The 64,725-nt window shown below is 34.5% G+C and overlaps 2 protein-coding genes across 3 annotated transcripts in view; one reads left to right on the top strand and one right to left on the bottom strand.

Moving 5' to 3' along the window:
* Window positions 1-4,129: 4,129 nt before the first annotated feature.
* Window positions 4,130-55,511, top strand: LOC106131360 (LIM domain only protein 3). Of its 2 annotated transcripts, none has more exons than XM_013330448.2 (6): window positions 4,130-4,348; window positions 47,887-48,042; window positions 48,419-48,591; window positions 49,598-49,723; window positions 53,418-53,568; window positions 53,938-55,511. In XM_013330448.2, the coding sequence occupies exons 1-6, from the start codon at window positions 4,343-4,345 to the stop codon at window positions 54,076-54,078; spliced, it is 753 nt and encodes a 250-aa protein (XP_013185902.2). In that variant the 5' UTR covers window positions 4,130-4,342; the 3' UTR covers window positions 54,079-55,511. The 2 variants fall into 2 exon arrangements, with proteins under 2 accessions (XP_013185902.2, XP_013185903.2); XM_013330449.2 differs by lacking the exon at window positions 4,130-4,348 and adding an exon at window positions 36,935-37,139.
* Window positions 55,512-62,148: 6,637 nt separating this feature from the next.
* The window catches only part of LOC106131082 (uncharacterized), a 3,896-nt gene continuing 1,319 nt past the window's right edge, over window positions 62,149-64,725 (bottom strand). Inside the window, exons 2-6 of the mRNA XM_013330072.2 lie at window positions 64,719-64,725; window positions 64,225-64,452; window positions 63,736-63,903; window positions 63,136-63,306; window positions 62,149-62,877 (exon numbers count right to left, since the gene is read on the bottom strand). The exon at window positions 64,719-64,725 is cut by the window's right edge and continues 61 nt beyond it. Coding sequence (XP_013185526.2) covers window positions 62,149-62,877; window positions 63,136-63,306; window positions 63,736-63,903; window positions 64,225-64,452; window positions 64,719-64,725 — 1,303 coding nt within the window. The remainder of the gene's footprint in view (window positions 62,878-63,135; window positions 63,307-63,735; window positions 63,904-64,224; window positions 64,453-64,718) is intronic.

Genomic DNA, 64,725 nt, shown 5'->3' with positions numbered 1-64,725 from the left:
ATTTGGCTTAATGATAGAATTGAGAGCCAAATAGAGATAGGTTGCTAGTCCATCGTCTAAAAAAGAAATTGCAAGTTTATAAGCTTAGTCGTCTTTTACAACATTCATGTGTAAGAGATGAAGTGGTCCTGGTGCCGGGAATTACACGGCACATATCACAAAAATGCTTAAGAATTTCTTACACCCAGCTGGTAATGAGCAAAGTCTGGGGAAACCTATTAAGTATTTCTTTCACTCAACTAGTTACAGTCCTTAATCTCAGCCGATCAGTTTCTTAAACGGCGAAGACAAATCGACAGTTGACTGTTGACATCGCCATGAGTCCCTCACACAATAGGTCCCAACAAAGGGCCCCATTGCCCACAAAGGCCCATTTATCCCCACAGTACCTCAATGGTCAGTCGCCGATCCCTCTGAAAAACTCGAAGAACCTGATAAGAGTGATTAATTGGTTTAAGTCGAATTCAATGAAAGCAGTCGGAAATAACGTCTTTCGTGCCCGGATAAGCCTAAACAGTTTGAACGTGATAAATCGCCTTTTGTTGCCGTGCTTTGTGGATTTTAAAAAGTTAATTTTGTGTTAATACTATGTACGTTATTTTTTGGAGTTGGTAGTCCAATTCAGTTGAACTATTCCTGTAAATTTTTGTCTTGTTTTAAGATGCTTCGAACCCAGAATGTGCAGAGCAAATCAAGTAAATGTATTTATTATAATCTAGCCAGCTAGGTTATAATAAATACACGACGAAGGACGGACGAAGGCGCTTGTACCAGTATCAGCGCCTTCCTCCACGTCAACGAAAAAAACAGCTTCAAAGGGCTGATTTTTTACCGACTTATATGACAGTTATTATAGTAATATTATGGTTACATTATAAAAAAGCTTTAAATAAATAAATAAATAAATATATACGGGACAAATTACACTGATTGAGTTAGCCTCGAAGTAAGTTCGAAACTTGTGTTACGAGATACTAACTCAACGATACTATATTTTATAATAAATACTTATATAGATAAACATCCAAGACCCAGGACAATCAGAAAAAGTTCTTTTCTCATCATGCCCTGACCGGGATTCGAACCCGGGACCTCCGGTGTCACAGACAAGCGTACTACCGCTGAGCCACAGAGGCCGTTAGCTTATAGTGTTATTACAATGCCTAAGCTTCAGAAGTTTTTCCGTCAAATAGTAACAAACACACATCCACATTTCCTTAGAAATTTTTGCTTTATAATTTTAGTAGGATAATGTACTGTATTGTGTGCTTATATAAAAAGTTCAAAAATAATATTTTAAAAACAGCTAAAGGATGTATGAATAACATAATCATGTAGTTCAATAGAAATGCGAAGTATTCAACACAGTAATCCGTTTATAGAAACGTAAACTAATAAGCAGGGAGTGTTCCTTTGTTTATTAAAGGGCTCAATAAAACTGGAACAAGTTCCGTTTGCGCGACACACTACAAGAAAATGGAAATTATAGCCTATTCAATAAAATCAGGTCGACTGTGCACAAAGCCGATCGCCACATCATTATTTGCTCTTTGAAATTAAATTATATTCAATTCTCAGCCTTATTACAGTACGAATTCGTCGCCAAACTGCAAAAGAATATTCAGATATCAGCCGATATACACATACATCGACTAGATGTTTCTATAACCCCTTTAGTGATGGGGGCAAATGTTTAAGAAGCAGACAAAGTGTCGCTGAAATACGAAAAGCCGAGATGATTTGTGACCGAACATGTCTCGAGTTACACTGCAATAAATTAAACTCGCATAGAAAATAAATACGTCAATGTATGCTAGGACAGCTGTAAGACTAGTGATGTTCAGTGATTTATCGATGTTGTAACAAGACAAGTATAATGTTTGCTCGCATTAACACGATATAATACATAGTTAATTGGCATGCCGAGTGCAAATGTGTATGAGGATGTAATGTGATAAATTATGTGAATTATTATTATTTATGTAAGAAAATATCTAATAAAGCGCATCTATATTTTATATAAGTATCTATTACTTTATATATTTTAGTTTATTGACCCCTTGGACAGGACAGGACAGGAGGACAGGACTTGGTAAAGCATATAATATGAAATGAGAAAAGTTTGCAATTTTTTTGTTATTCAAATTTTGTTTGTTTATGTCTTCGTGAAAATCTCGACATTTGAACTTTTTTAAAGCGCTTTTCGCATTAAAAACCAGTTCATGTCATTTCACGGGATATTATCTCTGCTGCAATATTGGCTTAGGTATTTATTAAAACTATTAAGGAATAATTTGAACCCAGTCACAAAAATTAATGATGAAATGCCATGCCATTTAAATTGCGCCCTATTTCACCACATCCTTGATTTTTAGGGGCGTTTGTTGAATGGATCGCAAATTGATACGTTTCTGTATCAATTTGCGCAAGCGTTTGCAGCATTTTATTTAATTGTGCTATTATGTCTCTGCCCAATCAAACTCCTTTTTATCAATAACTATTGAATTTTGGACCTTAACTTTTCAAAATGCGCAACATGATATGAAAATGCAATGTGCATTATAATTTGTAACTATTTATTGAGTAGTATAGTATAGAGCAGAATCAAAATGTTAACTTAATAATTTATTTGTTGGTCTTTTAATAATATCTTATTTTTAACGAATACATTTTAAGATCAGCATTTTAATTACTACTTCGACCAAACATTAAAATACTCATACGCACAAAAAACACATAAAACTGGTTACTTGAGAAGGTACACCTAAGAGCCCTTAAAGCAGTTCCATCTAGACACTACCCTCTTGAAATATTAATTAAAAACTATTATGGCCGTGGGCAATAAATCATGCTTTATGGCACCCCTTTTAACTCACTTTAATTGATTCCATAGAGGTGCATGCATAAGAAAAGACGGATAACAAGGCTTAGTGCGACTGTGATTGTGTAGACGTTTTATGTAAAGTTTCGTTATATTGTGCAACTAAAATTAGATCATGGGAGATATGGGCCAGACGTGTTAAACCTACTTATACAAAATAATGATATTTTTTTTTCTCAAAAATTTGTATTTTCAGCTTTAAAGTCTGGAAGGTCATTAATAAATAATGTAAGTGTATTGTAAAAATATATGCAGTGAATATTGGCATAAAATTTAAAATGAACATAATAAAGTTTTAACTGATTTTCAAAATATGCTTCCATAAAATATACTTACTTCTAACATTCTTTATAAATGGTCATTTATAGACTTTAATTATACCTACATAAACATTGATATAACAACAACTACGAGTACGAACCTTTAATCCGCGATGTTCTCATTGTGTATATGCAAGCATTATAGTCATTACTTCATAAATTAATTATATTTACAAAGACGAAAGATTTGAGAATTCTCCTATATCCCGTCGCTGAACAAAAGGGTCTAATTTGAATACTATGAATAGTAGTTCTGTCTGTCACTGTCCTATATAATAGGTAGTTTTTTTGCCGACCATAGTTCCTCAGATCCCTTGGCTCGGTTCCGATATAACGCAATGAATGAGGTGTCGCCGACTAGTTTTATCAATGATGAATGGCGAGCCAGGCCTGGGTACAGATTCTATAATGCAACATTCAATGGTGTTTGAAATTGACCCTTTACCAAGAGCACAAGAGCAGGTTTTAATGTTGTTGTGCAGTAGATGTTTGTCTTGTTTGCGAAAATCTTTCTATGTTCTTAAGTTTAATTCATTAGGACTTATGATGAAGTGTTTAAGTTAATTTAACCTGTCTTTTATTGTGAAATATAAACGAGAATAATTTCAAAATTTACAGTGCTCTTATCCCATGGACATAAACATAGAAATTGTATTTTTATATAATCTGTGGTCTATCCATCCATGCATATTTTGTTCCGAATAATTTTATTTAGGCCTAAATACAACACCGTACAAAATCTGCCCACTTACAGCGCTAAAGCGTCACTGCAGAAACGAAAGGTCACATGTGCTCTACTGACTCAGTGCGAAAAGCTCCGCAATGGCAGAGCTTTCGCACGAGAAAAGGAAGGGCTGCACCCCGCCTAGACGGTGTGAGTGGCGGCCTCCTCCCGCCAAAGTGGGCTCATTCGCTTCGTAGCGGCCGTAACGAGCTTACGTTGGTACACGACGCACGACTACCGTACGCGCGATCGCGAAAAACTTTTCTGTGTCGTGAAAATAATTCGCCGCGTGCACGAAAAATGAACACGATTTTTCCGTGCTGTGATCCCCTTTTTGTGTAAAAGACTAATCTGCGTAAGAGTGTTCTGAAGAGGCTAATTACGAGTTGCTAAGCTAATTGGCGGGGCCGGCGGTTCATGAAGGTGAGCCGACTTTTATTTCCGTTCGGCAATCCCTCTAATTGCGTCAATTAGTGTAATGCGGCGACAGCTTTGAAGAGTCCGCTTAATGATCTCTACTCCACTAGTACCACCACTGTACAATTTAAAAACTCCTTAGGTTAAAATAACTGGAGGTAAATAGGTAGGTATTTTTTCTTATAAGGTTTATTTATTATTTCTTATAAGAATATATTACGAATTTTAAATATAAACAATTATTAAGAAGTACTTGATACAAAAACTTTTCTAATTGTTGTTAAAATAACATTGACACGCCTCCAAAAACAATCTGGATGAGCGAACTTTAGATATTGCTCTTTATATATTTTTTGAAAATCCCATATACAAAATACCAATTAAAATTAAAACATGTGTCATGTCAAAATTAAAACTAATCATATATTTTGTTAATTAACAAAACGTTTAAAAGAAAAAATCTTATCTCTCAAAACATATCTCAAAGTAGTGTACTCGTTAGGTTATCGCAGATGCAACTAATTTACTGTCATTGAAACCAAGCTTCAAATAACTGGTTCAGATATGCCCACTCATTATTTAAGACGTAGAAACAGATAAGAACTCTGAAACAAAAAAGCTATGCTTTATCTACCCTTTTTTGGGCTTTGAAAATATCGTGTTCAAAAGTTGGCCGAAGTTTAGTAATACAAAAATAATTAGACAATGAAATATTTGTGCATCATTATGGTGTTATAATTAATTTAATCTTTAAAATGATGTGTGATTTTTGAATCATGATGTTTGTTGTTGTTCTTGTGAACTTGAGAAGTGTAGATTGGGTACTTATCATTGATATAATGATGCTTTTGATAACTTTGCGCGATGAAATTTTCTTTCAGTGATTTTTTGTACAAATATGTTTCTTAATGCTGTTAAGATATAGTTTGTTAGTTATATAGACTGTTGATTTGATTGGCCTACTGACTCCATTTAAAATCAATACTGTTTTTAAAGCCAACCCAAATTTGTAAAAGCTAAAGTAATTTTTGGTTAGTTTCGTTCCAATTTTTATATGATTATGTTTTTTACCTTGCATAAACTAAAAGGAAGTGCTTATTTTTTATAATTGTATAAAACATCATGCCAAGAATGTGCAACTATGCAAGTTCCTAGACTCTAACTAAGTGTACCGAAAATGGGCGTAGCAAACAATTTGTGCAGCAACACAGAACCACAATTTATGTCGCTGTCGATAACAGATATTTCCTGTTTTTGGAATGAAATTATAAGCGTAGGTGCATGTAAAGGAAACCAAACGCGACATGGTCGTCCCAAAAGCCAATTAGAATCCGGTACCAGCTTGTTTACTCGCTAATTAGCAACCGGCTCATTAGAGCTACATCACTATACGAGGGAGGAGCGATGCCTCATTCCTTAATTATAAATACGTTTTATTCCACTATGTTCCCGTTAATTTGACCCCACTTGAGATTTTACGATCACTCAATTCTTAATCGATTGTGTTTTTTTTTAATGATAAGTCACTAGCGTAACGGATAGATGAACTTAAAATATATCAATGTAAAATACTTATTGACTCTTAACTTGCCAGTTTTTTTTAATAAGAAACTCATAAGTGATTTCCAACGATGATGAAGGTAGGTAGATTTCGAGAAATTTGTTGTGAGAAACTTATCACAGGGAAGGCTTTTAAACCTGGAATTTTTCTTTCAGACAAACAACCTGATACTATCTCTGAATTAAATTTTTGTCTGTATCAAAAGCAATCCAGCTAAACTTTGAGGTGTCAATATATTTTCATCATAAAAACTTATGATGTACTTAAATGCACTTAATTCCCATAATTTTAAAAATTAAATCTCAAATGCAAATCCTCAGGGACAAATGCGTAAGAACAAAAGGAAACACCGCATGGGTACTGCAAATTCAGCCCAATGACGATAAACGAATCTCTTTCGTATTCTGCTTTTATACAATGAAAGTTATAAAAGGAGTCATTTAAGTTATTTTATGATTTATTTTAATTTTATTTATTTGGGAAACAAACATTAGCCCAATACCTATAAAAGTTAATCAAAAATAGAAAATATATCAGTAAAGATTTTTTATCTTTTTAATTTGAATAATTTGACACTAAGTCATTATTTTTTACAAATCCTACTACTATTATAAAGGCGAAAGTTTGTATGGATGTTTATTACTCTTTCACGCAAAAACTACTGAACCGATTACCATGAAATTTGGTATGTAGGTAGCTGAAGACCCAGAATAACACATAGGCTACTTTTTATCCCAGAGTTCCCGCGGGATTGATAGGGTTTCCATGCGGACGAAGTCGCGGGCGGCCTCTAGTAGTTAATATCTTAGCCTCATTAGGTGGGACCACTGTTCGAATTTTGAGATGATTGAGCTTAATTAATATAAACCTAATCATAAACATAATGTATTTTTTCAAATAATTTGGTTAAGTGCAGTATTTACTTTTACGTTATTTAATAATGTTATCGTAACATTCCTTAAAAATAAGCTCAGTTTTAATAAGCAGTTCCATAAACTAAACAAAATGCATGCATGTCGGAATTTAAGGCGGCGGGGTAAGGCCCCACCAATTAGTCACAATTATAATTCTTTGCCCAAATTAAGACTTCATATAAAATATCTCAATTAACCGTAATGACATTCCAATGGCAAAAATCGTATGATATACACTAAAATGCTTCTAATTAACTGTTGAGTAAAAATGTAGTTAATATTTATTTAAATTATAATGATACTTTCCAGGAAGCCATTATAACTTAGTATAATTAAGGTTAATAAGAAACTTGCCACAATTAGCATTTACAAAACCAACAATATTTTGTTAACTAATCATCATTTAAATATTCATAATAATATAAAGTTATGGATTAAGAGAACTAGTTCTTGTCGGTTGAGTTAAAAGTAATACGTTTTCTAAAATAAGTGCAAACATTTAAAATAATGACCTGATGAAGAAATTTTACAAATTAATTTTCTTGCGCCCAAATTATTGCTCCAATAGACGCGCATGCATACAATAATGACTTGCTCGTTCATAATATATAAGCAATGCCCATAATATAAGCTGGTGCATTTCCATTAGGTAATTAACTTTGGTAAATTAATAAACAGGCTATAATAATGAGGGTGTTATGACAAATTAATCAAGCCTGATTGGTTCGCACTGCGGCCGCAAATGGGCTTATAAATATTGTAATATTAGATTGAAATTGCAAGCATCAAAATAAGCAACAAATTGCCTGCAACGTAAGTACGTCACGTCAATTTAATAAATTTTCGCTTAGTATTCTAACTTTCAATAGATAGTGTAAGAAGCGAAGGGCGACACTGGGTGAAGTAATAAAATTAGAAACGAGAGGAGCAGCGAGGTTCTACTGAAAAACATAACCTCACTAACAACCTAATTACTTTCGACCTCAGCCTACACAGGGTTTGCAGTTGGTAAAAAATAAAAAAGAGTTGGAATATAGGTTACTTTATTTCTAATAAAAACCGTTGCAAAAGGACTTTAACAATTATAAACTTGTACTAGACTTGCAATTTATATTTGAATCCTATATGGAAAATTTCTAAAGATTTTGATAACAAATATTTTTAGGAGTCTTTTTGTAGATTTGAACTCCCTTGGGCAAAAAACGCATAAACTCTAAGCCTACATGTTTTTTTTTTGCAGTGAGTTGTACCAAAGTAGATGGCTGATAATTTACCTTTTTTATATTAAATTGATATTTTTCATATACTTAGGCAGAATGTAACAGATTATAATACATATTCGTTTAAATATTTATTTTATACTTACGTCATTCTATCGATTAATTAGCATTAGGAAAATAATTGTTAACGAGACAATTGATAAATAAATTATCCTTAGTTAGAAGTATGTTAGGTTAAACCCTTCTCCATGAAATTTTGCATACATATAGGATGGACATAGGATACTTTTTACGTAAACAGAGCTACTGCAGTTAGTTTCACCATAAGGGCATCACTTGATAGTTTTTATTCAATGAAAAAAAGTACCTAGTCGGTAGAAACTATATTTCTGTTCAATTAATTTGGTATAGGCCTCATTCAATCTGCTCTATTATGCTCATAGCTTTAAATAAATTAATTTCCGTACAATTTGTAAAGCTGATTTAATTGACTGACTGAATGAATGGAGGTTACTGCACTTCACTGAGAAGAGTTACTTACACAAGAAGAAGGTTTACATGATGTACAATGAAATTACAAACAAAGAAATAAGATTTCGGGCAATTTTATTGGAATATTAGAAGGTCAACCGTAACCCTAATATGGTCAAGGTATTGAGCGGTAACCCTAAATCGGCATCGACATCAGTTTCTGGGACTAATTTGTTTGTTAGTGTGGCGAAGTGCGCCTGGAGCCGGCGGCGCGGAGTGCGGGCCAATTAGTTGGCCTGACGACCGGCCGCCTGACTACTGACGACCTGACGACTAATGATGACTAGCAGGAGCGGTATATGTCGTTAATACGGGATATTTGGTGATTTTTTTGTTTTCTTCTGCCAGGTAATATAGACTCATTCATAATTTACAAAATAAAATCATTATTTGTTGTCAGTTGCACCCTTCGCCAATATTCTATGGAGCGAGGCGTACGCTTTACGAAATTAAACATAATGAAATAAGTGAATTTTTTTATACTTCTTAAATTATGCAAAGAGGACCATGTCAAAAAGAGTAAGCCTTTTTGGACAACAAGAGAGGTAGAAGTCGCCGGCCTACTACTAGGTGGTCAACAAATATTATAAATGCAAAAGTAAGATAATTTGTTTGTTTGTGTTTGTTGTCTCTTTACGCAATATCCAGAAAACAAATCATCTTAAAATTTTGCATAAAATAATTAATGAGTCTGGAGAAGTACATAAGAATAAGACTATAAGTTGTAAAACACTTCTTCTCTGTCAATGAAGTAATCTATTTATTTGTTGATGGTTACACTTATAATGGAAAATCAGTTAATTAAATTACTAAAAAAGATAATTACTCATAATGTTTGACTATTTTTTCATATCTAGCACCTACTTAAGAATGAGTTAGCCGACAAGCTTGTTTTCTTATACTTCACCTCTTGTAATTTGAAGGTAGATAAAGAAAATTTAAGGAAATCCTGATTTCATTAAAGCTCAAAAGATAAATTGTTAAATGACACCTTTTTGCTTACTTAATATTAAAAACTACAAGTCGGAGGAATAGCTCCGTAGGGTTTTGCCAAACTAAGTACTTCAGTATATGAATACATGTTACAAAAACTATAGTACGGTAGGCCGCGAAAATACCTATATAGCACTCGTCATTCATGCCAAGAGTTTAAACAGTAGATATGGATTTTTATTTGGCATATGACACAATTCATTTTATTGTTTTGCTTATCTTATTAAGACAATAAAAACAAAATAGCCCAAGTTCATATTTCATAGTCCAAAGTATATATTTTGATACTATTTTTTAAACAATGTTATCGATCTGAAGTGAAGCAAGAACTATTAAAAAATATATAAACAATTAAAAATATATATGGGATAAGCTGCTTATAAAAATACTTAGCTTATAGAAATACTTATATTGTTTTCAGGTATTCCTCTCAAATAAATAAAAGAAGTCATACATTTTAACAACATGTCGCTTATGTGTCTAGTGAATATCTTACGTAAAGTCTAGTTGCTATGATAATCTTTTGATGAAATAAAAATGAATAAAATACTAAAAAAAGCAGAAGTAAGCTAGAAATTTTCCTTTCAAACCAAATCATAAATTAATATATCGTAGTACTTACACTTCATAATTTTTTTTAGTTAAGTTTAGTCTTTAAACAGGACAAACCATCAGAGGCCACACTTTTTTAACTTCTTTGAAAATTGTGTGGTTTAAATGAATATTCAGACATTATGTATAATGTAGTCCAAGCTTTATTCATACAGTTACCAATTACTAGAAGCGGTTTACAGATAATGTCCCAATGATATATTATTAATTAGAAAGTAAAGATGACCTTGTTTCCCCTCGCTAGGGCTCCTCCAGATAACCCCGGGTGGCGTGATGCTGCGGTGACGTGCGCTGACGCATGTTTATCCCACTAATTGCGCGTACGCAAGACCACCCGATTTTAAGGAGCATAATGATGCAATTAACGCATTGTCATTATCTTTATAAATAGACAGACGACAAAAATACACAATTCATCAATATAACTCTCTTGACCGTTTTGAAAATTAGAAGTTTTAGAGATAGTAGGTATCTTTTTAATATTTAATAAGCCATATTTGATATACTGTTTACAGCAGTTACTGTGTATAGCAGTCATTCCACAATAGAAAAAAAATCATATCCCATAATAAATTAGTAGAAAAATATCAAAAACTTATAGTGCTGTCAGAATGATATTTGGAATAATAAAAACTTTTATTTAAATGTACACCGCAGTTCGGTTATTGCTTACATTTATAATTATACAAAGACTTACTTGTTTTTGAAAGATGACTTATTATAATTATTATTTATTATCTATATTGCTCTTTGTATCACGTATAGATCGTCAATCTTATAATTGGCCGAACGCGGTGCGCGGGCGCGGCTTGAATGCAAACACTCTGTTATTAGGCAGGTTAATTAAAGAGTTATCGCTCGTAATTAACCCGTTTCGGTACAGTACATGTGCCTATAGCTTGTTTGAAACACCACTAATTAAGAAATTTCTCCTTCATTAGTTCAATTAGATTTATACACGTCAAAGATAAATATAATACTCTAATGATAGTTAATTTTATTTAGTTTATTGGTTGGGTTATCGTTAAAAAACCATAGGACCTAGGGCCTAGGTAGATGGATGGTTAAATGATAGTATTAGTTTTTAAGGTTTCATTCAATACGCAATTGCTTTCCCTGTGAGTGCTATATTCTAACTATCATTTTCTTCTTTTTTAGTTTAGACAAAAAATTATTGTTTCAACTCAATTTAATTCAAAATCTATATATTAATTTAAAACTGCTGATTCAGGTTTCATGCATTCAGCGAACTAGTGATGTAGTCAATAAAGCAAAATGTCAACAAACGCAGTTGGTCCCGAAGGAAGTCGCGACCTGCGCCCGCGCAAGGTTATCGATAATTAAGAACCAACCAATTGACGTCAAGTGTGAGTTGCTATCTGACGTGAGTGGAGATATATCGGTGACAGATATATTTATTTAACACTTCTCTTATCCTTCGTTTAAATCCTTTAAGACTAATGGTCGTATTCATATAGGTTCGACTTGATAAGTTACATAGCAACAAAACTTATTTTCGAGAAGTAGGTACCTACTCGTATACCTGCAATTATATCAATACAATGCTCTACCAACATAACGTTAGAACTATCTATAAAATAATGTAACAAAAAGAGTAAAACAACATGATTACTAAATGGAATTTTCATAAATGAGTTCAATAATATTTTAAAGTAAGCTCTTAATAAATAAGAATTAATAGTTAAGTTAGTTTTACCTGGACGTTCTGTAAAAAAATTAGGTCAAGTTAACTGAGGAGTTTGCATGAAAAGAGTGATGAATGTGAATGAAGCATAAACTTTATGCAGGGATGGTTGTTAGTGGAAAGAGAGTATTATACTTTATTGACATATACTTTGTTGCACAATATACAAAGTGTATGGTGCAATAGGCGCACTTATTGCTGATATCATTATCTAATAGTCTACCATTGGATAAGCAGAAAACCTTTTGTGCAGGTAATACTTAGTTCAGTTTTTCAAGCTTTAGAAACACAAGTATTTGTACACTTAATTATAGAAAATTGCTTCTGATTACATGTTTGTTTGTCAACAAGAATAAAATTGATAAAGTTCCGACTTCATCATTATGTTTTTGATATGACCGTTCTATTATGTAGTTAATTACTTATTTGTTTTGAATTTGTTATCTATCGCATTGATTTATACAGTTTGATTCTGACGTACCGCTTATTATTATTGTTCAGCTTTAACCCTCAACAAATGTCTTAATTAATTAGCTTCCTTGTGATACGATTTCTGGCTTGTTCAGATTTAATGAAGGCCGCGCTAAGATAACTTAAATATTTTGAATAAACTGATAACTTTCAAGATAAGACCAATATGGCAAGGCGTGGCCACACAAGTCATTATAGCACTAAGTTTGGTACAACCAATGAGAAATGTGAATATTTACCTAAATTTAAAAGATACCTCCCTCTTGATAAGTAACCAAGTTATTACTGCTTAGTTACAATATAGTATCACGAAATAATTATTAAACCCCACAAATGTAATAAAAATGTAAATAATAAAATGATTCTAATTAAAACTTTCAAGAGCCCAATGTCTGCTATACATTGGAGATTTTTTTATAAACATGAGATATGAAAAAAGTTTTTGGGTCACCTAAAAAGAGTCGCACATCTTCGCTGTCGATATCGAAGACAAAATGACAAACGTTTATAACTTATAAAAAGTTAATAAAATGTTTCATTTAATATTTGACCGCATGGGGGTTTAAGTAAGTGATCAAGAATTCGAGTACTAACCTAAAGAAGGGTCGCTTATTTATAGCCCATTTCGATTTTTAGTACTTATTAAGTACATTCAAAAGTTTGTTCTGCCGCGGTAGACTTTATGCAAATTATGTCATCTTGTGTTAAGTAGGGGAGCAAACTGTGTCCGTGTTTTACTACTTTGGGAAGGCCTTTGTAAGTCCTCTTAAATTGTAGTTTATTGACACAAACTGGCACAACGAAAGTTGGTCTTTTCCAGGAGATATTGAAAGGAACAAACGTTCAATTGACAATTATGTTAACAACGTCTGGCTTCATCAAGCTAGTAGGTTCCATTATGACCCTTTCACGAGTCATCTGGCTGGATATATCAACACGAGCGGTCTCAAAGGTATTACGGGCTTCCAGTAACCGAGAGCCCTGATGTAGCGAGAGCTACTCATAAATGGAGTATTTGCCAGGACGGGCAGGGGTCACCGTAAAATGGACTGCCTCAGTTGTAGTGAAGACATAAGTGCCCAATTAGGCCGTTTTGTTTGCTCGACTAAAGCATAGGACAGTTTAGCTTTTACAAATAAATTACGGCTGTTCAATCTACTCTGCTTTCTGATTCTGGATTGCAGTCGATTATAGTACAGTTTCAGGTGTGACAGTGTTAAATAAGTTGGATGGATGGATTATTGACTTGATTTTGGATGAAAGACATGAAAGTAGACCTAACAACCAATCTAACAAGGGCAGAAATAAAAAAGAATCTAGTTGAAAAAAAACGAGAAAATTCCATAATTTTATTTTCTGCTCTAAATCTCTAAACGATTTAATCACAAACTATTAAAGCGAAAAATATAATAACGTAATCAATTACTTGTACATTTATTGTTTAAAAAAATATTGGATTTAATTCAGATCTTTTGAAACATTTGTTATACACGGCTATAACCGCAACAAGCAACTCATCACACCAATTCTTAAAAAAAAAAAGAAATAGAAATTTATCACGAGAACGTTACACGCTGCGAAAAGGAATATTCTCGTATATTGGTACGGAACCTATTTCCGCTGTGTGAGTGTTTATTAGCCTCTGTTTGAGCGGTCGGGATCGGATTTGTGCGTTATTAATTCCAATGAATTGGAAACCAATGCGACCGAACGTTAACTTTGCTCCTGCTACGGCTAATAACCAAGACATTTTATTACATTTATACGGAGATATATACGGCTTTTATCTCTTTGAATACATAGAGGCAAGGAATATTAATTAGGCTGTCAAGAGAAAACATTACCAAAATCAATTTATATTTTCAAGATTTTTAAGTTAGAAACTATTACTAAACAATCAAAATTAATGTTACAGATACCTCTTTCTATCTTTTTTATTATAAGCAATGACATAATATAGTTTTAAATTATATATAAGAATAAAAATTTGCTTCTACAAAAAAGGAAAAGTCTCAGGGAAGAGCTGACTATCACGCTATCATATACATAGGTGCACAACTGAACTGAAATCGGAACTAATTTCTCAGAAATTTGCCATACAAATTGACGAATGATAAAAAACATTGGCATTTATATTATAGGAAATTCCCAATAAAGCAAATATTTAGCACAAACATAAAACTTGAATGTGTAACACTCGTTCCAAAGAAACGTATGTATGTACTGTTGGAGCAGAGAAATATGACCACATACGGTGTTGTTTTATATTGAAAGGTAGATAGTTTTATCTGTTCCCGACCGTACTTTCATAAACGTACCTTTACCTCGGTACAAACAGAAATATGATAGGTATTTTTCTACGTGGCTCACTGTACTTACAGCTATCGTTACAGTGTAGTATAGTGGTCGTTATTCCTGTAGAGTGTTACTGAGCTTATTGCTCAGTCAAATAGCCGTGACATTGCTACCTCATTCCTGATTGCTGCCATGAATGTGGACGGATATCAGGAAAATGCTGAAGTTTTCCTAAATAGCCTAGAGCTAGGCCTCTGAAATATAAATCCTCCTTTTGACACTTTAAAATTTTCTTTGCTATTTTTAATAAAGGATTTGGAATATAAGTATCTATTTCATTATTTAGTAACTCATGTAACATGAATCAGTTGAAATTATTGAAATTTAGTCATATTCTGAGAAACCATCGTAATATTCTGTTTTCTAACTAAAGCGGCGATCACATAAGAGCTCACTACAGCTTCATATTCTATATTTTAATGAACAGCTTCAAACAGAGTCTGGATCGCTTACAAAATCGTATCATTAGCTCGACGCAAAGGAGACGTTCGGTTTTGTCGAAACGCCGGCGCGGGATATTCGACTATATTGTGTTGTGACCATTCGTCACAGAGAGCGGTGGACTGGCCCCAATTAGACCGCTACACTGAGCGTGTCTGCTTGTCTGCGAACCTGTAATTATTGACTTCTGTTGCTAATTAATTTAGAAACATGAAGTGAACACTCCACTTTAATGAGACGTTTGTATTTTGAGCTGAAGGGTTATCTAATAATCTACATTAATATTACACGTCTGTCTCGTATGAAGTGTAAAGGTGATGTATATATTCAAAATTTAGTAGAAATCTCGACACAATTGGCTGAAACAAAACTACTTAATTGCACTTGTGCATTTTATGTGAAATAGTGAAAAGATTTAATAAAGAACAAAATCATTTCCCAATATCAATCAGGGCCGCGCGACCCTCGTTTTTGTTTCTATCGGAGCGTTCCAGGAACCGGGCCACTGCTTCCTCAAATTGAATTTCCTAGTATTTACAGAATTGGTTTAGCAGAATGCATAATGGGCGGAAAAATGTCAGGCGTACGTACCTAAGTGTATTAAAGTTGCGCTGTGCGTGGCCCCGCGCTGATGTATGGCCGCGCTCGACAAATTGAAAACAGCAGTAAATGGCCCGATACGGGCCGCATACGGCGGTACTCACACTGTGCCATGTTTAGAGATTTAAGTTTGAGTTTAATTATAAGTATTTCATTACATACATTTGCGAAATACAACATTGGTTGTGCTTTTTTCTTTTTCCTGTAATTTGCAAAAATATGTAAATATTCTTCCTTGGTGCATTGTTTTTATTTCAGAACTTTTAATACTGTTATTGATCATCATACCTCCTTATTTAAGAATTTATAAGTAAAGCCAGGTAACATAATTTCTGTAGATGTGCTACTAAACATTCAAGACATTAATTTACGTATATAAAAAATCAATTGTCATTTTTTTCCATTGTAATAATTTTCTTATAAATTAATCCTGACTACATTTAATGCCAACAGTGTGGACAACTGTTATCTATTACAATCGTATTCAATATAGAGTTTCGTTCGCGCAGAAAATGGCAGCGCAAGCCGCTTCCCGCAAACCTAAGTATAGGTACTTACAACTTCACAACAATATTTATTCTAAATGTTTACAATGTGAGAAGTTTATAAAAATGGCTCTTTTAAATAAGAAACTTTAATTTAAAAGAGCCATTTTTCATTCAAATTTCGCGAATTTACATTTCAACATTTACAATGGACTATCTAAACATGCTCATTTCTAATGAAAAATAATAGTCTGGAGATTTCTTGAAAGTTTACAATACTCATAAATGGGGTAATAGCATACTCCACGCTGTCTCGATTCAAAGCTGCTTGTGTATTGCAAATTCCCTTCGAGAAAAAAGGGAACGACATTATAAGGGGTGTTTGTCCCTCACAAATAGTTAGATTATATAAATAAGGCGGTCGGGTGCTCGGCCGATAGCGATCTGTTGCCCGGACTCTTCGCCCGAATTGACTCGGATCTGGAAGATTTTTTGCCTCAAATAAACCTATTATACTATGTAAATTCCTAAAATCACATACTTGTCTAAGGGATTCATAGTCTTACAAGGAGCAAGGACGTACAACATTCACAGATAGTGCTTTTATTTTACAACTCTGTGTATTTTATCGTACAAAAACTAACGTTGTTTAAAATTTCCTAAATAACTTGGCAGTAGATAAAGTAGTCAATAATTATTAACCATCATTATCCATCAACGAACTCACCAATTACTTGTAGAAGTATGCCTTTAAAAGTATGTTTTTTCAAGTAATTGGTGAGTGAGTTCGTTTTTGGAGTTCGTAATAATTCGTTTGGTAGGCTTCTTATTTATCGCGCTAACAACATAACATAAACTTAATCATTTTGAAAGAATTTGTTTATTAGATTGTGTAAGTACATTTTTGAAAATATGGACGAATGACATACCTATTTCTAAAAGTATTCAATACAAACTTTGATATCAATAATATTAACACGGGTCTATATATAATAAAAGCACGTAAATTAATCAAAGGCTAGAATTAATTAATATGCTATTTTCAATAATACTTCAATAAAATAAGGACTGGTTGGCATTGGAATAATGGAAGTACACCAATGGTACGAGTAATTAAATTCCTGTAATATTTATGACAATTTGAGACGAATATATTCCACACATTCTCCCGATTTTTTATGGGTGGATATATAACAATTAACATTTGTCGACGGTTTCGATTTAAGATTTATATATTTTAAATCGACGTCCGGTAAAATTGCTGCGGTTTGGTTTATTTCGCCGCTTCTTCTACACTTGTACTTTGAAAGTGGTAATAGGTGAACGATATCTTGCATCCAATTTAGAAAATAAATATTTTTTTTGCATAGTGTTTCAATTATTTGGCCTGAAACCTTACACCAACCGCACATTCAATTAGAAATTTTCAGCGTCTATCGATATCATCGAATATGGCTTGAGAATCCAGATTTCCAGTAATTGTAATGTATATTTTGCGGTTAGGCCGGCAGCCGGTAACTCTATCCGGTAAGACGGCTCGCCCACGGCAACCAGTCCGGTGTAGCGATGCCTATCCGATCACTGATACGTTACAAATTGATCCGCCGACATCCGATATACATGACGTGCACTCCAACAAGTGTAGCCAGGAACCGAATTGAGATGAAATGTACTTCTTAAAATATGAGGTTATTTAAGTAAGTTAAACGTAAACATATAGCAGTTACATTTTTTTACAGGTTATAAGGAACCATTGTTATTAAAATAAAGTAAAAAAAAAAAAAAACTTTAGACAGTCTTTTAATTGTTGAACTTTACGTTCATTTAAAAAATAAAATATAACAAAATTATTGATGTCATATCTAATTTAAAATATATAAAAATTGAAAATAAGAAATCCAATCATACTTAAGTATATTCGTTTTTTTTGTATTTTGCTAAACAATCTGGCTAGAGTACCCAAAACATAGTAGCAATAGCAAGTAGCTTTCTCGACCTAAATGTTATATTTTCACGAGAACCCAATTCTGGAAATAAGAATGCAATCTGAAGTAGAATCAAACAAATAGTCGAATCTGCAGTGACCAATTCAAATTGTAGCCACGATCGGATCTGAACTAGGGGATGGAATCCAATCAGTGGAACTAGTTTCACTGATGCCTATCACTAAACTTTCACATTCAAAGATTTGTTTCTCGAGATTAAATCAAAGGCGAATTACAGTAGCGGCGAAAAAGAAATATGGCCAGTCGGGCCCCGCAGCAGGGCGGTGTCCTGCTGAAATTGCTTTTCAATCCCTCGGACTTTGGACTTGTAAAGAAGTTATTACCTTCCAAGGAGATAGCGGCGGGTCCGGCGATACGGATATATGTCTTTTTCATATGTAATATTCCTTTTTCGCGTTTTATTAATGGAAAATGTTTGGGACAGTGTGGCTCTCGGACGTGATATTAAAAAAGCCAGTGTCGACTTAGTGGGGCTCCTTTTATGAGATTGCCGTAAAGTAGTTTATGTTGATATGGACGGCCGCGAGAAATTGCTCGTGTTACAGTAATCATTTGACCTTATTACTAATGTCATTTTATTGATTTTCACAAATTGGTTTCGAGTGATGCGACATACTTTATTGAAATTGTAATATTGTGAGATAATTAATATAATTTTATGTAGTAGATTAAAAGCGATTGATATTTTTATCTATACGATAGGTATGGGCGCTTATACACCTGTGCCTGTGTTCGTTTGATAATGTTGCCTGCTCTAATTAAGTCCACTACACCAATGTTTGGAATTAATTAGTGTATTGTTTAATTGGCATCTCTTGTTATCTGTTTGTTTGGATTATTTATTCATTAGTGGTGTTTGTGACAGCTCCTGCTGAGGCAAACGTTCGGCGTGGTTATTAGTTATACCGATTGTTATGATTCGATAACATAAAATAATACCTACTGATTTTTTATAGACAAAACATTTTATGTTGGTGATGTATCCAAAATAAAATCGTGAATTCATACTTGTTCAATTATATTGATATTTTAATACCCTACTTTAGCCTTCCTACTTGCTTTCTTCATTATAACTGTATTATGCCGAAGTTCAGTGTGATCAGTTGAAGTTTCAGCTTTGAATTATAGATGTATTTGGTCTCTTTTCTTTTACTTAATCAAATTTCGAAGATTTTATTAACAATGTGAATTCTACGATAATTGCAGTTAGGGCTGCGGCATGCGGTGGGCCGCTTGTCACCGCCACGTCAGGGGTGCCGCACGCAGGCCCGCTCCATGGCACGATGCGGCCCGCCGCTCGCGGATTGATTACACCTGCTTGTCACTATTCATAGAATATTGTGTGATTCAAATTGAATTAGCCGGCCATTGTAGCCTGCGTGCGAGCACGGACTATTGATTTTGAATATTTAGTAGCCAATTTAGATTGTGTTAGTACTTCGGTTCTCTAAAGGAAGATGTATGTGAAGTTGTTCAAATATTAATTTCAATTTACTACCCGTTTAGTTGTACGAAGTTCAGTCACTTTAATATTGCTAAAGTTTTTGCAAAAATGGCCGTATAATTAAAATATTTATATTTTAAATACGTATAAAGTATAAAACACAGACAAGTAATTAAATCATTCGCCATCGCCACTAATGAGAATAGCTAAGATTAATTTTTTACGCTTTTAGGCAAACGCACGCATAATACCATCAACGTAAACGGCGGTATTTCAATAAGGCTTGTAAATAAAAATACAGATTTACTATGTGCTTATGGTTAATTAGCGTAAAAATATTCGTGAGAATTTCCATACTCGTCCGGTTTGGAGCGAAATTCAGGCACATCGGGCGGCCCCATAGTTTTCCGGCCAATTGAATACGAATGTGCTTGTATGCCTCAATATTTGCTTAGACTATTAAAAATACAGCTGGGTGAACAACGCTGTTTGTCCAGCTGCCGAGCTGTTTGTCTGTTTGTATGTCGTTACGTTTAATTGGTCGCTTTCAATTTATTCCTCTCGAAATTAGTTTCGGCTTTAGGGGGCTTACTACGGGGTGCACTAGTTCCTGAATAACTTGTTATTTCATCTTTAAACTATATCACAAAGGGTAACATTTTATTTCTACGAGATTAATAGGTAAAAAATACTGTAAATTATTCAATTCACTAGGTTAATTGACAATTGATTTAAAGTGTCTAAACTAAATCAACTTGGGGCGGAAATACAATTTTTATATGTTTGTTTGTAACCGCCTTTCGTACCGCCGCGCCGGTCTGATTTCGATGAAATTTAAAATATGTATATGTAGGATCTGTCAATAGAATTTTTTAGTTCGTAGGGCAACAAAACAGGTTACCTAAGGTAGTTTTTAAAATATTCACAATTAAAAAAAGTGTGCGCGAAGTCTTAGTCTATTCCTAATTTGAAAACTGAAATCAGCTTATTTTATTTACTTTCTTATTTTTTTTCTATGCACATAAAACAATTGTTATTTTTTTCCAGGTAATAAAAAATATCCAGCACGACTTATAGCTACACAAGTGTTAGGTAAGCTAACATATGTTTCTTATTTCAACAAATATAAATTCTAAGCACATTGGAAGCTCGTCACAAGTACCTCCCTGTAACAGAATACCGTTGTTAGGCTAATTTAGATGAAGATCATCTATGTAATTAATCCACTTACAGCGTGGGTCGGGCTTTGAAACTGGATCTCTACTCGGCTTCGGCGGAGCTTAGTTAAGTTGCGAGTTGGCCTTTATTACCCCGTTAAGTGAGCTTCTTCTAAAACTTCAATAAGTATATTGTTATTTTATTAGCATAGTGTCGTCATCAGTTTTGTTCAAATAGGGCAATAATATTAATATATTTAAAATATATTAAAATTAAAATATATTTAAATATATTAAATTGATAAAAATATTAATTCGCCATCAGTTGGACTGCCAGTTAGAGACCGTTGTTAAGTAGTAAAAATAAATGTAGAAACTATCTTAAATAACGAATGATATATCCAAAAAGGATTAGTTTCAGTCCACTTTCGGTGCGTCACAGAAACCGATAATCGATACGCATCGAGTTAACAAACGATCACATTACCGATTAGCCTCCGTAACGCATGTAATGCACTCAATTAATCAGTGACGCGAGTTAGACTGCGCCACCGACATAGATCTGGCTAGATATCGTAAGTTCATCCAAGCGTATTACAGTAGAAGTGTCCATTCTCTGCTCACTCACAAAGTCAAAAGGTAAAACAAGAAATAAATCCCTTATTTTGACTGACTATCATATGGGTAGGATTGATCGAGCTACGGGATAGCATAGTGCCCACCAGGAAATTATGAATTTTACTAACAGAGTATGACATCCCATCCCAAAAAGTCTGGTTGAATTATCAGTAGCCAGCGGCGCCCCCGTAAAATCTCAAGCCGATGCCTACTGTTTTAGGTAGATATTACTATTTATTCATAAATCACCGTAATTCAATAGTTCAGTTAATGATATCATACATCGAATGAAATTTTTTAGAATAGTTTTTATTTCTCCTCGCAGCAAAGTCGCGAAATATCCACCCATACTTGCGGGGTCTATCCTGATCTCAATCTGTGGGCTGCACTCAGCCTACTGTGATTACCGATTGATGCGACTCGTTAATTTTAACGTGTTAGTTGTGATTTAACGTTATTGGATAATGCTAAGGATATCGGATTATTAGCGACGAATATTCGTCATAAAGTTTAGATATTGCTTTTGCTGAAAAATCATGCATAAATAACTAATATCAAAGAAGTTGGGTAAGACCTGCAGCTACAGTGCTTGATTTTAGTGTATAGACACTTACGTACGTACGTAGATAGCAATTCCACTTACTACTAATATCCTTAGATCCAATACTTAATAATCAAGTAAAATCGAGTATCAGTTTTTTGGAAAACTATTTGTATTTTGTAGATTAAACATTTTCCCAAAAAATTGACGTTATACGTTAGTGTCTATATCTACAATTAAATATTTTTCCAAAAAACTGAAAGAGGCCGAATAAAGAACAGTTTCAGAAACAAAAAAAAAACATTTTTGGAATTTTTGTCTCTCTGTCTGGTGCTGGTTATAACTTCGAAACTACTCAACGGATTACGTATAATTTGCTGTTCGACGGAACATACTGGAGTGTTCTACGTCTTGGAGAAAACGGTCCAATCTGTCGTATCAATCCAGAATAGCTAAAAGCACCATTCATTTTCTCGGTTTTTAGATACTTTTTCTGAAAGAGAGTCTGGCTATCCACTGGCCGCGAGCATTATGCAAATTGGCGCGGGAGTAGGACACTATAGAATAATTTGACGTCTATTATAGGTCTGGATAATTGTAGTTTCTACCGGTTACGCGAAAAGCGACCTACACGCGGGCGGAGCCGCGGGCAACTGCAAATATCAAAGTGTAATTATATTTTCCAATCTTATAAAAAATTTGTTACAACTTAATGAAATGCAAACTAATACGCATTAGCGCCGTAGGTATCGGGTATTGATGAAACCGCATTGGTTGCAATGCACCAATAATACGCTCAATTAATTAGCCCGCCGAGTGACGTGCTCGTACTTACCTAATTAACGTCCTGCTGCGACAATGCCCGTTATTGTAATACCATTGACTTGCAATGATTGAGTTAGGTAGTTATAACAATGTCAAAATTTGATATGGAGAATTGAAATTTGTTAAATTAATGTTTATTCATAGTGTCACAGGTTCTCGAAAAAGGAATGAAAAGAATTGTGATAGTTGATTGAGTTAGGTAGGTATATACAATTTCTTCTAATACGTTTGGAATCTGATTCTAGTACATAAATTTTTTGATCAATGTTTTAACATACAACAATCTCTTGAAACCGATTGATTTCTTTATGATATCTATTAGTGAATAACATTAATTTCAACTGAAATAACTGGTCAAATGGAGTGGAGTCTATGGAGTTCACGTTGTAGTGAGGATTTCCAGTAATTCCTACGGGAATGTGAAAAAAAATTATTATTTTTAAGAGCCGATATAAATTCTTCTAGTAAAATTATAAGAAAAATTAGCTATTTGTTTTAGTTTACTCCGTAATGTCGTTTTATATTTTTCATAATAATATCGTGTTTCAATCGTTCAAATATAGAACATGTATTCCAGTTACTATATAATCATAATTGGGCTCAATTGATTAGACCGAAATATGTTACAGACCGAAACATGTAATTATCATGTTGTATTGAATATAAAATCAAGTTCTTGAAAATGTCAGAAAGCGATATAAAAATTAAGTGGTATGGTGTTAGCTACTCATTGTCAAGCATTAAAGGAGATCAATTGACATTCAATAAAGAAATTAAAGCATTGTAATTGTGAATAGCTCTATTTTTGACTGCTACCCGATGTTAATGTTATATACGGCCGACAAAACGCATTAATATTATTACGAGTACAATATAAACGTCAATAAGTCAGCTCCCAGCCACCAGATACAGGGACGAGGGGAGCAATTTAGCAGCAATTTTAATAATAAGTCCCTGGTATTTCTATTATAACGGCGGCGATCAGGTGGGCCGAAGCTTCGGGTTTAATAACTCGCGATTAGCCTATTGGATTCGCTATGAATGTTTGCTATTTTTTCTATATTGCCCCCACGCACGTTTAAATGGAATGGAAAATTAAATTGTTTGTTTGCTTTGTAGATGCAATTCAATTTCGAGAGTGAGGTGAGGGTGGAATGTTAATACAATGTAATGAAGGTTATTTTGGATGTTTTTGTGATTTGTTTTCTAATATTTTGGACAGGAAATTTATGTTTACATGTTACTCTATCATTTTTGTAATAGTCGAGTCTCATTACATTCAGCTGATTGAATGTTATCAAATAAAAATTTGGTTTCAAGTGGTTATAAACTTCTATCGTTAATTGTATGACTGAAATTATTTATGATACAGTTCACGGTCCCATTTTTTCCGGACACTAACTTAACCTCTCATGGGTCTATTGGAAGACATTTCTTATGAAATAAGTAGCACCTTTGTTAGTAACTGTAGCATATTATTTTTTGTACATAAATAAATAACTGACTAAAGAAACCGACCATTACAAAAACGCCAATTTTCCATGTTTAAATTATCATTTCCATAAAACACAAGTTTTATGTCTAGGGATCGACAAATTTGACGGCTTGCTTTACTTATAAATTCTGCCGTTAGCGTTAAATACACGTAAATTGAATATTTATTACTCTAATTATTCAGCATTCACACATAACTTCGTTAATAATTGTGGAAAGTAAGTAAAATTAATTAAATAACGGTGGCGCTAATGGTAGTTTACCAGATAAGAGTGTTGGCTGATCACAATAAAACCGCTTGGGTGGTCTTTGGCGGCGGAACTTTTCGTACAGTTTTCACCCAATTATATTTGAGGAATGCCACTAAATACGTGCAATGTGATAAATAAAGAGATTAAAATATGAATAAATCATAATAACAAAGTCGAAATATTTTATCATTATAGTTGGTAGCGCCGTAGAATTTTAATTAAAAATGATAACGTGTAATGCAGTGTGTAGACTCCCTTCGTGGTGGGGTGATTTTTAATTATTAAAATTTCTGCCGGCGGCGTCTGCCGATATTACTTTGATACGGGCCCCTGCGAGATATTGCCGCCTATTACATTACACACATTGCATTGATTTGACGGACAATATACGTCCTTATATTCATATGGCCTAAATGTTAGTTTGTTGCTGACGAGTACGATAGTGCATTGGATGTTGGTTGAAACTTTATTAGAGTTGGATGATCTGAGTGACTGAAAAACATAGTTTTCAATTATGTGTTTTAAAATATCTGAATATTTGTGCCGATGAAGCACATGCATATTTAGGTACCAATTGCAATAAGTCATCTAGTGTTTTGTAATTGTCTCACGATAAGTAGTTGTTGCGGTTTTCCCTTACTTTTGTTATCAATGTAAGCAAAATTTCAATTTATATTATTAGTAGATTTAGCCATTATTAGCTCAGCATTTATTTGTGAATTATTACTATGTTGAAACAAACCGAACTTCGATAGCTAGGGGAAAATGTTATCAAATAGAAACAACAAATGTCATTCATGAACTACATAATACCTATACTTTATATTAGTTTTTAAAAGCGTCCTGTGTGCACAGATCCTAAATGAAAATATTTTTTATTACTTTCCCCTACACCGCGTATTGCAAAAGTGTACTCGCGAAATGAATGAAAATAATAACGGAATGTTTTAATTTCCCTGCGAGTGACGGGTCACGTGCCCCCCCACCCACCGCCCGCGCTGTCATCGTCACTGCTTGGACAATTACCCTGCTCATGAGATTAAACAAGTAGCATTTGTCAGTTTTTTTTAATATTTATATTGCAGTTCTTGTACTGTCAGCAATTGAACTGCAAAATAAAGTTGTGGGAGCCAACAGCGAACGTTGCAGCTTTTAATTACCGCAGATGTCTGCTTATAAGCTGTTATAAGTTGAAGTACCTATGTATGTATTTATATGTAACATACCCAAATATTGATATTTCGGTTAAATCTGCTTCTGACTCCGAACAGAAGCCAGTTTTGCTCTAAGGGTTGTATTTACTATGAAAAATCTTATGAGTCTGTTAACTACAAACACTCGTTCTTAAATAATAGCATGCATGATAACGACCCACCTGTTGGATTTAAAGAAGAATCATGCTTGTTTTAGCGAAAGTCTTTATTAACGTTAAAACATTTGATTTATAGCAAACATTAAAATCCCATAGGGGTAGAGACTACATCTGTCCACTTGCCACGATTCCTCCATACTTCTTTCGCTTCATCCACATTCATAAATCTCTTGATAAAGCTGTCTTTTGGGTTTTTTTTTACCTTTTTTTTCCAGGACGTCCTCGTTTTTATCAAGGTTTGTTCGTCTAGGCCTTCTCACTCCAACTTCCCCATTCACACTCCCATTGTATATTTGGTTAGTCAACTTAATTTCATTAATTCGGTAAGGAATTTTAATTTTATTCCTATTTAAGTAAACAGCATGTCTATCTTCGTGTTCAGATGGTGCTGATGGTACACCAGTAGTGGCCATAATAGCTGGATACGGTAGATATGACAAGCACGTAACGTGTAGACACATTGTTCTGGAGCAGGCTTACAATTTTACGAAATCGATGCAGTTAATTAAGGGTTTGTTTTGCTCGTTGTACCAGCAGTTTCAACATCATAATAGTTCTGCTATCAATTTACCAACGTTCATGTAGGAAATTAATTGGAATATGTATGAACTGAATGGATTGATTTATTTTTTAAAGTTTTTTTTTTAGTTTGATTCAGCAATAAATGTATTTAAAAATATATAAAAAAATGCTACTTAATAAAAAAAATATAGTAGGATTAAAGAGGATATATTGTTATAATTTCGGTTCTCACAATAATAATGGAGTGCTATTCTAATGAATTCGCACGAGCGGAAAATGAAGTGCGATTGTTGGTAGTGTTTGACTTTTGATACAACAGTTCCCAATGTCCCTACTTCTTTTGTTCCATGCGAAAAAAGAAAATATTATTGACAAGTTGTCCGGCTGATAGTTATAGAGTTCCACATTCAGCCCTAAAGCAAGGTGATGTTTGGAAATAAATTCGATAAAAAATGTTTAGAACTAGAAAGGACTTGTCCATAAATACACAGTTTGCACTAAATACTAATCTGAGACAACTCTTATTTGATTGTACCCTGATTTATAGAGCAAAAACTTTACATCAACAATTTCTTTTTTGTGAATTTAAGAACAGACAGTAGCAATAAAGGTAAAATCACCATTTGGAATTTTCAACATACTTTTAATGATAAATATAAATTCTTAATACATAGTAAGAAACAACATACGAATTGGTGGATATCATGCTTCATGACAACTATAACTATACATCTGGTTATGTATTATTCTACAACTGAGGACAGAACACTGGTCACAAAGAGAACGATTCAATCAGAGTTGACAGGGCGAGCACTGATCGTATTTGTGACAGGACAGGAATGCTTCATAATGGAGGATTAGCAGCGCATTCGCATCGACGTACATTTGATTACCACTCATTGTGTTGGCAAATTGAAACTGTAATGTCATGCGTGAGTTGCCATTGTAATTATTTATACGTAGGTATAGTTGTTTTTATGTAATGGAGATTTCAAGTAAATGTGCTTTGTGAAACTTTACAAATATTTTTGATTTATAATTACTTTTAATACGCCTTTTTTGTTGTACGAATACAGAAACCGAATATTACAAAACTATCAATTTAAATGAGAAATTAATACAACATAAAGAAGTCTTGAAAACCGTTAGGCAATAAAAATGCGATACTTTTGTAAGATAAGTCTCAAAGAATTCGATAGCGGCGTTCATGCAATTAATGATTTTATTTTCATTTTAGAGTTCTTGAAACAATATGTGATGTCAAGAAATCTATAATATTTCATCTATTTCCAGCTGTGTGTCCGGGGCGAAAGGGCTAAAAGTCTCACAATAGACGGTTCGCAATCCAGTCCAATTAAAATTAATTAGCTTCGGAACACACTCCGCAAACCGAAGCAACAAATCAACGGTAGATACAACTCGGATAGCTGTGTCCGTGGATAAGGACATGCTTGTGCAGCTTCTTCAAAATTAGATCTTATTTATTCTAGCGTAAAGTTGTAATTAGTCAGATGGCTACGGTATTGTTTGTTTTTGGAAGTATTAAGTTCATGTTTGGTATATGTTGCATTTCGGATGAGATATCGTCGGAGTAGAGTAACTTGACGTTATTTTGTTTTTTGCACCGAGGAAAATTGCTTTTCGTGGTATCAGTGTAAAGTTGGATAACTACTAGATTATGTTAAAAGTCACTGGCTAAGCGCTAAGCTACTTTAAAATACACACGAAAACTAGAAATATACATTAGTATATTTCTAGTTTTCGAGTGTATTTTAAAGTACACTTAATTTTGTGATTACAATGATACATATCAGAGAGATTTAATACAGAATAGAGATTGAGATGTTAATACGAGAGAAGAAGATCAAAGTGATATTACTTACTTATAACGAAGGTTTTTACAAGTTTATCGCCTAGTTTATTGAATATATCATCATATGGACTTCATCTCGCATATATTATATACTAGAGGCCGCCCGCGACTTCGTCCGCATGGAAACCCTATCAATCCCGCGGGAACTCTGGGATAAAAAGTAGCCTATGTGTTATTCTGGGTCTTCAGCTACCTACATACCAAATGTCATGGTAATCGGTTCAGTAGTTTTTGCGTGAAAGAGTAACAAACATCCATACAAACTTTCGCCTTTATAATAGTAGTAGGATAGTAGGATATTTAGCACCTTTTAGAAAGCGGTGCTCCGCTTGATGCGACTAATTGACAGCGGGTAGTCTACGCAATCGTAGAAACGAATCTAATGAGCCTCACCTACACGTCTTCTGCTCATTGGAAACTTATCATTATAAAATAACGGTTATTTTCGATGTAAATTTATCACGATGCGCCAGCCGGGGCGGAGTTGCTGTTAATCATAACGATATTGCCAAAATAACTTGTATCCTCGTCGACTATGATTTATGGATGTATGTTAATTACGATGACGTTTCGGTCACTCACTTAATTGACTATCTCGGCGATTTATAGTTTTCGATGCTAATAATATGTTCACTAGTGAAGTGGAGATATAAGTGTAAGAAGAAACACAATTAAATCGATGCGTTTTTCTTTGCGGTACTAGGTACGTAAGTATTATTCTCAACAAGTCAAATGTGGCGTTGAGGGTGGTAGGAACTTTTTGTTGAACTCGTGGGCAACACTTAATGTGCCACAAAAACAATAAACAAGTTAAAATCCACATTACGATTCCAATTAAAATCGCACACATTCAAATAAAGCATAATACGACGTCCGCACCGCAAGCGGTCCCAAAAGGGCATCATAAAACAATGAGCCGTAATAAACTCCTCAGGTGTTGTTACGTATAAAAAATCCGGGCAATTCAATTAGCGGGAAAGCAGGGAGGAGTCTAATAAACATAATATAAATAATCTGCGGCGATAAATCTGCAGCGCTTTATGGCAGGAGTGGGTTGTCACTCCGCCTAATTAGTGCTAGTGCTGCTGGGAGCGCGTGCCCGTCAAGCGATGAAGCGCTGTATTGTCTAACGGGTTAACTTTGCGAACTTTGAAATTACTTAATTGATGTCCCGTTGTTGATATTGGCGTAAAAGAATTTTTTCTCCGTTCGACATATTCAAATAGTCAAGGAAACCAAGGCGTGATTAAGTGATTGAATTTCTTTAGAAATTTTAAGTTTGGCCACATTGTTCGGTACATTTTTTGGTAGAGCTGATTGTAAAAGTAGGACAGGGCCAGCCTCGTCGAACTATAAAATACCAATTCCGAACGTCTTGAAAAAGGGAGTAGAGATGTTAGAAGTATCGTCGAATATGCATAAGAAGAGTAATGAGTGTGTAGGAAGCGGGAGAGATTTGTAAGGATCGAAGTAAATCCATAGTCTCTGCCTACCCCAATAGGAAACAGGCGTGATGGTATGTATGTATGTATTTTTTGGTATTTGGTATCGGATACTTTAACATATACTATAAATAATAAATATAAATAATATTAAAATACATGGATATTTCAAAAACTTTAAAATGGAACCGTAATTATATAAAATTTATTATTCCGATTTCTGTGATTTTGTACACCAATACATTTGTTAGAAACGAAAAAAAAAAACAAATAACACATGGCACATTTAAAACTGTAATCCATGTAAGCATACCTACTTAATTACATATTTACGTTAGCTGATATCTAGGTTATCAATTAATTGCTCTAAGAATTTTACTCTTAATCTACGTAATACCTTAAATAAATATAAAAAAAATCTTATGTAAGTAAATATCATTACAGGTCAGGGAAACACTTAATTATAAATATGCTATAAGTACTTAGGTATAATTCATTATGTTTTTGCAGAGATCTAAAAATATTTCGCGGCTTATGTTATTTACACTACCTAATTTTATGTAGCATTTCCTAAACTAACTGCGTCAAATTTTTTTCTTTCTCGAAATTTTGAACCTACAAAAAGTTTATTTAATTACCAAATATGAATCTAGCAAAAAAGGAACAGAAACCCGCATTCTAAATGCTCCAAAGTTTCTCTTCATATATAATAATAATTAAAAAAAAACCTATGTTTACACCTTTTATCTGTAACCGACAAAATGTAGACAAAAGCGCTGAAGCGGCTGTAAATATACAATGTTTCGTCAAAGCACTCTTCATCAGGCTTAGTTAATTATGAGGACATATCAGCTTTATTATAATTAGTCATTTTAATGTCGCTGCACCTACCACCGCCCAGCCCGCCTCCCCGACCCGCACAATGTAGCAATCTAATCATTGCATAGCTCATTAGACCTAGGCGAGGGTCACTATTTGTGATATTTTTACCGTCTAGAAAAGAGAACGCTCCTCATGGGTTTTTTTTTTCATTTTGAATTCTATTTGCATATGGAATTCTCTATCAGCCATTTAAAAGAGCAAACAAAAAATGTTTTAGTGTATTTAATAGAAAAAATATATTGTTGTATCATTTAGAAATTTTATATTCAGTTGATAAAATTTCGTTACCATTAACATTTTGAAATACAATAAAAATTTAAAATATATAATACCTATAATGTTTTTCCACGGGCATATTAGTAGTAAAGTGATACATATTCGACCTGTAACCGGTATCACTAGCACGCACCATTACTTCGATAATTTAATTAGTTTCGAGTGATCATTTCATTATAGAGCTATATTATATTTGGCGAGCTCTTGTTCGCCCGCGGCTTTGTCAGTTTTAATTAAAGCCCAATAGGTGGACCGAAATGTAGGAATTCTTCGTTAATTAGTCGAACTGGAGACTTCTAATAATTTAATTATTGAGTTAATAAGCCACGGGGTTTGGTATTCCTGCAACGCGACGTCATCGGAGTGTTGGTGTCGGCTGTACGTCATTCCGATCATGCCAGTTGTATTATGAACAGTAATATTAGGTACATGTTAATTATCTCAATTATTATTAGTAACGTCAAGTTTGTCATTGAATGAATAAATTGTATAATTGGTGGTGCCATGTTCATTAAATGAAAGGTGTGAACAATGTTCAATTATATATCTGCATCATTATATCTTCAAATAACAATACCGTTAAAACAAAGTAATCATATGATTCAACACTAGATGGGCGTCTCATCAATTTTACATCGTTTATTTATATTGCAAAACAAAACTCTTAACTTATAACAAACTGATTCTTAAAATAAGGTATAATTATATTGCAGTGTATGTTATATTACTTTAGTTTACAGTCGAGTACAAAAGTCGGTTCTTTAAAATTATTTTCTATTGTAAAGTACGGACTAAGCGTTCTGTACGTAGTAGTACTTAACTGCCGAGTGTGTAGGGTTTTTTACCAAATTACCCGCTATTACAGTTAGTATATTGACCGTTCGTAATACCAGCCTTTTCCTTGTACGTAAATGACATGCAATTGTCGAGGGCCCTTTGCAAACAGAATGTCAAGCGAATTGTGGTCGGTGTTGCATAATATTGGTAAATATCGCGTTAGGTTGCACTGGCGACCGTGTGATAGTCGTGTAGGTATACTGGAAACGGCACGGTGAATAAGCGATTCTTCAAAAACATTGATATATAATTATGTTTTTTCAATTAGGTTATTAGGAAATAACTTAGTATAGCATGGGAATTAACTACCTACCTGCTCCTATCTAAATCTTAATAATTGAATCAGTAAGTTATCCAGCTGAACAGGCCTTAGAGCCTTTGTTTTGTTATTCATGTAGACACTTTATTGTATATAGCATATAACATTAATACTATCTAAACAAAGTTTGTTATTAGTCAGTTTTCTTTTGCATTCTTGTAAAAACAAGTAGCAAGCAGCCTAATAGAACTGTTTCATTAAAAAAAAATCTTCACACATACCTGACAAACTCTGAAGAAGTAAGATTTACTTTTGTTTGTTGTAAATTTTTGTTAATAAAAACATACTTTTGTTTCAGGTAAAGCATTGCAACGAAAAGGCTTCTATGAAAAGTTAGAACATATAAAATGTGTCATCTTAAAAAGTTAAGTAATTGAGATGGTCTGAAACAAAAACATTTACCTATAATCTATAGATTTTCTCTTAATTATATATTAAAATTTCAGTTAATAAAAACATTCACCTAGCATTATTAATATAAATATTAAATTTATTATCTTCATTAGATTTTCTAATACCTTGAGTTCTCATTTCACCGGTGATTACAGTCTAAAGACGTCATACATTTGCTTACTTGTAACCCCATTTTACAAACCATTTAGTTAACATATATATCATTTTATGAGTGTAACTTTTAATAAAATTCTTCAAGGTACACTAATAAAAAGCGTAATAAATATTTAGAGCATCACTTATTGAGTTTCTTATTTTTATATTGATCATGTTAACTAACAAATTGTTTTTCATATGTGATTGTAGCTAATTACTTATAGGTATAAATACCTTATTCTTTCTTATTAAAAGTATTCTCGGTGGCTTAAACCTATAAAGCGGGACGCAGTTGCACAGGTTTTAAGCCTGTCGCGGTCATGTACCAGTACCAGTGACCCCTTTTTTTTGTTATATATCTATGTACATTGTCCTACGTGGTAGTGGTACCCCAGACTCTTTTTCAGAGAGATAAGAACGCATCCCGGACCAACGCAACCGGACTCGGAATAAGGAGAAGAATAAGAAACTTTTATATTTAAAAGTTTAAGAATATTTTTTCCTAATAAAAAGATTCATTTATATAATTACGTTTATATCCCTGACATTCTTTTGAAAGACTGACAGGCCACGTTCAGTTGTTAAGCTTAATGATAGAATTGCGATTCAAAAAGTGACCGTTTGCTTGCCCATCGCCTAAAATAAGAATCCCAAGTTTATAAGCCTATGAAATTATATATTCATGAAAACAGATACATTCATATTAGGCAAATTATATAGTGATAATTTTCAAAATTCTCACGGGAGCATATATCCTGGAAAAAGTCAAGTCTTTAATTAACAAAGCTAAAAAAAATTGTACGGTATACATTCCATACCCTCTTTATTTTATAGTTTTATCTAGAAAAGCCGCCGGCGACGTCAAAGTGGCTCAAAGGAAGCAGTGCGCAAACACCGGATAATAAAATGTGCTAATATTTAAGTTCCCGCCACCAACGACGGATACTTTGAACCCTTTAGTTCTGAAACAATAGTCCTTGGTTATTTTACACTCAATTCCTTTTAATGTATTCCGACAATGAAACAAAGCTTAACTCAGCAATTATTTTTGAATCTATCCACACTCCTCGAAAACTATAGGTAAATGTGGTCTATGTGTTGCATTTTTACGGCTAAACTCCTAGGATTTTAGTGAAGTTTAGTATGAATATCGTTTATTTATCGAAGCGAAACATAGGCAACTGTTTTAAATATTAATAGGGAATTAAATGGGGAAAATTAAAATGTTAGTTATATTACCAGATATGCCGAGATGGTGCTATTTCTAGCAACAACTTTATTCTGATGTTTCTTGTTTATCTTTCTTTTTTTTATACCTAATACTTACAATTTATTTCTTAAATCTCAGTTGCTTAGCCAGAATAAATACTTTGACACTTTTGAGAGCGAAACTGCGGCCATGCGCTAGTCTTATACAAAATGTATTAAACGAAATTGTTTTAGTATTGTAGGTTATACCCGCAATAGAATATCTATTGCATGAAAATCGAAACATATTGAATTACAAACATCAGCATATTAATGTTATGACATTTATTCCAAGAAGGGATTATAATCTAGGATATTGTTATATGAATATTTCTGGGAATAATATCTTTAGAAAATGAGTAATTATGATTTTATAGGTGCTAGTTTATGTACACTCATTCTTTAATGAACTTACTAGCATTATCGGCATATGTGTCGAGAGTTTAGTCAGTGAATGAATCAGTAAATGAGGCAGGTCTTTATGCCTTTAAATATTAAGTTTTTTCCATTTCTTCTTTATTGTCCTCTAAGCTGTAGTAACAACAGATCAACCTATTGTTTTTTTTAATATTAAAAGTTAAAGTTAGTAGTAGTAGTAGTATTGAGTAGTATATGATGTTATGTAATAGTTGCCATTATATTATGTCATTCTTTATACCAGCCGTTTTCCTTCTCTTCTCCGAGCCCGTGGACATTTCTACCTATATATACATATGTATCTACGTTACTCCTACTCGTTAATAACCCCAATTTCCTCGAAATCGTTTATTCGTGAACTATATATTTTTTGCAAATCGCCATGACAACCGGGGTCGTGGGTTCGAGACTCTCGGATTGAAATCGTGCACCACGCTAGTCAGTTAGCGATTACACGCAATAACGAATTTCTCATACAATTCGCACCGGCCGGATCGAGTTGCAGTGATCGTGGAAAATCGAGTCAGGTTCATATATCATATTGAGACTGGCCAGTAAGCGGTATAACATTCGCCTCATTCTTGTTTTAAATGGTAAAAGCAGATTTAATTACTTTAGTAATTACAATTTACTAGGTATCGAGTGGTAGCAACCATTATGCCATCTAACGAACATCTTTGAGTATTTTAGAGACAAGTGGCTCTGTGTACCTTGGAAGGGATAAAGACGTGATATTTCCTATATTAACATTAACTAAAGTAAGTGAAAACATTTTTGATTCACCGTTTACTTCTGTCATCGTGAGAATGTTTAGTTTAGTTTAGTGCGTGCTAAAGTTTGTTAGCTTTTATTGGCTCAGTGTGTACGAATCTTAACGTGTAGGTATACTATCGTTACAGCAAAAAAACTGAAATGGGTACAATCTTATGTTAGACAGAGATGTAGAATTACCATTGCTTTTCAATTACAAACAATGTTAGTGGTTCATACAATTATAATATTTGAAATAAATATTTTATTTATTTCAAAATATTCAAAGTAATTACACGGTGTTTTAAAGGCAATAATTTAGCATTTCACCACGTCATAATGCATACGCTGACAGATTTATTCTTGTTCTTCATTACGCGATTAGTCGCGGGTGTCACTTTACTTACAAAAAAAGGAGGACACAGACGTGACACAGTATGAAAATGGTTAAAATTTATTATCTCTATCTCTAGAAGAAAAACGTAAAACGTCAAATATATATGTATGTAGTGAATCGAATGTCATCATAAATGTTCATCAACGTATAAAAATTATAATTATCTGTGGAAATAACACATAAAATATCAGATAATTTTATAATTTACACATTTCAGAATATTTCGACAAAAATATATTAGCAAAAATTATTTGGTATTTACAAGTTTCTTAAATCGCCAATTACCAATATTAATATTTTTAATCAGATCAAATATCAAATTTGGTTGAACAATTTATATCCATCTGTAATCGCCCTTATTTTGGTATCTTTATAAGATTAACCTGATTAAACAGATTTTTGAGAAATTATCATATGATAGAGTATAGCTTACTCATGATGGCATTAACATGACATTAGAAGTTTATTTGTCATTGTAGGTTAGCTAAATTCCCCAGAATATAAGCGTAATCATGGGAAAATTTGTAAGTTATATAAAATTATGACCTTATTCATATCACGATAAGACCGCCTTATTACTGTCTTGATTCTTTTGTTTACGTTATCTGTGTTTCCTTTGTAGAAGTGCTTTAACTTACTTCACAAACGAAATTTTCAAATAGGCGTTTATGTCTTTAACACTTGACGCTAGTTCAAAAACTAGTTGCGGCAGCGCGGTCGTCCCGCATCCTAATCCTTGCGGCCGCGGCGCGGGAAACGGCGGAAATTGAAAATAAACATTTCATCTGCGCCCCGGCACGCACTGCCCAAATTGACAATACAACCAATTTGCCGCCGCAGCCGACCACCTTTGTATGGGAATTGAAAAATAATATTACGCTTTTTTCTACCACTGCACGTGGGCAATCTCGAAAATAAACTATTCGACAAAACTTTTGTTTTGCTTGCGATATACTCGTATCTATTACTAGTTTTAAGACAAAAATATATAAAAAATACATATAATACGACTTAAACCCTATCGGGGTAGATAGAGCCAACAGTCTTGAAAAGACTGAAAGGCCACGTTCAGCTATACATATATGGCTTGGTAAAACAATTGAGTTTTAAATAGTGACAAATTGTTATCCCATCGCTTGAATGAAAAATTCCAAGTTTAGTATCCAATAAGCCTTTCCAATAAGACTTTTAAAATCTTCACGGGAAGAAAAGCAGCTAAGCAGCCAACATACTATGTTTTTCTTCGCCACATTTTATTACCATTAAAATATGTACTTAATGCATTTTAATTTTAACGATTGGTTGGTAGGTTAACGTTTTCAAAATACGATCGTTATTAAAATTACTGAATGAACTGCGCAAACAATTGTGTTGGCATTCATAATGACTGCTTAATTGTATTGTTTAATAATGATAATTATTCTGATGGAATACAATCGTGACAGAACTATAACAAACGTCTCGTTATGCAGCGGAGGTGTTATCACTGCAGGCAGGAAGTGTGTGATAGAACGCGCTACATTCATTCAGTTTTTACAAGGCGCCCGGTTGGTAATCACGCGTTCACTGAGAACCAACGCGTTCACTCAAATTACGAAAACAAAGGTGTTTAGTGAGACATCGGACTATCAAAAGTGAACTAAAATTATAACGTCTTTGAACTGGAATTTCCAATTAAGTAATTTTATGGTAAGTAGTAATTTTATAGCCCATTTTAATAAAAACACAATGCCGGCTGTACTTTGATGTGCGCTTAATTATTTATCCCAATTTGTGTACAGATATCTCTATAATAAGTGTTAAAGTAATATTCGTTTATTTAATTACTAATCGTTTTGGTGTTTGTGTACGTTGTTAAGACAGGTAAAATTTGTTTTCTTACGTTTTACGTGATATAGGAAAAACTATTAGATAGGTCGATAATAGCTCTAAGATCGAAGTTGGCAGATACTGTTAACAGGTTATTTTAAATAAATAAGTAAGAAGTTATAATTTCTTATTTTTGAAAGCGAAACTTTAAATTTACTTTAACACGGTATGTCATTTATTATCATCAAAATAGATAAGTAATTAATAGATTAAGAATTAGTTATTGTATATATAAAATTAAGATTAAATAAATATATAAGTAATTAATTTTGATAAACGACAAACTTAATACCAACGTATTAATAAAGCAACGCAGTTACGAGTACTAAATTAATATCGAGCATTGTACCTACTAAAAGTTGAAAATCTAATAGATTCACTTACAATTACCATTACCACGTAAAATTAATTTAAACAAACTAGATTAGTTTGTAAAGTGAACGTAATTAATTTTCTGTGTTCATTTGGACGGGACTTTTAATAAAGTTAATTGTGCGATATAATTACGCAGATCACTGAGATATGAATCAGACTTCAAAATTAGTAGTAGTCTATCGCCTAAAAAAAGAATCCCCAGTTTCTTAGCCTATTTCTTAGTCACCTTTCACGACATCCAGGGGAAAGTGATGAAGCGGTCCTATTCTAAACTACCGGGAAACTCACGGCAAAAAATGTTGTTTAATAAACATTGTACAATTCATAGCGCAATTGAAAGATATAAAAGACACGTTATAAAGAGATAATTAAATTTTCCGGGCGCTTGGTTGAAGGTTCATAACGTTGAATCAATTTTACTTCAAACTGTCATTAATGGTTAGATTAATTAATCCATAATAAAAGTCTAACTTTCCCGTAAAGTAGTTCATTAATAAGAGTTCCAGTAAGTTACTACACTGTCACGTCTAAATCACACAGAATCAGCGTATAAAACATTATTATAATCTTTATAATTCTTCTCTTACATAGAATTAACTTTAGATAGTTCATAACGAGAAAATTTCCTGCGGATAGATGATTCTACATTTGTATATTATGTTTCATATTTACCTTTATCAGGATTGAACTCTGTTTTCGGGTACAGGGCCAAGTTGCCACTGCGCTTAAGAGGCCTTTAAAATCATCTCATATTACCGTTACTATCTGTAAATAAACGATTAAGAGAATATCCGCTATATCAAGAAAGCGTAGGTAGTTTGAGAAATCGCTTACTTTATACAGAGTTGTTTTTAATTGATCTATTTTTATTAGGAGTATCAGATAAGGGATTTACCTAATTAAATTTTATCGAAAGGTTCCGTGGTATCTATTTTTGTATAAATACTTTCACTTTTAATCCATATTGGATTAAACCTTTTATTTATTATTATTCGATGATATTATTGATGGACGAATAGAAAAACAATAATGTATGATCTTTAGCAAAAATATCATGGTATAATAATACTAACCTACAAACAAGGTACTAAAAAGGGTTATCTGTGCCTATGTGTTCCTATGATTACAGTGATGACGTATTTACTAAATATTATAATATATGAAAAAAAGCACGAATTGCATGTTAAAAAAATCATCATATAAAGACAAAAAGAAAAACAATATTCTTTAGATGATTAGGCCTCAGGCTTAGAGCCACAATTAACACGGGAACATATACTTAAAAAGGATTTCATAAAATCGAAAAGAGTACCGCAGCACAAAGATTAAACATTTTTTTACTGCGTAATATGACATTTATGAATACTAGCCGGCAATCACTTACCACGAGGAATGCTTAACGGAAAAACGAATGTAATCATTAAAGAGGCCTTCTAAATTATAATTAAATGTAATGGACGCCACTCGATGGGCCGCAAATGAATGAATGTTTAATTGAATAGCTCCCCACAAATAAAAGCAATTTTCTTATAGCCCAGCCCATAGCCAACGTAATTTAATTAATGTCCCATAACTCTGATTAAACTATTTTTGGTGGCAGCAGGTTCCAATCCGAGCGCAGGTTCAGCAACACATCCGCAAAATTGCATTCTATTTTCATTTTCTGCTCGCTTCAGATGGATTTATTTAACACTCTTCTTATATTTAGCTGAAAACGTTATAGATTAAATTTACTACAAATTTTGTTGTTGAGACAAAGAAACTGGCTAAGGCAGTATTTTGTCCATTTCATTGGCTTACAAAAACTTTTCGTTAATTTCTAAAAATAACATCAGATTCTGAAAAATGTGATCGCTACAGGAAATAGCACATTTATCAGATTGTTTTATATAACGCTAGCAATCTTATAAGAGGTAATAAATAAAACATAGAGCTCGATACCTTCGATAGCTTTTGTCTAATGTAATAAATATTTAATAGAAATTAGGTAAAAGTGGCAGAGGCCCGATAGGTCGGGGTCTTCATTGCATTAGGGCGACTGCATAATGTCAGTATTGACACACGACGGCGCCGGAACACCCTTAACCACTCGAGTAATCATCTTTAATGGAACTTCCCAGTTCGTTGAAACATTTTTTGCCCAAGTTTTTTTAATGATTCTGAAATATGATACCCTTTGGAACTAATGCAATACACCTTGAAGAGGAGCATTTACTTAGTAGCGTGTTTCTTATCCTTTACTAGACACTCCAGTCAACAAGGTATAAATGAATTTTACTTAGATAAAACGTGTAACAATTTCATAATATTATTAAAAGACGATAACTATAATTGAAAGAGATATGATAACACTTACACGGCCAGTTTAGTAAACCGTTTCCGGCCCTCTCTGGGCGATGCAATTATGAATAGATTTAACATGTCCCTTCGTAGAGTGTCACTTATATCGATATCCCATCTGATTACCAGAAAACTTGTTTCTCAACAGATTTACGATTGGATTTTAATTGAGCCAACGAGCGAGTGCACTCCAATAACGGAGTAAGTTAATTATAAAAGGCAATTGATTTAAAAGGAGCGGTGTCGCGCCCGCGGCCGCAGTATGAGTAACAGAAAAAGTTTTCAATTTCACTAAAAGGGACTGGTTTGTGTCTCACAAGTCTCGTCTGGTTATCGGCTTGTAATGTATGAAGTTCTCGCCGCGGCTTTATTTTATAACTCACTTCACGTAATAGGCTCGGATGCTTTAATTCACTTTGCTTCGTCGGCTTGCTTGCTAATTTGGCTTAAGCGGTGCGAATCAGAATCCATTTTTGAAGCAAATATTTAATATTGTTAATCATATTTTTGGCTTTTGAGATTTTTGATATTAATTATTTACTTAAGAATTAGGGATCTTAATGAATGAAGTTATTTTGCCAAAAGAGAGAGAGATTTCTACTTTTAATTGATATCAAATTGACAATACTTATGAATACGTGAAATGTTTGCTACATAAATATTTGTTTTGTTTGTCTATTTTGAGATCTTTAATTATGAAATAAATTAGGTACTATTCGAATCATTATCCAGAGCTAATTGGTTCTTGGAAGAACTGGCACAGAAATGTCAGTGGGCGTCAGCTTATAACTGAACTAGTATAACAAACATTTAATCAAACAATATGCTTCACATGCAATATATATTGTTATTGCTGCATGGGTATCGTATATCCCATCCATTTGCGGCGGATGAATGTATTATGATATTCTAAATACACATATTACGAATATTTTCATTACAATAAAATATAGCAACTGAGATAATATCTGAATAACATGGATACGAATAGAAACCAGGCAGATATTGCTATAAATTCACCCATAAACATGCTTCATAAATTATGATGACAACAATTTGGACTATTTTACAACAGTCATCAAAGATGCTTTACGATCGATAGGGATGTGACTGCATCTCGTCATAATTAATACGAGACGTTTGTTTTATCTCGTAATAAAACATCAGCAGAATCGCTTAATACCGACGTTACACGAATAATGTTAGCCCGCGTTATATCTTTTTAGTAATCATAAAACGCTTTCGATTTTATTACTTCTCGATACAAAGTAGAGGACGTAACTATCCGGCTAATAGAATTGGCCGTTTAATTCGTAGTATATTGGCCACTACAATTAGTAGTCACTCAATGATTGTCAATGAATTTTTAAATTACTTTGGGTTTAGTATTTTTTTCAATTAAATTTGTTATGTAGATAGACATAATCATCTAGTAAGTACCCACGATTCTGTCTGTGTACGAAGATTTATTTATTAAAAAAGTGTTAACTATGTAAGTAAAACAAAGAAACTATTTCGCGTTTTTATTATTTATAGGCACTATATTATATTTAAATGATAATGTTTATGCTTGTTCAATTGAGTACATAGAAACTTCTCAGGCGGCATAGGCTCAGATATTACACGTAGTAATGAAAAATATAATGGGACCAATTATCACAGAGTGAAACAAAACAACCCTTCCGTAAAAAGATTTTTTAACAGATATTACCGGACTGGCAAGTTATAGAGAATAGTGAAATAGTTCTCCAATCGAAATTGAGTCTGACATCTGAAATAGATAAAGCGATATCTACTCGTTATAAAGCAAACTTTATAGTTTTGTTTTTGGCAGTTTTGACACTGCTTCTATCTACTTATTTGTTCCTTCAGCTGCATCTGAGGTGGAAGTTTTAACTTTCCCGACGTATATTCCACGTATCACTTACTTGGACTGCGGTGGGACTTTGTTTATTATCCGGTGCACTTTGTTATTGTTCGGTCAGTTTGCACACATCTTTTGTTGGAAAAGAAGGATGTTATTCTCGGATTCAACTGCACTTTCTTCAAAATATTTATCTGATACTTACACTATTGAGCGAATACCAGAGAATATTATAATTGCGCCTTCAGCACATTAAGCTGTAATAAACGCTCACAGTAACATTTTACGAGCGTCTTAGTTACAGATAAGATAGTAGCTGTATTGTGCCTCCTTCAGGTGACAGGAGACACCTGAAAACAATAAACACGAAATTGCCACAATAATCGGCCCTCATGATCAGCAGAACGACTGTCAAACAATGGGGCAGATTACGCGATAGGGGTTTAGTCGAATAGCAGCTAACTCGATTATGCGGCCATCCGTGATTGTGTTTGAGCCTATTAATGTTTGAATTTCGTTATATTATTGCGGCAGGCGAGTGCCGGCAGTAATCCAATATGGGCCGGTATTAACGAAATTCCGTTTCGTTCTCGCGGTTTGGGCGAGCGAGGTAATGCTTGTGACATCCCACCTCTGATATGGTTTCGCTCGAGGACAATATTGTTTGTTCATTTAATTTACGATCTGATTATCTTACTCTACGGAGTTATAACTTATTTTACTCGATGTAATTTTCATTCACCTTGAATTGACGAGAGAATCGACCAATTAAAATACTCTCTAATGAGACCCAATTAATTAAGTGAATGTGGATAATAAAGGTGAAATATAATAACAGCAATTAATGATTACAACGAAAGCAGTATTGATTAGCGTTAATTATATCAGGAGTACCTTTCCCGTTCATTATCCACTAATTAAGCGTGCAACTACAGCATGAAAGCAATGCAATGCGTATCGATAGGCTATAAGTAGATACCTATTTATGGTGTGCTTGCATAGTGAAACATGGGACAAAGAAAGAATTGGATGCGTACGAGTAGATGAAGCTGAGGGTGTGCAGTGTAAAGCTGCATTTTTTCCGGTTTTTGTTCTGTCTTTTATCGACATATGCTGTACGTTTTCATTATTCTTAAAAGATAAAATTTGCTGTTAGACGTCATCCCTCTGGTTTTCTCACGATATCTTCCCTCATCGGTTGATTTTTTCATAGTAACGAGACCAGTATGGATTTCCATTGTTTCAATTGTTTAACTATTAAATATCTCACTTGCATGTGAATACAACTTTACCCGTGGCGGAACATGCGCCGGCCATCGCTAGATTAAAGAACAGCTTAAGGGGAAGCAATCTGCTAAATAAGTGCCGTCGCGAGCGGCTCGGTGGCGGCTCCACTTACCACGATGAACGTCTAATAAAGACGAGATGTATATAATGAACGTTTGTAGGAACCCTTCTTTTCTAGTAATCGCGATGAATGACACTCGAAAGCTTTTGAACTTGACGCTGTATAGGGTGTTAAAGTTTGGCTACGTTCTGAACGGATGTTTTTATTTTTAAACTGAACCATAAGGCTGCATGACATTGTTGATCTACTTTTAATTTGAAATAGTAGTTTCTTAAAACAAAATGCAGTTTTATAATTCAGATAAAATCTAAAAAATAGGGATGGATACATTTTATAATTACAGTTATAACATTTGAGCCATTTCTGAAAAAATGCATTAGGAGGATTGTTAATTTTGAACTTCGATCTGGCATGATGATTTTTCAGATATAGAGCAACTTTATGACTAAGATGCAGGGGGTTAATCACGACTAGCGGTCGAATTTAAAACGACGCGTCCGCGTTAATTGTAGTGGTCTGAATTATTTAGGCTCTCGTCTGGTTCCTCCGCGTTTCCGCAGGTGTGGCGTGGCAATCATATTGTTTCTCCCGCCGAGAGGGGGCGCTCGCGTCGCCTCCCCGGTTATTCTTTAATCTCGCTGATGAATTATGATTAGCGGAGTGCACTCAATCCTATTAGTGTTGCTGCCTCTAAATGTTGCCGAAGATTTGCTGTGTTGGCGTGGGGATAACTTTCAGACTCCATTTTTTGATTGGATTGCCTGTTATTATGTTATTTATAATTATTGTATTGAGACGTAATGTACATTCGTATTGCTGACTTTAAATGTTGCCGAAGTGTTGGCGTGGGGATAACTTTCAGACTTATTTTTTATTGGATTGCCTTTTATCACGTTACTTATATCATATTTGTAATTTTACGTAATGTACATTTTAGTTTGATTAAATATCTACACTAATATTATAAAGAGGAAAACTTTGTTTGTTTGGTTGTAATGAATAGGCTCAAAAACTACTAGACCGATTTTAAAAATTCTTTCACCATTCGAAAGCTACTTTATCCACGAGTAACATAGACTATATTTTATTTTGAAAAAAAAAATAGTGTTCCGTAATATATTTGGATTTTTCGGACACAAACTAAAAAAAATCAACCAAAAAGTTACTTATTTTACGTTCGCTGCCTAAACTACAAAAGATAGAACCATAAAATGTTTTAATTAATTGTAGATCTTATAAATATCTACAAAAAATTCCGTGACACACTATACCTATCTATGTCGAGTGAGGCACAACAACCACATTTTTATTTAAAAATCTTGAATTTTTTTTGGCCTACATTTAAACGCGTTTTTTTTTACTCATGCTATTAATCCTTATCAAAATAAATAATTTCATCAATAAGTACAGTTTATGTAGATAATATTTGCTCTGTGAATGATTAAAATTGGACGTTTGGTTCTGAAGGGGTTTTGCACTTTGCGGGCGGTCCTTTAGTTAGTTCTTATAGAGATATATTTAGTATCGGCTGTGCATCCGTGCGAAGCCGGGGCGGGTCGCTAGTTTTTAATAAACAGATAAAGTGCTGTGAGGTATTCTAGCTGTTTTGTGTTTGGTAATGTCCTAGGGTTGTCATAATGTTCCACTAAAATTCTAAGGGAAGGTATGTCCATCCATCTCCACTTTCATACCCTTCATAAAAGAAAACAGTTTACTGTATCAATAGACTGTATTATCATAGATCTCTTCTTCAGACTACTTCTTTATTTTCATATACCACAATTCCTTAAAACATTCGTCAAAGTAAAAAGGAAGTATGACGAAATTTTAAAATAATACTATAATTTAGCATTACTGGGCTAGTGGGATTACTATTCATCTACGACCTTAATAAAATTACCTGAACTGAAATGCATTCCGAATGTGCATTAAAATTTTCCAACAGTGCAACAAAAACCTTTATGGCCCGTACAGCGCGCGTAATAGCTCGCCATGGGACCACAAACTCAGATTATCCAAACAGAGACCAAACAGCGCTGTGAAATTTTAACGTGTAATTGATTATGAAGTTGGCCACTAATGGGCCAAAATAGTTTCTAATTTGGAGTGGTGGTGGCAGCACATAATTGGTCTCTGGCGCGTCTGTGTTAATCATTAACGTGGCTGCGTTGCTGGACGCTGACTCCGTGGGGACTAAGCTTTATCCTCCAATTTACTAGCCATCGCAACAGTCCGCTTCATACTGAACTTAACAAGGTAACGTCCAGTAAGCCAATGCTACTGACGGTGTTACTTTTGTATTGTTGGTGTTATTTCTGATGCTGAATGTAGACATGCAAGGCTCTGCACTAGCTTGGTTTTGAATATATAATTAAAGAGGTTACCAAAAATGTATCTAGGCACATGAGAAGGCGACGCCTTACACTCCTGTAAAATTACTGCTTGAGAAACTGAAATAATGTCCAAATGTAAGTGCGAGTGTTTTGTACTTAAAGTGTTGTGTAACACTAATTTATTACGTTAGGTTTCTGTTTAAGTTAAACATGCTTAAAGTAATGAGATAAGCAAGGCATTCATATTATGCTAAAAGCTCTGTTAAAATAATAAGTTGGTTTACATATTCAGAGTGTTAGCCGTCACGTATCACAACAACACTTTCGCATAGTTTTATTCTGGACGCGAATGACTGACGTTCGTTAAATCCTAATTCGTGCGTATTGACATTTGGAAAGTCAGCGTTAATGGAAGGCGTGAGCTTTTTTGCTTCGACTGCTTCTAATCTCGGCCGGTTGCATTCGGTACGGGTTGTTGTCGAGTGGCGTGGCGTGTCTCTGTCACCGCGCGGTAATTATTCACGAAGGCTCACTTCACTGTCGATGGAAAAAATGTCGGACGCGAGAACGTGCCGTACCGGACGATTGGCTTCGCTCGGATTTGTTGCTTTGCTTTATCTGCGACTATCACTGTTAGTCTTTTGGATATTTGTTTGGCTTATTTATGAATGGATTTTTTGATTAAAGTAGCATTTATTATGTTTAGTAAAAAGACATGTTGTTAATGAGTAGGCAACAGGTTTTCCTTCATAAAGATTTTGTCAAAAAACATAGATTTAACAGATGAATAGCGAGATTTTTATATTCATCCAATATTATGGAATGTTATAATACCTACTTACTTACGCAATTACTGAAAATAATATTATTATAAACAGTTTGATATTCGTGCTTTATTTCCGAGAATATTTCAACGCAAAGAATTAATTGCACGACAGCTTGCATGGCATGATTTATCATCACTCATTAAAGTATTATTATCATTAATTAACAGTTCCATACGCGCTTTGCAATGAATTATGAGCTTTTGTGCGTGCGTATTGTATAAAAATCACGGTAAATTAACTATTGTTACATTAAAAGGCAATTAAGAGATTAGCTACGGCATGGGATATGAGCTCCGCTGCCATTCAGAGCTCAAGTAAACTACAACAGAGTTGATTAACTTCCTCTGTAGATTAAACAAACAGTCATTGACACAATTTTGTGGTCGGTGCATGTTTCCGTCCAATATCCGTGTCCTATTATCATCGGACGGTTGAATGGACGCTCTCTTCAAAACACACAAAAATGAGGACTGCGAAGCATTCGTCATGAGTCCACAATAGGCATTGTTTAAGCTAGCTGTCACTTGGGAATCGACACGATTTCGAATTGTAACGACACCGGCCGTGAAATAAAGTCGAAAGGTTAGCAAAAAAAAAAATACTGGGCTTGTGGGTTGGTGCGAGACTGTAGTTGCCAAATTTAATTGAAAAATGTTGTATTTAAAATATTAATTAACCATGACTTCGTCGGTTCACTCCGCGCTAAATCCCAAAATGTTGAAAGAGTAGAACTGACATTTAATAGAGTAAAAAAGTAACAACTTTTCATACTCTTTAAATATCATTAAATAGCGTTGTGCTTCTTAGTGCTTATCCCGATGATGTACTCTCACTCGTCACTGTCTTGTACTTAAGTAGCTATGTTATATCTATATAAAACAAAAAAGAGAAATTATAAAAGTGTTAAAAACAACCAAAGTGAGATTATTTTTAAGTAATATCTTTATAAGGCAGGTAAAGACGGTGAAACGCTCGATCTTTAATGTAGACCATTGTAGAGTATGAAATATTGCGGTGTCCCTACGTACGCATTGGTCCTTCTGTACTATTTATATTCTATGATCTAACTTTATTGCTTACAGGTCGTTTTTTCCCGACACGATCTCAATTACGAACTTTTTTATTTATTTATTCGATATTTAGGTACATAATTTGCTATAGTTCGGAAACTGTGGGTCGTGTTTCTCGTTCTCATTAATCGGTTGAGTAGTTGTGCTAATTTTTTCGAGAAATTATTACGGGCAGTAAATTTCATGGTTCTGAATTTTATGCTGTAACATAAAACGGCTTCTATGACTTGACGCATTGTTCCAAATCGCAAATAAAGTCCTTGTAAGCGTTGACTTAACAAATGAATGTTAAATGATATTAAAATAAAGGTCAACAAGATACCTGATCTATAATTTTTTTCTAAAGCTGAATTAATAACAGTGAAGGTGCTTCTTAGTAAATAAAAATTAATTTATATATTTCTTTGCAGTGCGAGAGGCGTACGCCGCAGCAGGCCAGTGGCGGTAGTCCCCGGCTAGACGCAAGCATGTTGGCCATGGACGTCACCAAGGAGGCGCGCGCGTCGCCCCTGCCTGCGCCCTCGCAGCCCAACAGTTCCACGCCGACGCAGCAGACTCAGCCACAGGTGAATGTCAATGATCTCTCTGTTTGCCAGTCAGCATTCTTTATCTAGACGCTCATATGTTGGCCATTCATTTCATTAAGAGAGCCTGACCGCTTCCTAAAATCCCACAGTACAGGTAGTTACCTACTTCATTGTGGACTGTTTTTCATATACAACGCCTGTGCATTCTAGGAGAAGATGTCTACAAATAAATATCATAAACAATCGACTATAGTCAAATAATTTAATTTTTTTTTGGAAAACGTGTACCTAAGATAGAGAAACACCCAAATAAAAAAAAGCAGAAATGATCCAATATTTCTAAAATCTTGATGTCTCTTAAATTGATATCATCAACTTCACAAAAATTTTACAAATGTTTTTGTTTACCCCGTAGATATGCGCCGGGTGCAGCAAAGTGATCACGGAGCGGTACCTCCTGAAGGCGTTGGACCAGCTGTGGCACGAGGACTGCCTGAAGTGCGGCTGCTGCGACTGCCGCCTCGGGGAAGTCGGTCACACGCTCTACACCCGCGCCAACCTCATCCTTTGCAAGCGAGACTATTTAAGGTTAGATCTCACATATCTTAAAGGTAGACAGCCAATACGATAGCGATTGTGATCACTACATCAGAATCGCACTGCATCCTTGATCCAACCAGGAGGTCTATTCACAAAGCTTCTCTTTCCATCATTTAGGTTATCCGAAATGGTAGAAAGAGACAAATGATAAGACATTACCTTTTCAATGTGCGTGGATAAGAGGGCAGGTCCTCAGATCATCTGGATACAGTAGCTATTCAATCTGTTTATTTCTATCGTATCGTTATGTTGCATAATGTAGATAATATTTTTTTCAATAATAGATATCTTATGATGAATAAGACAACGGCAAGTAGATAATTTATTAAATATTGACAATACCAAATGTACCTATAATTTTTCTATAATAACCATTAAATAGTAGGCAGGCGAGTGAAGTTTCGTAATATCTAACATTTATATAGGAATATTTGGAATATAATAAAAACGACACCCAATTAAGTTTTATGAAGTAATATGATTTGTTTACTTTACGGACGTTCACTTTAACCTGTTAATGAAACGGCAATAATTACTTTTAAACAATTTCTTATCATAAAAACATTGAAAATATTCTCAAACATAACATCGATTATATGTTATCAGAAGGTCCCAGGTTCGATCCCCGGTAAGGTCATGATGAAAAACATACCTTTTCTGATTAGCCTCGAGTCTTTATGAAAGAATTTATTATAAAATATAGTATGATGCGTGAGTAACACATATCTAGAATTCTGTTATATGTTCCGTATAGATACATACCTATATAATACGCCCGTAGCTTTGAGTCTATGTAAAACAAAAATGCCCGTTCATGTGTAAATTTTGGGAAAACTTCTCAATTACATAACGAACATACATACCAGGCTACATTTCATATCCGTAGACCCAGCGGTTTAGGCTAGCGGTTGATATTGAAATATCACACAGACAGATTCTTTTCTTATATTTAATAAATTAATAAATTAAACCTTATTTTATTACCCATTGCCAGGTTATTCGGAAATACGGGGTATTGTGCGGCGTGCAACAAGGTGATCCCTGCGTTTGAGATGGTGATGCGCGCGCGCAGCAATGTCTACCATTTGGAATGCTTTGCTTGTCAACAGTGCAATCACAGGTAAGTCTTACAATTTTTTTTCTTTAAGAAATAGTTTTTTTTTCTAATCACAATCGCTCCTTACCTCTCCGGAAAATCATTAAATAAGTTGTTTATGTGGATTAAAATGAGTTAATAGTAATAACTCTGGCTTTATGGAAAGTAAAGATTTGCAAATGACATCAAAAATGTATCTTGGTCGTGTTTCACTGGCTGTCTCATAACTTGCACTCACATTGTGATTACTATTTTATTCAATTCTATTGCGCGATGCACGGCGATTGTCACTCGACCCGAGTATCGTTCCCGGCGGGCTTATTCTGGAAAGAACATCTTCGAATCAGGCGAATATACAAAATAAGTAAACAGACGTAGGAAATTTAGCACAGATGAACGTATTTGAATCAAATTAAGGATATACTGGTGAATGGTCGGGTTAAGAGTAATCTCAAAACAGATGCGCTTGCATGAGAAGATTGATGAAGTTGAAGAGATGAAGCTCTAGTAGCTGTGTACTCAAATACCAAAAGGGGCAAAGTCGTACTTAATCAGGATATATAACAGTAATAACTCTATATTGAATTCATAAAAAAGCTAGTTGTCCTCATGAGTTTTTATATTACAAAATTGAAATAATATAATTTACATATTTATCTTCATAGCAATCTTTAACTGAACTAAAATTTTCTTTTAGAGCCATTAACAATTTTAAAAAATTCGTCTTCTTATTAAAAAAAGTTTCACGAAGTGAAATCAAAAAAGCTTTTAAAAACAAATCATCCACTTCAGAATAGGGGTGTCAGCGCGAAAACGGCAATCTTCGTCGGACTGCGTCCGTTTAAATAATAGAAAAGTCGCGAGATTGGAGCCGCCTGAATGGTTTATATGTCACTGGTGGACCTTTCTCCAGTTAGTAGGTACGTCTCGCGACATCCCCGAATTACATATTCATTCAAGTGCTCCTCCAATCCAGTTCCTAGCATCCTGTGTACAGCTGTTTTGGAAATCAACAGAAAATGTTTTTGCTATTTGTTTCCACTTCAAAAATATTTTCTGGGTGTACGAATTTGTAAACATTACAGATAACGCTTCATTGTATTTGTTTTGGCATTAATTTTGCGATAAACAACGCGGTTATTTTGATAGTTACCAACGCAAGTGAATTTAAAATTAGTTTACCGATAACAACAAATGATCTCCCTTCATATCACTTAAGGTTATAACTAAACAAATTTTGTGTGATGATCATGATGAATGATTTTATTATATTTATCTAAGTATTATCAAATGAACTGTCCGAATCCGAGGACGCCAAAACTGGACCCCGGGCCCTGAAACACTTCCGTGGAGGGTGCAGCCGGGAACACGCAGATATGAGAGAGAGAGAGTTCTATAAAGGTATTGTTTTCTAGCTAAGGTTGCTTAAAAATGTTCAGCTTAGAAACTAAAAATAAACACAAAATCTAATATTTACCTAACTAATACGCATTGGGTATCAAAATGAAGCGGCGCCTATTAAATATCAGGTACAAATCAATTTCCACGGCAGCAGAAATCTGAATCCAATTTGCAGGCTGTCCGATCGCGGCGGACGGCTGATATCAGAATATCGCTAAACGGCTAAATAATTTAGTGGCAATCTAAAGCTCGCTCGCGGCTTCCGTGCGGCCGCCCGGTGCCCGACGGCTTAGCGGCGCGAAGCGAATCATATCGCATGTAAATGTGAGGCGAATATTACACGCACCGTTCGCCAGAATAAACCTTCCAGCGGTCCTCAATGGATGGATTCTGTTGTTTTAATCTGTTGAGTAGAAAATATACAACTCGCTGATGTGCGCTATGCTTTCTGACAAAAAAGAGAATGAATGAGATTATTTCTAAATTTAATTTATTAATGAAGAAGGTTCTCAGGGTGTTGTCTGAAATCAATCCGACTTTTAATATGCCCGAAATTCCATGCTTTTTTTTATTGGTTCTCGTATTTATCTCTGCGTGGGCAACCATCCCGTTCGCGGTTGGTGTGACACTGAGCGATATCACATTGCTTTTTGTGAGGATGTGATTATATGCATCGTTCATTGGATTAAATAGGTCAGTTATTGCCGTTGCCAGATAATCATTTAGTTACTGATAATAATTTATTAGCATAACAAACTATGGATATAGGTAAAATGGGTTGGGAACCACTGATTTATACGAATGCGTCATCTTTGCTTGCGCGTTCTATATATTGCACCCACCTCCAACTCAGCTACTTCATCAAAAGAGAACGATACAATTCTGTACAGTCCCTTAAACACCATTGTTCGGGGCCGGTGAGAACATTCAATAGAGACGCAGAACGTCAAACTGCGACGCTATCGCTTCGACACAATGGCGATCCCGCACAAAGCTTAACTTGCGTAGTCATTAAAATTTCATTCTACATCTTTTCCATTAGGCGGCTGCAGACAAAAAATAGCAAAATAAAAAGAACAACCCCCAAAAACAAAAGTCAGCAATGGAGAGAACAGGAAATAAAGTTAATTAAGAGCGGCGAAATCGACTGAGTTGCGGTGGAAATTGGCCCCTTAAAAAAGAGACATTTGTAGCGAGCTATTGCGCTTAATTTTTGTGACAAGTGAAACAAAAGAGTTGGCAGGGTAGCAGAGACGTGGGGTGGTGGGAGGAAGATGGGGTACGAGGGGAGATAAGGCCGGTGTTATCAGGATGGGTTCCGGCGGCCAAGCGGCCACTGGCGAGTTGAAGGCGATACCTTTTGTTTTCTACATTGAGGGATGCGCGCTCGCGTGACGTTATCGCCTCTTTTTTTCACGGCGACCTTTCAACCCATGATAGTAAATTTTATTTGTAAGACGTTTTACTGTGGTTTCAGTAATAATCTTATAGATAAGAATCTAAACGGCTCTAAAGGTTGTATATGTAAAATGTGAAAACGCGGGGGAAATGGGTTAATATGATTTGCGATGCTAGTTCAATACTGCGTAGGTGAAGCCGCATTGCCGTGCACTCATATAGCATCATTAATTGGATCTTCCTGCCCTCTTGGTAACTGCATCGCGTGGAATAGAACCTTAAATTGTATAGGTACGCAGGTGCTTCCGTTTTACTTTCCACATGTTCGCGGAATTATGTCGTTGTTGTTATTAGATCACTAATTAGGAAAAAAATATTGAAGGCAGTGTAAGATAAGATTAATTTATAAATTAACATACATATATATGCACCATGTAAGAACACAAAGTTTATGTGCAATAATAGTTAACTATTATTGATTGGTCATGGTCATAACAAAGGGTTAGAGATTGGGAACAAATCATTTAGATAATTTAAATTAATTTAATATTTTTGTATATATGTTTCGTAAAGATTAAAAGAGAACTCTTTTTTTTCTCTCCATCACAACATACTTAGTTCCGATTAAATCATTAGCTGTTGGTTGCTTCCTTATTCAATTTTCTTTACCAAAGATAAGCTTAGATTCACTCTCTCATCTTTGCATCTTAAGTTGTACTCTCTACCACAGTGTTACGGGGCCCAGGGTTCACTTTTACACATTTACCTTTGTCGAGTCTGCAACGCCTTTAGTATTAAGACCAAAGCTAAGCAAAGATTATTTTGTGTGTTCTGAACACAAGTTGTAAATTCGAAAATGACAGATGAGCGTAGTCATTGTTTTGATATGTATGGTAACAACTGTGTTTCTTACTATCAGATTCTGCGTGGGCGACCGGTTCTATCTGTGCGAGAACAAGATCCTCTGCGAGTACGATTATGAGGAGAGACTGGTGTTCGCCAACATGGCCTACAATCCTCCCCCGCTGGCGCACCTCAAGAGACAGACCACGCATCTACCGCCACCACCTGTAAGTTAAATATTATTTCTTCTTCCTGACGTTGAAATCACGGTTACATTCTTAACTCTCTGGAGAGAAGCCCGGAGTGCGCCAGTTATCAGGAATATCGAATTGATTGAATGATATGAAGACACGAATTAAAATAGAAAGATACCTTTTCGGCCTCTTGGTACGAGTAAATGTGATTATTTGAACGGATAAAACCAAGTTGTTAGTGGAGATGAGATGATTTACCTTCATAATAAGTTTAGAAAAAGTTTCATATATTTCTTTGCTGTTTGTACGTCCTTCACAATTTAAATCTTCACAGCAATAGGTAATGAGTGCTAGAATTCACAAAACAATATACCCTTCTTAATTCTGGATATCTTTTAACAGCAGACCAGCAACGCAATGGGTGGCCTGATGAACGGCTCCAGCCGCGCCGGGGACCTCAACAACAACATGTCTGGCTCGTCACCCGCGCCCTTCGTCCCTCCCCCGCACCTCAAACCCCTCGGCCTATCTGCGTCCAGCTGAGACTACCGCGTGTGAGACGCCGCTCATCCGTACGCTAAGTATCAACACTAAATAGGCGTGCTATAAAGTGTGATTCAGTGGAACCCAACTCGAATTGTGGACGATACGCGCGTGGACTCATGTTCGAGATATTCAAAGTAAATGCCAAAACGTAGTTAGTCCCCTTTATTGTGAGGTAGGCTTAAACAATCTTGACCTACTTATATGAAAATTTTCATGTATAAATGTTATTTGAAACGATGGATGTTTTAGTTTATTAAATCTCATAAGATGATCTCAGATGAGCAATTTTGCTGCATTAGAATAGTTTCTATAATAATGTACGAAGAATCAATATTTTATATGTTTTCAGGCTGTAATCAAAAAGTGGAGTACATGCTTAAGGAAAATAAAAATTTTACATTTTAGCTGGGCGATATAAATGTTTAGTATGTACTTGCCTTTGGTACAGTCGATGACACAGCTCTAACTTGGAAAATCGAATTGATCTAATATTGTCTTTGACTGTAAGAACAGTTAACCTTGAGCGGGTTATAAGACTGCCGTAATTTCATTTTCGAATAAATTTTAAATGTATTATAGCATCTAATTAACTGTTATTGTAAATAAATAATGTTCGATTATTAAGAAAAGTATTTTGTGTTTGAATCTCTTGGACCACTGAACATCTTGTATTACAAACACGATCATCTATGTAACCAGGAAATATAAGTGTGAATGTATCACACATATATTTACAAAGGTACCAACCATTTTCGTAACTTTGGTGATAACTTTTTACCTTTGTTTGCCAATTTCGTATAGAATGATAACCTGTTATTTACTTCAATCTATTTTGTCTGCAATACACGTTCAGAATCAGTTCAGGTAATAGATTTAACCAAAATACTAATTATTAAGTTTTTGTATATTTTCACACTTGTAAATTATTTGGCTTGGCCTTCGTAGAATTTATTTTTGCTTAAATCCAATATGTTATTTCGTTTTGTACCTATATTGTATATTATTTGTTAAGTTTATTATAAACATTGTTGTAATGTTTGTATTATTCCTGTAAATATTTAACTTTAAGTAGAATATTATCTGATAGACGACTACTTGAATTAGAGAATTGTGAAAATTCATGTATTAGGTAGAATATATTGTAATTAAAAATAGTTCAAACTAGTTTCTTTAGCGACATTTTAAATGAATGTACTTCAAAAACAGTTACTTTGCATTTAGGTGCAGTCGTCTTAGTTAAGATGTTGAAACGTGAACGTGCTTCGCAAATTTTACGAATTATTGTATTAACACTTTGGTAGACGACTGTACATTGTAATTCCTATATAAGAGCACCATGTACAGACAGAAACACATTTATGTAAACGCCAATGTGTCTGGTTCCCCTTTAACCAATGATACGACCAAAGATGTAGATCATTAAAGCCTTGTTCAAGACATAGAAATGACTATTATTTTTTTCCTTTCTAATTCGTGTTGATTTCCCATTTTAATTTATAATGGCTTCAAAGACTCGTAAAAATATTTGGCGAATATTTAAAATTTTAAAGATGTTTTTGTTACTGGCTAGTGGCTTAGACTTGTCATCTGGAGCTTTATTCAAAACTAAACGAAAAAAGAAACAAAACTTAAATCATATCGTTCAACTTGCATGAAAACAGGACATATAAATACTGACATTATTAGAAGTGGTCAGGTTTATATTTAAAATGCTTATGAAAGTAATACATCAGCCGAACTCGCATCTTACTATGACTGACTTGTTCAGTCCTGGGTTGTTAAAGGATTGCATTGATGATTCTAAGTGGTCTTGACAAAGAAAAATCAAGCGAGGCATACATACATAAATGACTTCACACTTTGCCTGATGACATTATAATATAATACGTGCTCACTAAACCTTCTTAAAATAAGTAAATAGACCACGTACTTATTTAAAAAAAGTATGGCTAATCCTGAAGGATTAAGTACGTTAAAAATCCGAATCTAAGATAATCCGATTAGTTAATGTAAAGTACTGATTTTTTAATGCTGTTATAGACAAGGTTTATTTCGTGTAATAGGTATCATTACCCCCCTTTGTATATATTTTTTACGACTAACTTGCGCACGCTGTACGCAACTTCGTTTGCGTGCAGTTAGAAATAAGTAAAATCACATATTAGTGGCGAGTGTTTTCCTAGATTCGAAATGTCATCGAATCTTTTTCCTGGTACTTATACTTTGACCAACGTCCAAAAGTTGGGTAAGAGACATAAATGGTCCCGAGAAACTAGACTTGTTTCGTTTAATTACTTGATACCGAGGACCGAGAAGAGCCTGTGGTGCTCCTTTAAGCATGGTATTGGAGTGTGTAATTGCTACATGGTATTGGGTTACAAAAAGCGCCTCCCGTCTGACCTCAGCAATCTTTAGAAGAACTTTACGCATATTGAATCATAGTTATGATTACACATCCAGTATTTTTGCTGAGCACAGTTGCTCTCAGAATGCTTGACTTACCCACCGCTGTAATGTAGCTGAGCGGAGTCCATGCTACCAGGACGCATCCGGAACAAATGTCAGAGAAATGGTTGAAAACAATATGGATTCAGGCTTCGTGAAGGGAGAGGAGAGCGGAAATTTAACAAAACCCCGAGTTGGAGTTCAATGGAGATGGTATCAGGGGCGTGAACTGTGGCCTGACGTCTTTGTTACCGGCACAACATCTTATTACCACGTTATATGTTACGACAACAAGGTATTAGGGTTGGGAAACAGAAATAATAGCAATTTGGATAACATAATATTTCTCTGGCAATTTTTTGTGAAAATATTTGTAAAGTATTTTTGAAATAAAACATAGTTTTGAAATTATTTTAGTTATAATACTTAAATAATGTCAACCATCGAAAAATATTATATATATAAAACATATATGTAATGTGTATTTATTATATTATTAATATATTATATGTAAAGTAAGTAAATTGAAGTATAGCGTTGGTACAGTACTTATGTAAATTGGTAAGGGGTAGGGTGGAACATGCAGATGTGTTGGTATAGATTGGGTTGTATGTGCGAGATAGGTACGTGCGGCAACGTCGTCGTAAAAAACATGTATAATATCTAGATTGTAATGAAAAATTTAAACTCACTATTCACAACATCACGTCAACTCAACAAAACATAGAGTAAGCATTGCAACTTCTTTGACAAAATTTAAAAAACGTTGTTAGTTTTTATTTAGATGTACATTACTCTATAAATTCTAATTTCTAGATTTTTTGACAGCCCTGCAGACATATTACGTGCAAAGAGGAGAAAAATCGCCCCAATTTCCCGCGCACCCCGCCTCATTGTCGGCCGAGCGCAGCCTGATAGAAATGTTATCGATGCCATCTTTAATTTCGCCAGGGCAAACATAACCGCATAACCACGCAAAATGCATTAAATAGCCACACAATAGATTGGCGGCACAGAAAATATAGTTAGATGGGTGGACTTAAGAAAATAGTTTTATCAAACAAATATTAACGTAGGTTTAAAATCATAACACACTGACCTTCTTAGAGAAGTTGTGAAATTTGTTCAAAACCATAATTTATATGTAGGAAAAGAGAAGGAAAATTTATATGTTAAACCTGATGTTTAAGTTCTTTATTCATTGATCGATGTTCTGATACCTAAAAACTGTATAATTCAATATAAAGTCAAAGCCACGTCTAAAACTATACCGCTCACGTTTCACAGCGTGTTTTCAAATAGAGCGTTCGACAAATAAAGATGCGAGTTGTGACGCGTGAACAAACCTTCAGAGCCGCGTCCCTGAAGCGCGAACGCTACAATGAGGCGCGTGAAAAATGGCTCCGGCCGAGTACAGCGCGACGGGCCACAAATCAAAACTCGGCCGTTCGACAAAAACGAAATAAAAAAAGGAATAACAGCGTAGGAAGCCGGCGCACACCACTGATGGCTTCTTGCAATAATTTCCGTTTTCAATGAACGCGTTTTTCTTTTTCTTATCATCGCACGAACTAGGATGGTTGGGAATAAATTGAAATACAAAATTGATTGTTGACTTTTTCCCGGCGCTTTATTACTGTCACAAATAGGAAAGAGATTGAAAATTGCCTACAGACGGCGGTGCCCGCCGATTTGATGATTCTGTTATTTTGTGATACGTTTTTTTTTGTGTGTGATTGACTTTTATTCTGATTGACTATTCAATACCTGGTTTTAAAAGTATATCAATAGATCTTGTATTGAGACATCTATTTCAAAGATTTTACAATGTGCATTTATTTCACAAAAATGGAATAAACGTAGTAGTATTACAAAATTAAGTTACTCTAAATATGATGCCAATCACCAGTCAGTTCTCTAAGACGAAAAGTGATAAAATATAAACGGAAATTGCCCCCAAATGGAATGCTCACTTTTTATCTTTTATCATAATAAATAGACAAGCTATTATTTTTACGATCTATTCCCTGTTTACACTCCTTAATGCCGGTCAGGATGAGTTAACGACAGTTGTCAGTTCTTTTACCCTCTAGCTAGGGATTTATCCTGGAAATGGCTCCTACGCGCCGACCATTTTTAGCTGAACCTGAAAAAACGCAGTCCGACTTCAACTTCCTAACAATGCAACCGAGAGAAAGGCCAACTTTAGTTGGCTACAAACACCCACGAGGCACCTATTTTTATTCGAGTTTTAATTATTAAAAGTTTTATGAACTGCTTATTTCTTTTATGAGATTGTTGAATTAATTCGTTTTGTTTGTTAACTCAATCTAGCAGCGTGAAATGTTACAAGCTCGGTGCTTAGTGAAATTGAATAGGTAATAATCGTAAAATGTTTTAATTGGGCAGTATTTAAAACATTAACTTTATTTACGGCTTGAGAATAAAAATGTATAATTATTTGGAACTAAGTTGTATGAAAAATAAGGTTATATAAATTCCCAACTATCCAAACTAACAAGTAATATAAATGCGAAAGTAAGATTCTTACGAGCGAAAGTTAGTATATCAGAGATGAGTTTCCTGTTATGTGGATTATTATACAGAGTAAAAGAAAAACTTAAAATCACCTGAGATCGAGGCAACTAAATCGACTAAGATTATTGCTACAGCGAAACGGACAGGCGTTTCAATCGCTCAAGAAAATATATGACGAATGCCTTATTCATGCCGCCGATAAATTCAAATGCAGCCGTTTTATATTCATTTCGATCGAGTGGGTTATTCTCGAATTTACCGTTATCACGTTCGTTGAATATCATAAAACATTTTAAAGTTTCTCAGGGATTCTCATTCGGCGTCGAGAGTCCGCTGTAAGTAAATTTAACTTTAAAATATGCATAACAGTTTTCCGATGCGATCCCCTTTTGGAATTTAAACACATCGAGTCGTATTAAGATACATTTCAATTCAGTGCGCTCGGAAAGTTTGGGAAGTAAATGTAACATTTTGACGTTATAAGTATTCGGGTTTTAAGTATTTAAGGATGTAGGAATTTTACAGCGATATTTTTTTTTATTGAAAGTAGTACTATGGCTATAAGCGTATTTATTCATATATACATATAATATGTGTGTTTTTTAAACAAACTCTTGATATTTGTTCTAAAAAAACCAAATTTACTTTCGCAATTATAATAAAAATTGGGATTGGGATGGAAGTAGACTAATGATTCTGATGATATAGTGTGCTTAACTTTGCAAAAAAACAAATATTCAGATTTTCTCACAACAATCCCGAATGAGAGATTTTTTTTTGGGTTCTTCATAAATACGCAAGGTTAAGTTAAAACACTATCTGCAATGAGAATGTGTCTAACAGTAAACTGAACGGTTGCGACATTTTTATTATGTACATAATTTTATTTTCCTTGAAGACACCTGTAATTTTACTTCCTAGAGATTTAATCAAGTAAGTACTCAAGTTCACTTGAATACTTTTACATAGTCAAACGTGTTCTTCATAAGTTGTGGATATTTTTAAAGTCGATTTTGGGTAGTCTTTTGAGATAATGCGACAATACATTATTTTACATTAAGCTAAAAAACTAAGCAACTTTTACTACAGCATTATTATTATTACTATAGTCCATTTCTTAGGCACTGAAAAAAAGGTAAAATGTCTTTTAGTCATGAAATACATTAAAAAAAACCTTTTATTAAAAACTTTTTCCAATAAAAATACCTACTTATATAGTTATTAGCTAGCATTATTGAGAGTAGGACTGATGATTATCTGAATGACAAAAACATTTAGCTTGAGCATGAACCTCGTAAAGATTTGTTGTAGGTTCAAATCAAAATTCAGTATTCATTACAATGTATTCTCTCGTCCACTTTTTTATTCTAAGTATAAATAAATGTGAAGTTAACGTTATTGAAGAAAGAGCTGCTGTGCAGTTTGCCGCTACTTAAACACTGACGCTTTTGAAAATGCGTTTAGTAGTTTTTGCGTAAAAAAGTAATAAACACACGCATCCTTTACAAACTTGCATTTTTTTAGTACTTAGAGCTCCTAGAGTTTAAAACTTAGAGCAACGAATTCCATCCTTATCACCATCTCTATTTAATAAAGCTACTTATTCAAAACTTAATATCTCATTTTGGTGAAATGTTGTAAAATCTGAAAATTGGCCACCTAAAGACGTGAAGCTTCGCCTCTTCCGTGTGAAAGTTTGCCGAATAAGTAGAATTAAGTAAGATGCAGCTTCACGCCTCCGTTGCTTGCACTAATAGCATTAACAAGTTTCCAGACCGTATTGGGGGAATATTTGCGTTTACTAACTTCATATTTTCTAACGCTAGGTTTATCACTTATCTTTCGGAACTATCGTATAGGTTTGGAATCTGAAAGAAAACAACTACTTAACCTATTTTAGACGTCATTTTAAATTTTGAGAGATTCCGTAATTTACAAGAACCGTTCAGAGGTTTCTGTAAATTTTAACTCCAAAGGAAAACTTTCAGGAATATCGAATATGGCTTTGCACCTTATAGCTAAGTAAGTCTACTTTATCAAATTCAGCCTGAATTTCAGGGAAATACATTCAAAGGATTGTCTGTCAATCAGTTTAAAAGTTATTAGGATTGCGCTTGAGAGGTGTAAATGTTTATTTGGAAAATTAACTTATTATCGTACAGCGAATAGCCGAACGAAAACTTATATTGTCTTTTCAATTTTAAAAAGATATATTAATAGATAAATAAAAAACCATAATAAATAAAAAACACCTTGAAAATACCTTCTATACGTGTCATAAGTGAAACTATGGCGTTAGGATTCCATTTTGTCGGAAGAATTTTAGAGTCGTTTGTTTGTTATTCGTAAGGTGTAATTACCATATCGGGGGGCAAGCTGGTGGGTTTAATCCTAGTTCAGTCTCCCGAGAAAGGGACAATTTACATTTCCACAAGTCGCGGTTAAGTACACTTAACTTTTAAAGTTAAGTGTACTTAACCCACGAGTAAGTCCACGAGCCGACTCTAATTTGTCTAGTCTTGTGTCCTTGTTAAATATACTGAATATTATATTTTAAATAGGTACCTGCTTAATGATAAGAGACAGTTTTTAGATCAGTTAATCAACTTAGGTTGATCTTTGACCATGCAGAAGGAATGAATTATTTTTATGATTCTTTTATACCTAGGTACATCTCGTTAGAAAACCATTTATTCCTCACAGAAATGTATGTAAACCAACATTGACAAAACTAACGATAAGGTGCCAAATATACTCTTTAATATATAGTTAAGCTAATTGGACAACAAACGTCCCTTTTGTACTACTAAGAGCATTAGTAGAACAATCAGGACATTTTGAGTTTATTTTTCCCTTGACATCAAAGAGTCATTGACATCAGACACCTTCACATTTCACTTTGCTCTACTGGAAGCATTGGGCATTAGTTCAAAACTCTATAGTTGTGTATAAATAAGTACCAGTTTTTCAGAATTATGATAAATTATGATTTATGATAAACTCGAACGATTTACAATTTAGTAAACAAAAGTACGTATAGTCAAAACAAAATCACTTTAATGTGTCATACAAACATAACTAACTTTAGAAAAAACTTGCCAAAACAAAAATGCAAAACACACTTTGGAAAACACAAATATTTCTTTCGGCAGCTCCATTTCTCCTCTTCCTCTTTCCCTTCTTCGGCATGGCCCGTGCTTCTTGTTGTGCTTGCACATTAATTGTTTTCATTTCCTCACAATCCTCTTTTTGCAGCTTTTGATGATCTTCCTTTGCTTTAGGCCAAACTGGCTGTTGCGTATTTGACACTAGTTCTTTTGATTCAAATGATGGCTGTGTTGACGGTGAAGTTGCCGGCTTTGCTGACGCTAGGACAATAGGTTGGGGTTCACTTTCTTCAATAACCGTTGAACCTGTAGTGACTTCGGCAGTAGTAGTTTCGTGCGACTCCTCCGTTACTTCCTTCATCGTGGTTTGCGTTTGTAATATAAACTCACTGGTCAACATACTAGACTCAGACGTACTTTCAGTCGTAGTTTCTGTCATCGTAACATTGGTAATTTCTTGAGCAAAGGTGGTTTCTTCTGTGCTTAATGTATGTGTCGTTGATTCCAATGTCAAAGGAGCATCTTTCTGGGTGATAACGCACAGGTCGGCGCATTCTATCTGGTTACACTTGTTGTTGGTTGCACACGATATCAAATGCATCCACGGAGAAATCATTTGGTATAGATGTGGTGCTTTGCAACTATCTACGTACGTTTGCAGCCCCACCAAAGAGTTGTCGCATATTAACGGTCCTCCCTTGAAGCCCTGTAATTACGTACAATATTTTCATACCTAATATTGCAAGTAAACTATCCCTGACGTCTTTTATTAAATTATTTGTTTCAAAATTGTGATCAATTCAATGTATCATGTCACTGAGTTCGTTTACTCCAGGATATTCTGAACTAAAATTGACACGGAGACTTTACGTAATATGGACTTAAACTCCCACATCAGAGAAAATGCGAATTACATTTGGAGTACCTATATTGAATTTTATGATTATCAGAACTTAACATTTACCTGACAAAAGTTGGCCCTGTCACGGAACTCATTTTTGTTGTCCTCGACGTCGTTGCCGCACGTCATGGTCTCTTCGAAGAAATGGCTCCCGCAGTTGGCAATTGAGGGTGGAAGCAAATCCACAGTCGACTGGACTAATAACCGCTCTTCTGATGCATTGCCATAACGTCTCTATGGATTTAAAATTTTCTTTTTTAATTTACATTCATTTTCATTTTACTCACTTAGTTGCTAGAAAAGATCTTTTACAAAAGATAATTACTTTAAATTAGAATTGTATTATAAATAAATGTAGAAACATAAGACACAACGACAGAAGAATTTATCCAAGGTTACACATAGACAGTATCAAAAAGCGTAGCAAAACAAAACCAGTACTAGATGGTGCAACGAACTAAATTACAGACATTTGATGCAGGTCGAATCCAAACACTCCAAATGGGAATGTCTTTACAGATTAGAGTGTTTCCAAGTAAGGACACTTCAATATTTCAATTCAAGGTTTAGCTACCGGATCAATCAATACCGACCATTCCGATGTCAAATATCTTAACCACCGTAAACATGCTTTAGGCGTAACCAAATTAAAATATTACTTACAGCATAAGCAAGTATAAAGCAGGGCTTGTCATTAGGAACACTCATGATTCTGGGAGCCAGGTTCACGGTAGCGGTCAGGTTGAAGGGAAGCAGCGTTTGCATCAGCGTTATATCGGTCCGCCACCACTGGGTCGCGCTGTGATTGTAGGGCCGAACTATTTGGATGATCTGCAAGTATATTGAAAAGTTGACCATGATCATGGGTTGGGTAAATAGGGTTCGGTCCAGTTGCATTCTGCCTGAGGAAGAGACCAGGACCTGCTTCAAGATTAAAGAGTGGGAGATTCACGATTCAAATAAACGCAAAAATGAAATAAACGTTAGCAACGCTTTTGTGCTAGTTAACAATGCAAGCGCAGGCATGGTTATATTACAAAAGGAAAGATGACACTACTTACTGGTTTTTCTATATAAAAAAACAACATACGCAGAAGTACTTAGACTTAGGAGTATTACCACACCAATCGATCGACTAATTTATTCACTGACCTCTCTTTCTTGTTCGTCTTCATCTTCGTTCAGCGTGAATTTTGAGTCAGTACCCACAGCTCCTAGTCTCGCAAGTAAGGTCTTCCTAGGAAATGCGACATCGCTGGCATCGTCACTGGTCTGGACCGCAGAGGTAAGAAGCCAGTCTTTCAGGATCAGGACCGCTCCCCGAAAAAAGCGGCTGCCAGTAGAGTCTACTACTGATTCGTCGGAATAGTAAATGAAGGCCTACAGTTAGAAATTGGTTGTTAATTGATGCAGATGCCAGGCAAAATAAAAATTGGGATAACTAAATTGCGTTGGCCGGTGTGGCGAATTGGAATCTCTTCAATCAATATTTTTCGGTTAAATCTAATTACAGGTGAAAATTATTATTGATTGAGGCTTGATTATATAACAGATGAAAAATTGACACACAAATCATTTTCACGCAGTTTCAAGAAATATTAAAATATTACCATTAAAAGAAGTCAGGTATAATGCAAAACGCTCACCATATAT

The sequence above is a fragment of the Amyelois transitella genome, chromosome 6, assembly GCF_032362555.1.
Source record: "Amyelois transitella isolate CPQ chromosome 6, ilAmyTran1.1, whole genome shotgun sequence".
NCBI classification, from domain to species: Eukaryota; Metazoa; Arthropoda; class Insecta; order Lepidoptera; family Pyralidae; genus Amyelois; species Amyelois transitella.
The sequence above is the reverse complement of the archived record's forward strand: the minus strand, read 5'-3'. Positions and strand labels throughout refer to the sequence as shown.

Coding starts and splice junctions, on each gene's coding strand:
- LOC106131360 (XM_013330448.2), top strand. Junction 48,592..49,597: donor TGCAAGCGAGACTATTTAAG/GTTAGATCTCAC, acceptor ACCCATTGCCAG/GTTATTCGGAAATACGGGGT. Junction 53,569..53,937: donor CGCATCTACCGCCACCACCT/GTAAGTTAAATA, acceptor ATCTTTTAACAG/CAGACCAGCAACGCAATGGG.